At 38.6% G+C, this 72089-nt stretch overlaps 1 long non-coding RNA gene across 1 annotated transcript; it reads left to right on the top strand.

Moving 5' to 3' along the window:
- The first annotated feature begins 26587 nt into the window (after window positions 1–26587).
- Window positions 26588–53380, top strand: LOC308056847. The gene is made up of 2 exons (XR_013924997.1): window positions 26588–40298; window positions 40374–53380. It is a non-coding gene; the product is annotated as an uncharacterized lncRNA (long non-coding RNA).
- The last annotated feature ends 18709 nt before the right edge of the window (window positions 53381–72089 follow it).

The following is a 72089-nucleotide window of genomic DNA, read 5'->3' as shown; positions in this document are numbered from 1 at the left end:
GGAAAAACATCTGTATTTCTTTTTGTGCAACAGTAAGACTTCTGATAATTCATACACTTGTGTTGAACTTAAACCTCACTTTTCTTTGACCTATATTCAGCTTATGCATTTTTTTTCTTTAATAGCTAAAATGATTTTACTCTTAAGATATTTATGTCTTACATATAACACAGAAATACAGGTTTTGTGTATTCAAATGTGCAGCACAAATGCTATATAAATCTCATCCTTCCCTGTTGATGCAACTAAACTTCAGTGAAGCAAAGCTGATTTACATTAAATCATATAAAATTCAATGTTCAGTTTCAAAACTAAAAATCTTAAGACTACTGTATTTGTCTCTTCACACAGCCAATGAACTTGCATTAGTCTTACATTGGCTTTAAAAAGAATTGAAACAAATGGCTCCAGATACTGGGATGTGGCTGAACTGCAAGTGTCTTTCCTCAGTCTGGGACAGGCTAATGACATGGTCACCTTTGCAGCCCAGTAACACAGGCTCAGAACTACCCCACATCAGTCCATCAAGCAATGACTCAGATGTCTAGATGCAATCTGACACTTGGACCGTTGCAGTAGAATATGTGGTCACTTTGCACCTGTTCATCAGCTATGCCACTAGTTTTCGAAGTCCAGCATCACATAACACAGAATTCCCATGGAACTGCCTTTGCTATTGCTTTCTGGTGCTTTCAGGGCACAGAGATGAAAGGAGGCCTCATTTCTCTATACAGCACTGGATTTCCTCTTCATTTTTTTGAGAACTATGGCACTAGATAAGATTGAACAAATGCCCCTGCTGTGCCACACTTGAAATTCTGAATTACTCAGTATAGAAATACTTCTGTAACTGCACAACACAGAATCATGGAATTAAATATCATGTGCTGATAATGCAATTGCATAGTCCTCCAATACACTGTTGAAAAGTTGCCCTCAAAATAGCTCTGTCGTGATGTTCTTACATATATTAACTGTGTAGCCAGCTATTGCTCAGAACTTGTCTTTGGGCTGATTAGTGTTGACAAACATCTTGTCATGTTCAGAAGCTGCATAACAGGGGGAAGCATGAGTTAAAGGGTCTTTCAAATGCAATGTCTTTTAAACCACTGAAGACCAGTAATACCAATTTTTTAACTTCTCTAATGGCAAAGGAAAAGCTATTGTTGATTTTGGGCTCAGGTATCTATAGTCTGTGACATTAAGCATGCCCTTCCTTGTATGTGTTCTCCCTTGGGCCACAGGGCAGTAGATTCACTTAACTCATCCACAGAAAACTCTAAAGCTGTGTGGTGCTTGATGATACACCAAGAATAAGCCCAGGCTCTCCTGATTTTTTAACCAGCTATTGACTGTAGCTCACTGCACGCTCCTGTGTACAACCTCCACATAAAAAGTTTAACAATATCAATTAACTCTTGGCTCTTCAGATTTCATATTGAATTATCTGTGGCCTGAATTATGGAGATGCTGGGCATTCACAAGCTGAGGTAAAGTTTAATTTATTTAAAAAAAAAAAAAAAAAAAAAAAGAAAGCTTCAGGAACAAATCTTTAAAAAACAGGATCTTGGTCTCTGTGGGTCATTTAACCAGCATCTGAAGCACCAGAGATATGTAGTCACTTTTGAAAGGTCTGTTGTGTGAGATGGTTACAACAGTGTATTGTCTCTTACACCAGTGAAGGAAATAAGAAAAAAAAACACAAACAAACCCAAACAATGCAGTGCACACATATACAAGCACACATTTATCAAAGCTACCACTCTACCACATGTTTTGAAATAAAATTCTGATGAAATAGGCATGCCTTCTGCCAGTTTTCCAGCCAAAGCTGACTTTAAGGAAAAGGATCCCGGTTATTTTGGAAGGAAATCAGTGTTTGCCTGCCCAAGACTGGTGAGTCTATGCATTTCTGGTGTATGGGAGTTTGTGCAAAGGAAGAACAAAAACTAAAGAATGAGCCATTTTGGTGATGAATTGTTCACTTGTGAAGTGGAACAAAACCTAGAGTAGTTTCCTGTGATAGTTTTGGCTGGGTTAGAGTTAATTTTCTTCACAGCAGATAGCATGGGACCATGTTTTGGATTTGTGCTGGAAACAGCGCTGGTAACACAGGGATGTCTTTGCTGCTGCTGAGCAGCGCTTACACAGAGCCAAGGGCTTTCCTGCTTCTCCCCCCACCCCACCAGCGAGGAGGCCGGGGGGGCACAAGGTGCTGGGAGGGGACACAGCCGGGACAGCTGACCCCAGCTGACCCAGGGGATGTGCCAGGCCACATGGCGTCATGCTCAGCATATAAAGCTGGGGGAAGAAGGAGGAAAGGGTTAGATTTGGAGTTAGTGTTTGTCTTCCCGAGTAACCATTATACATGATGCAGCCCGGCTTCCCTGGGGATGGCTGAGCACCCGCCTGCCCACGGGGAGTGGTGAATGGATTCCTTGCTCTGCTTTGCTTGTGTGCTTGGCTTTTGCTTTGCCTATTAAACTGTATTTATCTCAACCCATGAGTTTTCTTACTTTACCCTTCCCACCCTCTCCCCCATCCCACTGTGGGGTGAGTGAGCGAGCAGCTGTGTGGGGCTCAGTTGCCAGCCAGGGTTAAGCCACAACATTTCCCCAGATCTGCTCATTCCTGTACCATCTCTGCTTGGTTGGCAGAAACCTTTGTTCTTCTCCTTAAATTCTGCTATGTGGCCAAGCTTGGCTGTATACGCTGTCTCTTATAACTATTTTCCTGCTTGTAGCTGTATGAAAAATTAAAGAAGTTATTCATCTGTGTACATCCTACCAATATTTTCACATGGCTAGTGCAGTTAATTGATCCAACAAGAGTGTACTGTCATGCCTGAAGCAGTCCAGGCTTTAACAGATGCCTTGCACCTAAGCTTTTCCTCTGTTGGCCTTGGATTTATTTGTGTATTTGTCATAGGAAATATTAAGAGATAGTTTTCTTCTCAGGAATTATGCTAATACACAAAACTGCTTGGAAACTTTTAGCTCACTGGAATTTGAAGAGCTTCCAGATCTACTGGAACATATACCAAAAAAAAAAAAAAAACCCACACCAAAAAACACAAACAAACAAAAAAACAGTGTAAGAGCCATTCTGTGAATGTTTTCTGTAGGTATATTTTATCTTTTTTAAGCTGGGAGTACTCAGTTTTTTCCCAGAGGGTCAGAAGTGCTAAAGAGCTTAGCAGCCGCAATGGCAGACAGCCTTCCAAAGCCGTTCATTTCCCATTTTAGACATCAAAATAATGGCAACTTCATTCATAAAATTGTACAGCATGTTACAGTGTAGGTCTTTTGAAAATGCAGCTATATGTGCTTTATCTAAATGCAAATTGAAGTTGAACTTTTTTTTTTTTTTTTAAGGGAAAAATGAAGAAGTAAAAACAACTCAGCAGCTGAAAAAAAAGTCTTCAGTCTCTGGAAACTCTTGCCTTTAGCTGAAATCGTGAACTTTCCTAACAGTAGTGGATGAGCAAAATCCTCATTCTTAAGTTATTCTATTGTCCTACAAATTCAAGCATATATTTAATTTTAGATAATTTCTGTGTTGTATCGTATCCATTATTAGTGCTTGATTCTGTGATCTGCTGAATAGATGGGTCTCTCAGAACTGCTAAATAAAAGCTGTATAAAATGTAGACAACTGAACCTCAATTATTTGAGGCAAATAATCTTCCAGATAAAAAATAGCTGGATTTTATCCTACTTGTGGAGGCATTAATGACGGAAGAGGAAAAAAATACTGTCCAAGTAACTATTATTTTATTCTTTTTTTGAAGCCAGACACTGTATGTTTGTCAAGAGAGTGTACAGTATCTAAGCACCAGATTCACAGCTCTGTCTAAATACATAAACAGCTCTATTCCTATGCCACAGTAGCCCTGGCACACCTTCACTTTCTTTGCTGCAAAACTGGGTAATTACTTTGCAATTACAGCATCACAGGAAATGCAAAAGCTAAAGCTAGTTCAAACTCAGCATGGAGCTTCATATGGAGAAGAGCCAACATTAGCATTATTAGCAGAACCATGTATTCTGGACCCATTTTCTCAAGTCTTCAGTGCTCTGCAGATTACTGGTCACCGGACTTGTCAACCCAGGGACTTGAAAGTCCTCTGTCCTCTTCTGTCATACACACTAGTGTTCAACATCTGGTGAAAATGTGTATACTATTCTTAGCTTGGTGAAAGATTTTCTTTAGTTTTCTTTCAGTAACAAATTAATGGTATACCTTCAAAATCTAAATCCACCATCCCAAATCCAAGCCCTCTGCATCTGAACAGAGATTTAACTGGGGAGGGTGGGGGGGTGGGGAGGTGGAGGGATTTAAAAGAATTACTTCCAGCTGCAAATGTCTGTTTTCTACGTTTTTCCTTCAGTAGGAGCACGCGTGTCCAATCTGTTCCACCATCAATGTGACAAGAAGAATAAGCATGGCAAAATCTTGCTATTGGTATTTTCACACAAAAATTCCCTTGTAGGAGAAACAGCAACATTACCCTAGTACTAGGATGGTCCTGTTATTTCAGGGGTATCAGATCAAACTTGTCCTTGAAACATGTAATGTTAGGGCCCCGAGAGCACTTAAAAGCTTTAATGGATCCCACCAGCTTCCCATGGGTTTACCACCAACTTTGCCTACGGCCCAGGAGCCCCATTTCAGCACCCCTTGGGACTCCATGTTGGGGTGGACATGGCTGGCACTGGGATCACCCTGGGTCCTGGCTCTCCATCCCTGAGCAAGCAGAAAGCTCCCACTGCTTCTGGACAATAACCTGCACGGTTCATGCATGCCATTTGAGTTGCTCACTTCAGAATTAATGTGGAATTTAATTCACTGCTTTCTTTAGAAGAAATGTAAAATTATGACATAGAAACTGAGAATAGCATCAAGTTATTTTAATAGAGCACCAGCATGTCAAATTAGGTATTAATTTGATGCACCATGATCTGGAACTTCTGAATATATTATGTGTCTATGTATAAGCACTCACCTGGTATGTGTGTGATTGCTTGTGCATGCAAATAACCTAAACAAGGAACTGAAAGCATGCAGTATTTCGGTTGACTTATAGTATCAACCTAAAGGTGAATGGTATGTGAAGGCTTACACAATATAGTTTAAACCAATCCAGTGGTTTACTGGCAGCAACTGTGAGAGTTTCCACCTATTCACCCCTGCTCGCTGCTCATTAATAAGACCATATTAAGCATGAACACAGGTGCCTTCATCTCGCTGGGAAGGAGTATGTAAACAAAATAGATAGCGAGACTTGTATTACATTTGTAAAATTCTGACACAGAAACTAAATATTTTGCTGTTGAAAATGGCACATGTGATTACACCTTTCAATAAAATGTGAATGGATTCCATCTTGATTTACAGCCATTCCTACTGGAGAACGTTAAGAACACATGTATGCGGAGCTTTAGATTAAAACAGCAATTGTATTGGCAAAGTAATGAAATTGATTATGAGAACAATATTCATAATTTGTATTATATTTTTCCATAGTACAATATAGTAATATATATATTAGTTATGGTTATGTGATTTTTATACACAGTACACTATGGTTACATGATTATTATATTCCCTTCTTTTGGTAAGATTGACAATAACAATTTCTTGACTGAAATTTCACAAGTGGTGTTGCCCTAAGGAAATAAAAGGTTAAAGGTATTTGTACTATGTAAGAAAAAGAAGTGTAGGTCAGAATTAGCTTTCGGATTAGAAAAATACAAGAAAGGGAGATAAAGCTTCTTTGTATGTTGACTAGCTGATAGGCATGGGAATATTCCAAACAAATGTTTGGATAGGGAGTTCTCTAGGCAGCACACTTGGCAGGAGATAGGACCAGGATATTACATTCTGAAGAATGACTATAAGCTCTTGTTATATGGGGAAGCAGAGAAGAAGAAAAACAATGTAAATTTACATTTTTCTATTCAGAGAATGTCTGGCATTAAAGATTGAAGTTTGCTGGATTTTGCAAAGAAACAGCATCTTGTTCTTAAGGACAAGACCTTCCACTGAGGAACACTGCTGTAGCTGTACTGGAGTCAATGATAGTACATTAATTTATAATAAGCTGGTTATTCATGAGGCTTTGCAAACAAATGAAAACACAGACATTCCACTCATATGAGGCTGTTGCTGTGTTGTTCCTTATAGACCTACACTCTCATTCAACAGAGCCACTGAGAACATGTTTGAACAAGAGGTCAGACAAATTTATGGGAGGGTATGAAAATCTTGTTATTACTTATGCAGTGCCACATGTATTCTCAGAGCCTTTCTGTCCGCAAAGAATAAATGATGAAAACGGAAAACAACGTCTGTTGGCTCAAAGACTTTCCTGCTTCTGAGCGGTAGATCTGCAGTTGATGCAGATTTGGAAGTGTTCATCTGTACAGATTATGTAAAGACTGGGAAAAAAATATTTTCACGTGATTTCAAATCATCCAAAACCTGGAGGTGAGCTCACTTGTTTTTTTTCTGTAATTAATGTCTCCAAAGTAGATGGAAAAGCCTTGAAAGTCCAAAAGCCATGTTTGACACAGCCTTCAGAGAGACAAGAGACTTGTTTACTCGGTCACATGAGAAAGTGCTACTCACAATTCTTCCCCTACCTGCTTATCCCTCCCATGCAGGTTTATTCTTGCAGGCTTTATTTGAGACGAACCACTTTCGTAAGTGACAGCAAAATTGGTCCAGTCATATCTGGTCATCAGGAAGGTTTTTCTATCCTTTTCAAAAGCCTGGCTGGGTTTTTCAGTCTTTCTCAATGAAAGGCTTTTCCACGCTGGTTCTGGCTTTGTGTGCTGTGCTCCACAAAACTTCTCTGCTGGGGCAGACCCATGACAAAGGGCACACTCTGGCCAGGGGATATCCTGGCCTCCTCCTCCTCAGAGGGTTTAAGCCAAACAGATAACCTGGTAGATCAAGCATTTGTTGTCTGGCTGTCACAAGTGTATGCACTGGAATTCTCCCTTCCTTACTTTAATAGTGTTTGTTAGTATGGTGCCAGGGCAAATTTAGGTACTTACATGTTAGAATATGACCAGAGTTTAAAAAAAAAAAAAAAAGGTAAGAGAAAGGGAAAATACACTGGTGTGGGGCAGTGGTTGTTTTAGTCATATCCTAGTTCCGGGCCTGACGGTTTTAAATCTTTAAGGAGTGTCTGTATTTATGACACACAGAGTTTCCAATCCTGCTGTTTTTTTTCCGTGAGGTATATGGCAAGACATGTTGTATACTAGTAAATAAATTGATCCGAAAAATTGGAATAAGTGTTTATAAGCAAGAAGATTCCTGTTAGTAATTCTTCACGGTTACAGAACTTGTAACTTGGCCTTGAACTAAGTTTTCACATGCATGTAGCCCAAAGCAGCTAAAGGGCTAGATCTTAAAAAGTATAAACTGGGTACATCCCTTTACGACCAATTAATATAAAAGCAGTTACCACTATTTGCTTTGCAAGGTATGATAAAAATTCTTCACCATGAATTGCATGCTATCCTAGCAGAAGTTGGACTCATGGTTTCTGAGAAAGATAGGCAAGATTTTACAAAAAGTTTGAAATTCTAGACAAAAGTTAAACCTATTTTTTCCCTAGTCAGGCAAGTTAAGTATCTGATCTGTACTACAGTGGCTGAGTGACTGAAGCCTCATAGGATTTCGAATGAGGTCTTGGGTGTACTAGTGGCATAGTCCTTAAAAAACACAGTGTCCGTTATGTTTTTTCGACTAATCATATTGATGTCAATATGATTTACAAGCATTATTTTTCTGTATTTTCACATCTATACATGTGCCAGTATATATTCCCCTGAAGAGAGATAATTCATGACAGTGACTTATATCGGTATTGTAACACCAAAACCCACTGTTGTATATGATATTGGAGGTTTTAGGCAGCATCATACAGAACACTGATAAATTCCCAGCATTTTAGGATTAACTAATTTCAGTTTCCAGTTATGTATTACTAATACAAATAGAGGGATAATAACACAAGCGTCTAAACCCAAGACTTCTGTTAGCACCTACTAGACTTCCTTGTTTTTGTAAAAGGCAATACCTGAAGTGCCGGGAGGAATTCAGGGTTTTTTTTCTGGTATGAGTTAGAGGTGGAAAAGTATGAACGGCAGAGTCTTTCTTCCTAGTTTTGTGATCCAGGCTCTCATTTCTAAAAGACTTTGATGACACAGATACAGAAAGCAAAGAAAGATAAAAGTTATTTAGAAACTAGAACCAAAGGCTAAAATCTAGGAAAAAACCTAATGTGGATATTTGTAACGCTACACATGATTAACCACTGATAAGCCAGGCAGAAGTTAGGGACTTTCCTTCTGGATCTGGTGTGATCTTCTTTATCTTGGCAGTCTTTAGCCTTTAAAAAAATCTAGGTTTTGGTTTTGGTGTTTGTTTGGGTTTTTTTTTGTTTGTTTGTTTGTTTTTTGTTTTGTTTTGTTTTTTTTTTTTTTCTTTTTATAACATTAAAAGGTGTGAGGCCTTCAGAAAATCACTTGATGTCGTAGGCTCTGAAGAGCCATGAAAACAGTGTCTGCTGCATTGTCTGCTAAATTTCTGTTTATTTTTCTACTTTCTTATTCAGACCATTCTAAATTACTTTAATTTTCTGGAGGGAAAAATCCTAATTATTTTCATCAAGTAAGGACATTCTAAAATAAAAATATGATCCTGTATTTTCTATCAGGTAATGGTGTCATTTCTTACTTGCTTGAATTCTCTGTAGACATTACTTGAATAATGTTTTTTCATTACATATGGTAGAACAGTTGCGAAATGCGATGAGAGACCAGTAGTAGAGCCATTCAGCACTAACTTTGGAAGAAATTCCTGGACAAGTAGTACAAGTGCTTATTACCTCTTACCACAATCCCTAGCAATAAGCAACTCACAAATATTTGACAAATTTGCAAGCAGGCCTGTATTAGAAGACATTAAGAGCTCAATATTGCCTTCCATTCCCTGAGAAACAGGTTATTGCATAAGGAGGCCTCTTGAAAGAGGTGGCAATAGAAAGCAGTTTTTATGGTATCTCCACTGAACTAAACAGCAAAACCAGGATGACAGTTCCTTGTGGCAAGACTGTACTTTCTAAAGAAATCAAAGAAAGGCTGCAGTTAAACTTCTTTACATCACTTCAGTGCCATCATGCCAAAGGGAAAGCTAATGGGAAAAAACTGTGGGATTTCCCAGTACTTCCCTACTGCATTTTAGTGATTCTGTTCTGTGGCAGATGCTCAAAAGTTGCCTGTGCTATGTTAGGCTGCACATGCTGAGGCTTCAGAGCAAGCTCCTAATGAGCCAATAAATGTCTGTGGCAGAAAACAGTGTTGTTAGGTCTCAGAAGCAATAGTCATGTTAGCCCAGGCAGGGTTAAAGCCACGAGCTGTTTGACAGAGCTGATTAACTTGCAGGGAATACCACCTCAGTGCTGCTCTGGTCTTGATCCGTGTAGAAACACTTAGAGCATCTTTTCAAAACAGCATGTACAGACTTGAATTTTAGAGCTGGTTGAAAAGGGGGCCAAGGCAAAAGTGGGAATGGGCGCTGAGGTACTCGCATTCTCAAAAAAGGCAGAGGAATGTTTAATACTGCTATGTTTAAAATGCTGAACTTGGGGTAGAGTAAAAAAAAATGATCATTTTAACAAGACATCAGCATTTGGAAAGAGAAGAAAGCAGAATGCAAACTGTATAGTCCCAGCTTCAGTAGCCACCATGTCACACAGCAGCTCTGTCTGCTACATGATGTAACTCACCAGTGAGATTGATTACTACTCAGTGTAGAACACTGAGCTCCAGGAACTCCTACTTCTAGCACTCCAAGAGGGTGTTGACTGCAGCTTCACACTGCACCGTGCTTTCTTCATAACCATATTATTCATGCAAATTAAAGTTGTCTTTAGTGTGTTAGTGTGGTGCAAAACTGTAAATTCCAAGTGCAAACTACCACACACTGACTCACTGACTTCTTCACGTTGGCAAGCTCTAATATTTCTGGAAAAATAACTGGCTATCACACCAGGTATTTTGAAATTCCTTTAAGTAGGTTTTGAAATCTTATAAACAAAATTCAAAATAATACTTATAAAAGAGGAGAGACAAAGTTTATTTTGAACTTTTCTGAGGTGTGCCAACAATTTTGAGTATTTTAGAAGGGCATTTTTGTATTAATATTTTATCTGTCATTTTCAGAGGTTGAAAGCATACAAGTATATTGCCGTCTTGTAAACCCATTTGGCCACTACAAAAAAAATCCTCTACTTGAATGGCACTTCTTATTTAGTTCCTGGGTTTTTCCATGACTGAACTAAGTAACAATTCTATATACCCTGTCTTTTTGGATTGAAGGTCTGTACACTGGGACTTGCACTAGCCTCTTTCAATGAGCACAAACAGAACAAAAATCTGCAACAAGGCCATTCCGCTCACTGTAAATCTTTTGGTATAACATTTATGTTAAAAATCCAATTCTATTTCATACAATGCTAATAAGATTGCATAGTGCATGCCCAGTTCTTGGAAAAATAAGGTGTGATCATGTCAAGTGCCATACTTCAGTACTTTACCACTGGTTCTGCTTTGCTGAGTACTTGAGAGAACAAGAGGTTTGTTTCTTCCTAGCTTCATGTAGTTTGATGAAGAATAAGTGTTAGTTCAGGATATCATCTGTTTTGCAACACCACATCTGCAGGAAGTTCATGAAACAGTAGAGCTGAACAGTCTGCATTGACAAATGCACCCATGGGATGCTTACAGCCCTCCATCTGCAGAGAGATACACTGACAGTGATACCAAAGCCTTTTGCTATGGCAGCAGTGGTTTGATTGTAAGCTTGTGTATTTCTTAAATACAGCAGGAAACACTGCTCTTTGGCATTTTCATCACAACAATAAAGAAATAATAGAGCTTAAAATGTAGAGAATAGACTATCTACTCTCTGGCTAGGAAGGAGTTTCGATGTTGCAGGAAGTGCTTCTTCGTAAACATTTGGAGAACACGTATGTTGAGTTATGACATTTATGTAGAAGTAGACACTGAGTTTTTGAGGAAAATACTTTACCTACATTGCAATGATATTGTTAACTTAGGGATATTTAAAATGGATGTAAGGAAATGTGGGGCTTGCTGCAGTGACCATGAAAAGATAAAACAAAACTAAGTTGCCAGTACAATACTCCCAAGTCATTGACTTCAAACTTCCAGAAACTGGGTTTTGTAAGAGGTATTGTGTTTTGTTTGGAAGGACACAGTAATTCTGAGAGATGCGAATAGCTGCTTTTTTACCTCTGGAAAAAAATTCTTTGTTCTTCAAGTATACCAATTCTGAAATCTTTTTGATTAACTTGTGTTACTTTTTAATCGAATGACACCTATAATATAAGAAAACTCACAGCCTAGAATTTCAATAATTGAATTTTTTTTTACCCCAAATTAAGAAAAAAAAAAACTTTAAAAAAACATATTTATGTTCACTGATGCTAACTCTGAATGGCAATAGATCTGTTTTCAATCATTTTCTTTGCTTTTTCCATATTTGATCAACACAAAACAGCTTCCAGTTGAGCTTTTTCAATTTTAACTGAAATGATTCTTCTCAGCCAAGAGATAACCAAACAATTCAAACTGCTGTACACTCATTTTTTTATATACTTGTCTTCACAGAGTAGCTTTGTCTTCTTGTTCATTTGCTAAGAGACCAGTAATTTATAAACATGAGTTTGAATTAACACACTACCATATTGTTTCCTTTAATTTCCAAACCATCAGGCAGCAGGATGCTTTTAACACTCACACACACATACACACAAACACACATACAGTTACAGGGTGAACGGGAGCACTGGACACAACCAGGTCTGGGGTATATGGATTAGCACCAAAAAATCTGTGTCACGCGTCCTGTGCCTGCCTCACAGGAGCTCAGCTGAGTACAGGATTTTTTTTAAAAGATGATAAAAAGGAAATTCTATGAAGTAAACTATGTGGTAAATACCACTGAAATTAAAACTAAGGAAGCAGCACTACTACTTGACAAATCAACCTCAAACAAGCTTTTGACAGAAATCTCCATTCTTTATGACTGACCAGCAGACTGAATAAAATGTTATTAGTCTGCACTGGCTGAAAGGAGCCTGCACAAGGTGAGAAGGAGAGGTTGTGGGGCCAAATCCTCCATCTGAAAATGTTCTGAGGATGACACAGTATCTCTGATGTCATCCTTTAAAAAGAAAAACCCCAAGCCACCAACCCCAAACCCAAAAATCACAAGTCCCAGCTTAATAAAACGTTCTTTTGAGGAGCACCAGAGAAACTAATATCTAGCAGGAATGACTTACCACTATCTGAAAAGGGATCTATCACACCAAAAGCACAGAAATCACTCAAACACTTCCTCTATTTCAGTTCTGTGACTTTGAGAAAAGGTTCATAGGAATTCATGTAGAACAATCATTTACATTGATTATAAGAGACGTATGGTTGTGCTGATTTTCTCCTCCAGCAGCATAGCATAAGAAAGAACCCTGTACATTTTGCAGATTTGCTTTATGAATTTTTCTCAGTGAGGCCTCAGGTTGATGAAATGTATAAAAAAGCTGTAACATTATAAAAAATTATTTTACAAGAAAGGCTAAGTTAAAAATATGGCTTGAGGATAGAAAGGACAAGAGTTACTTGCATTTTAAAATAATTTTAAAATTTTATATACTCTATCATGATGGCTTTACCTCATATGAAAGGGTACAATCTATAAAAAATGAGAATTAATAGTAATCAAAGCAATAGAAACCATATTAAGTTTTATATCAGAATTGCAGGATAAAGAGAGATATTTAAAAACACATTATCTACAAAAGGTACAAATCTTGAAACTGTTAAAGTTTTCCATGTGCCCTTCATTTTGAATCTGTTACATGCAGCATTACACACAGGAGGCCCTGGATGGTTAGGAATCAAGGCAGCACAGCAATACTTTGCATTTAGTCATGCTTATTTCCCTGACACAAGCAAATGCAAAATACTTCTGTGCAAGATTTTAAGAGCAGGGGCTTGGGAGACATATTGGACTCCTTTGTGGCTACACATCATTAATGTTGTTACCTTGGTTACAGCCACAAAAATCCTTGCTGTGGATGGTGATGTTTGAACCAGATTTAATCCTCCTGACTTTGCAGTGTTGGTAGCTAAAGAAATCATGATTTGACCACTAGTCTGAAAATTTTCTGTGCCTGCCAGTTGTGTTTCAAAGCAAGATGGATGTGAACCAGCATGTCAGTATTCATTAAATCATATTTTAGAGACTACATTTCAACAATCTGAAAAGATCATTTACCTATCCATTGAACAAACCCAAATACAATAAGAAGCTGCCCAAAACACAGAAATCACAGTTTCACTGATTCTTGTGGTTCTACATGAGTTTTTCAGGATGTAAATGAACACTGGTATCTTTACTCCAGTATAGTCCTGAGTCTGAGGACATCAAGGGAAAGAGCAAGGTCATGGCTCCATCCCCATCTGCAAAACTGGCCACTATGGAGACAAAGAGCATCATTCAACCTTTTCAGAAGAAGGTGCAAAAGACATGTTCCGATACATGCAAAGAAGAGGAAGTCTAGCTGACTCAGCCTGAATTACATTTCAGCTACAACAGACAAGTGTTACATGGCACTACAGTTTTTCAGTCCATCAAAACCAAAATCATCTCTGTTCTTGCTTATCGTTTTCAGAAATACAGTTGCTTGCTATGTAGTAGTTAAGAGGTATTTTATTTCTTGATGTTTTGTATTTCTACTTATGCCAGTGTGATACAGCAGTGCTTTCAAATGGGCAGTACCTAAAATCTTAAAACTGACTGCAAAAAGATCACTTTTGCACAGTATTGTTCTAAATGTTAAGCTTTCACCCAGAGCATATAACACTGAGGGAAAAAAAAGCTAATTAATGGCTGGGACTAAAAATCAAATTGTAGTTCTTGTGGATGGAGTTTTGAATAGAATGATAGAATCTCAAGAAATTTTGCATTATTCTACTTTCAGCTTGATATAAAAAGCCTAAGTTGCAGAGGGCATTTCCTGACCCTTTGCAGAATTGTAAGCAATTATCCAGTTTTCATTTCACTAAAGGACACACTCACAGGTGTTCTAGCTAAATGCTTCATGTAATGAATTCCGTCTAGCATCCCTCTGAAGAGGGGGAGGTTTGTTACATGAGTACTGTGACATCAAGGAATTAATGATGATAGTCAAGGCAACACATGAGGTCTGGATTAGTGTTTTTTTAAAAAAAATTTCTCCACTCTTCTGCATCATACAGTAGGACTTGAATTTATAAGTTCATTACTTCTGTGTTCTGGCTACACAAACATATTAATGAATGAAGGACTGATTTGTAGAACACACAGAGCAATATATCTTAAGTCATGCATAATAGTTTCAAATTCAGGAAACCAGTTGTCTCTGAGCTGCATACTGGTGCACTGAGTTTCAGCGTTCTTGTTTAAATTTTCTCACATTCAGACTTGGGAACCCTGATACTGTCCAATTTTCCAGCTGAGTGCTCCATTTGCATATTCTGGAGACAAATAGCCACAAACTGATTACAACATTACGTTTTCACAAGATTTCAATATCCAAATAAAACCAGACATATTTAAGTCAATGCAAGATTTTCTGAAACAGGTAACATGTGAACAAGGCCACAGTCTTGACTTCAGTAGATTTTTGAGCCCAGAGCCCATGTACAAGAAGAAGCAGAGATGAACATCAGAAAGTTGAATGTAGATTAATGCATTCTGGCACTTTTGGACTTCACTTAAAACCTATACAAAGGGCACCTCACCTCTAAGGTTGTACCTGGAAATGTAGGCAGCTCACTGTTTATGAAAGCAATTTTTAAAACTAACATTTCATATTACTTCACTCAGTCTTTTGTCATATGTTTAGGTGAACTTAGCAGTCTTTACCCAAGATTCCTTGCCTTCTTCCCTATCTAAAATAATTGAAGACTGAATTGCTATGAAATACTATTAATTTGGAAGCATCTATAGATGCAGATATGTCAGCATTCTCTAGATGTTGAGTTTTTACTGCCAGGTGTAAGAAAATAAGTGGCCCTTCTGAATAACAGTGTGGTAGAAATTAATTCAGATTCTGAGCATTCTGTAACAGTCTCAGGAGAATAGTCTGAGCCAGACTATTTTTTTGCCACTCTCGCATGCTTATATCCCATTAAAACTGTGTTAAAGAATCTTATCACCATACAAATTTTTGACTTTCTAGAAATAATAGGCTTAACCAAAAAAGGCTACATAAAATGACAGAAACGTGCTAGGAAGAAAATGCAATAATCATTAACTCCACAACCCTGCTGACATCAAGACCATGGATCTACATCATTCTTACTGGTTCAGTATGTATCCCCTTTAATGCATGAAGACGTATTAGCCTTCCTTTTTTGAGGCATGGCTTTGCAAAAACTAATGTCTGTGTGTAAGGATGCTAAAATCTCCCCTCTTGCTATGGTAATTTTGTCATTCTGGATCTCTGCCAAGCACAGATAATTAATTCTTACTTCTGCCTTCTGACAAGAATTTCTTAATACAATCACACTTCTTAAAACAAACTGGTTCATTTTGAGATTACAATTTTAACGCTTCAATACACCTTTTAATAGAAAACATGGATTAAGAAGTATAGGCATAGAACGTCTTTGGAATATGTTTACTCAAATAGGTTTTTGAGTACAGTAAATGGCACTTTTGCTTTGTCATTAATGATTAATTAATGATTAATGATTAAGAGTAATAAAAGAGATTCTCTAAAGACAAAAACATCCTCTAATGTCAGGATATTTGTGGATCACTTTCTAAGATGGTCTTGTGATATCACATGATCACGTGAATATACTTCATTATGTTTAAATTATTTTCTCCCTTCTTTCACTTCAAAGCATAGAAAAGACTCACAACTCTCAAGGCTATGACAACTAGCCCTGAATCTTGCAATATAAGTTTTTGTGCAAGCTGGCAGCTTCAGCTGACTGTTCATTTGAGGACTCACATGAGGTGGTCTTGCTAAATAACTGCTTTTTGTATGAAGACTTTTTATGATTTTTTTTATAGAACCCTCTGAAAAAAAAATACTAAACAACGTACATTGCTGCCAATTAATTATACTATCATAATCCACAACCACTATCCCTAGAGAAGTAGGCATATACAAGTGCTGTCTTTCTTTTGCAGAGGAGAAAGTGGAGATGCTCATTTTTGCTCTTCTCCTCAAGCTGCAAGTTATGGTAGTGCATATATCTGAGTCCCTGGGCTAATTGTACTTTTGATCTATTCTGATTGCCTGAGGGTATATTTTGAGATCAATACCAGTTAGCTCGTGTGACCTTACTTACCTTCATTACCTACGCTTCTTTTCTTCCAGGAATAAATGCTGCAATAGACAAGCACAAAATCCTCTTAAAGCCACAAAAATGAAATAGGCTATGTAAATATCTAAATTTATCAAATATGTGATCTTTTCCTATATGACAATTCCAGTAGATACAGCTCTTCTTCCACTATGTACATCACTGTGGAAGTGTTTAATCACTTTGCTTTTCCATTAACAGTTTTCCTGCAATTCAAACACTCAGTGAAATGATAATTATATTCACACACAAACTTATCAGCTGTATCAGACTGTTATTGTTAGATAACGGGTGGCAGCTGCACAACCATTTGCGGGAATACCCACACAAGATTTAGGTTTGCCAGTTTTCTCTTCTAGGGGTTCAGCTGTCTGATGAAGTGTACTGTCTGTGAGCTGGTGATATAAAGCAACAAGGTGTATTTTTAATAAAACCATATGTTCACACTGGATTTATATCCTTTAAGGTTTAAGTAATAGTTTAGATTTAACAAGAATGTGAACATTCAGCATGTAAAATACACAATATACATATGCTTTCTGTGCTTTATTGATTTCACATCATATGAGGAAAAATATAAAGTTTGAAAAAACACATTTTTGTTTAGAAAACCCCAGCAAACACACAAGTGACAAAACGTGGCCTGCTTATCAGATACAGAGGAACCTGAAAACAAAGAAATAGATTTGAAATAAGCAATTTTACATACAGTATCTAATTAGAAAAATAATAGTCCTATTGACATTGCAGAAGAGATTAACATACAAGCATTTCACGCAGAATTTTATTATGAGAAGTGTAATTAAATTAGAACTTTCATAGATATTGAGCTTTTATAGTTTTCTAAAGGCAAAAGCCCTAAACAAGCACAACACTGAACACATGCAACTCTTATCACCACCAGGTATCTTTTAGCTACAGCAAGATTTTAAGCAGATGCTTTCAAGTCTGCAGTTAATGTAGAACAGCATTAGAAGTGATAAATCTGAATGCCGTGCAGCAATATGGAAGAATATGTTGCAGCTGTGGTAAAACTGCTCAGGGAATATGACTTGATATGAGACTTAAGGTAGAGGAATTAGTTGTGCCCTGTTTCTCGTGCAGAGCCTCATGCTAGTTACTAGGATCAGCAGAGATTTGCCACTGGTTACGAGGTGAGAGAAACATATAGGTCAACACCTACACCTGCCAGGTGCAATGCTGTGGGTCTTAAAAGTGGACGTAGTTGTCAGTCCTGTAGCAAACATCATATGGGAAATATTTTCAGTTTGTACAAGAACAGCAAAGGAAGATATCACTAAGCAACACTGTGATTCAAATATAATCACCTATCAATGGCATTCATTGCACCTGAGACAACTCTTTAATAGACATCTGTTATGATGCCATTGTATGCACACTGACTTGAAAGTTAGTGTAGATTTATTTAAATGGTGATTTAAAGCATTTGTAGGACATTTATCTAAGAGAATTTTTTTTAGCTTTTATATTACCTGATCTCTACCTAGCTATGCATACTTTCTGGTGTTTTGTAGTTTCCATCTTGCAGGAATGTTTGCAGTTCATAAATGTCTGTTTGTAGAGAAGCAATACTATATACACCATTCTGGATTAGCACAATAGTGTTTAACAGTTCTAGATACTTCCTTCCATTTTAAACTCACAATAGCGAATCAGACTCAAAACTTATTATTAAAATGCATGTATCTCAGAAATTTAAACCTATATATGTAATTTTGGATTTTACAAAGCTGCTTCCTACATTATGAAGAGCAAAAGCTTTTTGTTTAAAAGGACAAATTCACAGATCTAACAGATTATGTAACTGTGCTTCACTCCCTGTTTCAAAAAATAGTTTCCTTTCATGAGGATCAAATGTCTACCTTCAGCTAGTTGAGAAAGGAATAATCTGTAAAATGAAGTATTTTTTCTTTTATGCCACAACTGTTTATGTTTACTGTAAGAAGCCTCTTACGTGAAGCAACTGAATGATGTTCTGATTTTTAATTTTTTTTTCCTTTGGATTAAAGTTAGGTATTTCTTCAAAAGGTCAGTGAGCAACTCCTTTGACACTTCTGCAAACGTTAGCAGTCCTATTCCTTTTTAATTACTATTCTTACTACTTCAGATAAAAAGTTCTTCTACATACAAAAAAGGTTAAATCTGTAGTTCATAGTCATGAAACTTGTCCAAGGGAACAGAAAACCCTTGACAACAGCACTTCTTCAACCCTTTTGCCTATAAAATATTGTATTAAAATCTGAGGGAAGTGCACATGAAATTGGCAGTGAAGAAGAGAGTATAAAAATACAGAGTAAGTTAAGGAGTGTCAGACAGACAGATATATAGATTGAACCCACTGCTGCCATTAGGAATGGTCCTTCACAGGACAGCTGACAGAATAATTTCTACTCCTATGATGGTTTCATTAAAGTTCAATGGACTTTTGGAGGGCAGACTTTGGCCTGCTTAGGGGACTGGTTGCCAGAATCCCTTGGGAAGCAGTCCTGAAGGAAAAAGGTGTCCAAGAAGGCTGGACATTCTTCTAAAGGAAATCTTAAAAACACAAGAACAGGACATTCCCATGTGCCAAAGGACAAGCTGGTGGGGGGAAGACCAGCCTGGCTGAACAGAGAGCTTTGGCTGGTACTAGAGGAAAAAACAGGAGAGTTTAGCACCTTTGGAGGAATGGGCAGGTAGCTCTGGAGGACTATCAAGATGTTGTGAGGTTATGCAGGGAGTAAATTAGAAAAGCCAGAGCCCACCTAGAACTTAATTTGACTAGTGCAGTGAAAGATAATAAAAAATGTTTCTGTAAATACATTAACAACCAAAGACAGGCTAAGGAGAGTCTTCATTTTTTGTTGGATGCAGGGGGAATCATAGTGATGAAGGACGAGGAAAGGGCTGAGATACTTAATGCCTTCTTTGCCTCAGTATTTTAATAGTAAGACCAGTTGTTCTCAGGGTGCCCAGCCCCCCAAACTGGAAGACAGAGATGAGGAGGAGAATGAAGCCCCTGTGCTGTGATTAATGGCTATAAAATATTTAGAAGTGGCAAGCAAGGAAGGAGACGTGGGGGGGCTACCTTTTTTGTCAAAATTGAGATTGTTTGTACAGAGCTATCTTTGAAGAATGGCAATGCACAGGTCAGAAGCTTATAGGTGAAAATTAGAGACGAGCCAACAAAGGAAACTTTGTGGTTGGTGTCTACTAAAGACCACCTAATCAAGAAGAGGAGGCTGAAGAAGAGTTGTTTCTTCAGATACAGGAAGCATCATGCTTACAGGCCCTGATCCTGAGAGGGAATTTCAGCCACCTGGACATCTGCTGAAAAAGTGGAACAGCAGACTGCAAGCAGTCCAGGAAACTGCTGCAGTGCACTGAAGAAAACTTCCTAGTGCAGGTGATGGAGACCCTGACCAGAGGAGAGGCACTGCTGGTACTTGTTGCTCACTGATGCAGAAGAATTTATTGGTGAGGTCAAGACTGGAGGTAGCCTGGGCTGCAGTGATCATACCCTGGTGTAATTTTCAATCTTAAGGGGTACAGGACAGGTAAAAAGCAGTCAGGGCCCCAGACCTCAGAAAGGCAAACTTTCAGCTGTTTAGAGTGCTAGTGTGTGGGTTCCCTTGGGAAACTGCCCTCAGAGGCAAAGGAGTGAATGACAGTTGAGCGATATTTGAAGAGATTTTTCTTAGGGGACAAGAGATCTCCATCCTGACATGCAGGAAGTCGGGAGGGGGAGGCAGGAGTCCAGCTTTGCGAAGTCAAGATCTCTTAGCCAAACTAAAACACAAAACCAAAATGCGCAGGCAGTGTATGCAGGGATATGCGTCCTGGGGAAATTAAAGGGATAAGGCCCGAGAGTACAGGGAGGGGATCAGGAAAGCCAAGGCTGAACTTAGCTAGAGACATGAAAAATAACAAGGAGGGTTTCTTCAGGTACAAGAAAGAAAGATGAAAGAAACTGTGTCTCCTTTAATGAGTGAAATGGGAGACCTGGCTACAACTGACATGGAGAAGGCTGAGGTATTCCATACATTTTTTGCTTTGGTCTTCTACCAGCAAGGGCTCTAGCCATGCTGCCCAATTAAACAGAATCCAAAGGCAGGGAGTGGGAGAAAATCAGGCTTAAAGCATCTAGGGAACCTGAATAGGCACATGTTCATGGGATCTGATGGGTCCTGAGGGAACTGGCAGATGAAGTTGCCAAGCCTCTATCCATCATATTTGGAAAGTCATGGCAAATTGGTGAATTTCCCAGTGATATGAAAAGGCAAAATGTAATCCCCATTGTTTAAAAGTGAAAAAAGGAAGAGCTGGGGAACAGGCCAGTCACTCTCATACTGTGCCCAGCAACATTATGGAGCAGATCCTCCTGGAAACTATGCTAAGGCACGTGGAGAGTAGAGAGGTGATTGGTGACAGCCCAAGTGGCTTCACTAAGGGCAAATTGTGCCTGACAAATGTGATGGCTTTCAACAACGGGGCTACAGCATTGGTGGATAAGGAAAGAGCAACTGATGTCATCTACCTGGAATTGTTCAATGCATTTGATACTGTCCCACACAATACCCTTGTCTCTAAAATGGAGAGACATGGATTTGACAGGTGGACCACTCGCTGGATGGTTACACTCAGCGTTCTGGTCAATGGTTCAATGTCCAGGTGGAAGCCAGTGATGAGTGATTTCCCTCAGGGCTCCATATTGGAACCAGTATTGTTTAATATAGCTGTTGGGGACACGGACAGTGGGATTGAGTGCACCTTCAACAAGTTTGTTGATGACCCTAAGCTGAGTGGTGTAGCTGACACTCTAGAGCGACCATGGTTGCCATCCAGAGGGACCTTGACAGACTTTCTGGAGAGGTGGGCCTGTGCAAAACTCATGAAGTTCACAAGGACAAGTGTAAGGTCCTGCACCTGGGTCGGGGTAATCCCAGACGTGGATACTGGCTGGGCAATGAGTGGATTGAGAGCAACCCTGAGGAGAAGGACCTGGGGGTGCTGATGGATGAAAAAACAAATATGACCTGGCAATGGGCACTTGCAACCCAGAAAGCGAAACACGTCCTTGGCTGCATCAAAAGAAGTGTGGCCAGAAGGTTGAGGGAAGTGATTGTGCCTCTCTACTCAGCTCTTGTGAGACCCCGCCTGAAGTACTGCATTCAGCTCTGGGGCCACAGCATAAGAAAAACATGGACCTGCTTAAGTGGGTCCAGGGAAGGGCCAAAAAGATGATTAGAGGGCTGTAGTACCTCCTGTGTAAGGACAAGCTGAGAGAGTTGGGGTTGTTTAGCCTAGAGAAGAGAAGGCTCTAAGGACACCTTATAGCAGCATTTCAGTACTTAAAGGGAGGGACAGATGGGGAGGGACCCTTTTTCAGGGAGTGTAGTGATAGGTTGAGGGGTAATGGTTTTAAATGGAGAGGGTAGATTTAAATTAGCTATTAGGAAGAAAACTTTACTGTGAGGGTGATGAGACAGTGAACAGTCAGAGAAATTTACCCAGAGAAATTGTTACCTAGAAACTCCCTGGAAGTTTTCAGTATCAGATTGGACAAGGCTTTGAGCAACTTAATCTAGTGAAAGATGTCCCTGCCCATGGCAGAGGGCTGGGAACTAGATGATCTTTAAGGTCCCTTCCAACCCAAAACATTCTATTATTCTGTGATTATCCAAGGGGAAATTGTCATCAACCTGCTACATCACTTAGACATACACGTCTATAGGGCCAGATGGGATCCACCCATGGGTACTGACAGAGCTGGTGGAAGTGCTCACCAAGCCACTTTCAATAATTTGTCAGCAGTTCTGGCTAACCTGGGATGTCCCAGCTGACTGGAGGTTACCCAGTGTGACACCCATAAGAAGGGAGGGAAGGAGGATCCAGGGAACCACAGGCCTGTCAGCCTGACCTCGGTGCTGGGGAAGGTTATGGAGCAGATCATCCTGAGTGCCATCATGTGGCATGTGCAGGACAACCAGATGGTCAGGACTAGCCACCATGGGTTTATGAAACGCAGGTCCTGCTTGACAAACCTGATGTCCTTCTACGACAAGATGGCCCACTGAGCGGATGAGGGAAAGGCTGTGAATGCTGTTTACCTGGACTTTAGTAAAGCCTTTGACACTGTTTCCCACAGCATTATTCTGCAGAATTAGTCTAATTGGTCATCTGAGCAAACAGAAAACTCCTGTTCTCTTGGCACATCACAAATCATGGGAAGACCTGATATCTTTCCTGTAATCTAACAGAGTGCCTGTCATTGTCCAGTTGTCCAATTGCATCATAGCCAGTAACAAATGAAAGTAGAACAGCTGTGGTGACATGATGAAACTTAAAGAAATCAGAGAAATTAGCATTTAGAGTCCCAACCCAACAAAACAGTTCAGCACTTACTTGAGAGCATCCTTTATTTATTTATGACAGACATTGTTGTGTTTAAAGCAGTAGCTTCACATATTTCATGTCAATTTCAGACAGAATTGTGTGATGGAGTACTTCACTCAACTTGTACTATTTCTAAGTTTATGCTTTTCTAGTACTTACACAAGTTATCTGTCTGTGTGTTTCCAGATTTTTCTTGTATGTTCTGAGCAGACATTAGCAAAGTCTTGCGTGAAGGAAAGACAAAGAATAAAATAGATAGCAGAGGGATTCCCTTCAAACACCAAACTAGGACGTAAAATAGACCATCAGAAGAAAACTATTATGCCCACAGCAAAAACCCAATCTTCTTATGGTTGCCCCAAGCAAAAATGCTTGCACATGCCATGAGTGACACTCCAGTCCCTGCAACCACGGCAGCTCTGAAAGCTGTGTAAACCCTGGGCTAAGGAGATGCTTTCTTCTGCTCCAGTCTGAAGCCAGGCACCTAACAACGGCCAGGTGGACCAAGCCTAAGATACTCGTTCTTTGAAAGGCAAGCAATGTCAAGAGAAGAGTGTCTGCCCAGGGTTTTTTGACAGATACTCCTTAATTGTTGATACCAATTGTATTTGATCATTATCATCACTGTCTGACACAGGACAAGATGCATTACTACAGTTTGCCACTTTAATCTCTAAAGCCAGACTTTGGTATTTAATTGGGAAAAAGTATTTTATCTGGAGAGAAAGACTCAGAAAGCTAGCACAAGACGAGATCTGTTGTTCTTCCCTTCAGCTGTAAAATACATTTTTGTAATGTTTCCAAGAAACCAAGCAGCAGAGAGGAGGTGATTTCTTGCATGCAGCCACTCCGGTGCAGCGTTGCATCTGTGACACCCTCTGCTCCCTCAAAGTGTCAGGGCTGGGCTGGGGAGGCTGTGGTTATGCTGGGACTCAAACAAGCAGCTCTCTCAATGAAAGGAAACATCTTTTAATGCAGAACCACACTATGAAAAGCCAACAGCAAAGGTCCAGGTATTGACATTGAATATGGGGGACAGTGACAAAGTTGAAGCTGCCTTTTCACTGAAGATACAAAAGCCAAACTAGACAGAGAGGAGGTCAAATATAGGCAACATGACAGTTTACCAGTAAAAAAGCAGTGAAATAGCTGAAGAATGTAAGAGTCTTCTGTAATCATGGGAGTAAACCTGACCAGTGGTTTTTGGTGTTTTTATTTCCGGGAATCTGCCAAGTCACCCTGTAACTATTTAGACACTGCTGAGTGCCCACAACAAGGCACTGCTTGAAGAGACATGTATGGACTGCATATGGTCACACACCATTGTGCATTGCAAGCTATGCAATGCGCAGAAATTAAAATCTTTGTTTAACTTTCCTCCCCTCTACATGCACCTGTGTGTCTGCTCATTCTGGCAGTAGGTTCTGTTCCTTTTTAGGAAAAACAGTGGCTGCAGAGGTAACAGGCTCCTGGCTCTAGAAAAGCAAAGTATACAGTGAGCTGCCACCTGCAGCTGAGGGGCAAGATCAAGCACATTTGAATGTGATGTAGGACATCTAAGCACTCTGAAAAGCTGTGGCTGGCCAGGCACTGATGTCACGCACTGGCTTCTCCATTTATTACCTCCAGATTTATTCTTATTAGTCAGTAGCCATGTAGGGTTGGGTCAGGTAGGAAAGATGACCAGGAAACAGGTGCTCATCCAAGCTCAAGACTAAACTGATGAGACAGTCCCAGAATGAGTTACGGACATTCATAATCATCCCGTGCAGAAGATCCCTCTGCAGCACTGGAGAACTCCCATTTGGTAAGCACACTTGTGCCACAGCGGCAGTCCAGTTAAGTCACCAGGTCTTTGAGGTCTGGGAAGGGTGCCTGAGCTGAAGGGTACATGGCAGAAGTGTTAATCACAGGACACTGTGTGTGACAGCAACTGTGTGTTGGAAAAATACCACTGCCACATGTGAGGAGCCCAGAGCTACTCGTGCACAGGTACTGGAGGGTCCTGAAAGCACCAGCTCAAGCTGAAGTATCTCCCCATTCCCCAGTCTCTTGCTGAGCACTTCACAGTGTCTCAAGGAGTCAAAGTGAAGGCAGTGTGGGTGGTCACGAAAGTGGGCTTCACAACCAACCCACAGCAACATGACAACTTACGTATCATCTCACAAGCACCAGTGAAAATGAGCTGCGTGCAACCAAAGCATCTCTTAGTTCTGTAATGCAAAGAAATGTGGGAAGAGAAGGGCACACTTCCACAAGGCTACATTCCCTAAACCGCCCCACCGTATCAAGTGGCCCCAGTGTATTCACCAGGTTTATCCAGATACTTTCAAACCTGGATGCAGACATCAGCCACCACCTCTTTGTTTCACAAGACTAGAACCAAATGGTCCTACAGTGATTCGAGGTGTGACTACACACACAGCTGACAAGCTGCCAGCAGGCCAGGAAAGCTGAATGTTAGGGTCATTCCAGACTATGCAAGCAAGCTGCCCCACTTACAAATATCCAGTGTTATCTATAAAAAGGTAGTAAAAGCCTCTTATAGGTCTAGAGCAAAAGTATCTCTCTGGCTGCCCTCCTATCAGGCAGCTATTGAAATATAAATATTTTTAAAAGTGAGAAAGAAAACAGCTAGTCTATTAGGAGAAGAAAACAAAAGTGCTGCTTTCCCTAGTACATTAAATCTAGTAAAAGCTCTTTGAAAGAAGAGATAAAGTAATGAAAAAAAAATCCCACAGGCATTTTCCCTAAATACTTCTATATGTTGTTGCTTTGAAATTGGAGTTTATAGAAAATACAGATATACAGAGATCATATGTCTTATGGTGGACTTCTGTTTACTGAAAAGGTTGAAATTTAGTGGGAGAAAAAAGGGGAACAGAAACTGTGAAAAAAGTTACATTAGGTTATCATGAGGGACTTAGTTTTGTAGTATTATTCATAAAATTTTCTGGGATATTTAATTCCTGGGTATCGCAGGAAGCACAGGAGGGCAGGGATTGTGGAACAGTCTGCATTGTCCCTTTGCGTTGTCTGGGCTTGACTTCTTTTTATTTTGTGCTTTTTCACAGCTTACCAGCGGAACTTGGACTGTTCAGCAGTCTCTATCATGCTGGTGAAATAATGATTTCTAATAGTCCTCAGATTGGTTCTGTGTTTATAGTTATACATTTTATGCATTGATTTACCAACTTTTCCCACCCCTACTGGGATTTTGCCTCATGTTAATTACATCCAGGTTTTGTGACTGATCCTCAGCAACAATGAGTATCGACAGAAGAGGTATTCCTCATGTAAAGCATTATACCTTGATTGATGGTGGCAGGTTCTGGCAATAATTATGTAATTACCTGTAGTATTTTGGCAGGCAGGCTGCAGAATGACCAGCTGTTCTGAAACAATGGGAAACAGACCTGTATACTTTTAGCAACACATCTATTCTATCATTCCTTTCTTGGGAGGCATTAGTTTTGCAGGAAAATCTCCCAGAAAAACTGGTTTCTAGTTTTGCAAATCTTTCTTCACAACTCATGAAGTAGACTAAACCAACATAACTAGGCTTCCAGAGTATGTACACAGCCTGAAGGCTTGAGAAATTCAGCTATTTTATCCATTCAAATGATTTGTTAACACTGAAACCTAACAATAGTGATTTCTAATGTTTATGCTAATTTATTCTGCCCCCTCCGCCCCCCCCCCCCCCAAAAAAAAAAAAAAAAATCAAGATAACATGTTCCTCTTTAAAATAGCAGTGAACTCCGTTACTCACATGGAAATCAAACCGCACCCTTGCATATGTCTTCCCCACTCTGATAGCTTTGGAAAGCAATAATATATTTTCAAAACTGAAACCTAGAGTGTCCTGGTTTCAGCTGGGGTAGAGTTAATTTTCTTCTTAGTAGCTGGTGCAGTGCTGTGCTTTGGATTTGGCGTGAGAACAATGCTGACAGCACACGGATGGTTTTGGTTGTTGCTGGGTGATGTTTATACTAAATCAAGGACTTCTCAGTTCCTTGGGCCCTGCCAGCGAGAGGGCTGGGGGGGGGCACAGGAAACTGGGAGGGGACACAGCCGGGGTAGGTGACCCAAACTAGCCAAAGGGATATTCCATACCATGTGAAATCATGCTGAGTATATAAACTGGGGGAAGAAGAAGGAAGGGGGGGACACCTGGCATTATGGCGTTTGTCTTCCCAAGTAACCGTTACACGTGACGGAGCCCGGCTTCCCTGGGGATGGCTGAACACCTGCCTGCTCGTGGGAGTGGTGAATGGATTCCTTGCTCTGCTTTGCTTGTGTGTGCGGCTTTTGCTTTACCTACCGAACTGTCTTTATCTCAGCCTGTGTATTTTCTCACCTTTACCGTTCCAATTGTCTCCTCCATCCCACTGAGGGGGAATGAGTGAGCGGCTATGTGGGGCTTAGTCACCAGCTGGGGTTAAACCATGACACTAGTCATTCCAAAACAGAAAAACTTGAAGATAATTTTATACTAATTTGAGAATGACTTTTCTTTAAAACCACTTCACTTTAATTTAGTGCATTTTTCCATTAGTTGACTCTGGTGACTTATGAGTCACATACTACAAGGAATCACATCTTAGCTGCAGAACTAAGGTCCAGTTCATGGCAGACTCTACACGTTTTATTTCTTCAGTTTTCAGTGGCAAATGTTCTTGGAAAACCATATGCAGAAGGTCTTTCACACATTTCATATTCTTTGGGACAGAGGTTCCAGTAGTAAAAATGAATTATTTTCTTTCTTTCCCATTAATAACTCACCTTTTGTAATTTGAATTTGGGGTCTGAAAATGCAGCATACTGCCACTGACTTGACTAGATTTAATCCTGATAAATAAGGATGTAAAAGTAGTAGAATTAGGCTAGATGCTAATGACCCTATCAAATCCAAATCAATTAACAGTGTTTATCTAATGGAAAGTGCTAAATGCCAATGCAAAAATACTTATCAGCCTTTCAGTCTGTGGATGAATTGTTGTCATATAATATATTACACTGTATTTAATCTTCTGCACTAAGCAGTCTTTCTTGTGAGAGTGTTAATAGATAATTCATCTTCTTGTAGCTTGGTTGCTCCTCCAACAGACTCAGTTTAGCCTCAATTTATCACTGAAAGTGTGTCTAAAGCAGTTTTTTTTGGTACTGTCCTAAAATTTCAAGACTTATTGTATTTATCCCATGCAATGTTAAGCCACATAGTTCTGTGCTTAAGTGGACAGACAATCAACTCTGGTGATGAAACTTTTCTGGTACTAGGCTTCAAAAAAAATTAATTAATTTTATTATTGTTGCTATTATTATTATTATTATTATTATTATTATTATTACTACTATTGTTGTTGTTGTTGTTGTTATAATTAATTTATTTCCTGGTGAGATCTTCAATATTTGAGGGTAACTGGATGTACAGGAGAAAAGCTTCTGTTATTTTGGGGTCTGATCCTGTTTGAACATAAAAAGATTATATTTCTTAGATTCTTTTTCACTAAAGTGACTTTTAAGTTGCTGATGGTGAGAATGCCAACATTTGCTCATACAAATTTCTGAATTTCTGAAGAATGCAATTTCCTTGTACAGGTGGTCTAAATTATAGTTTATTCTTAAGGTTATTTTAATAATGAGCACATAGCAATACAATTACACAGGCAGTTTGATTCTATTAATTCTGACATTTGTTTAAAAAGTACAAAACCTTTTGCTTTGGTTTTATTAATTTCAAGATTTTACAAGGGAGAGAGGAAATTCCTGATCCTGACTAAGATACAAATAAAAAGTATAATTTGCTTGGTGTCAGTTCAACTGAAATTTTCACACAGCAACAAAAAATATCTGCAAATATTCTTTAAGAAGGAAAAGTTATAGTATTGCTTTAGAATAGGTATTTTCCATATTTTACAGGAAAGAACCCAAACCTTACTAGAAGAAGTATTAGTTGCAATAGGGTTAGTAGCATAAATGCCCCAACATCAAGGGACTCGACACATTATCAAAAAAATAAACAATGAAGAAGTGAAGTACCTTTTCAGAGTTACCACAATAGTGGCAAAAATAAAAAAAAATAAATAGATAGATAAACGAAGCAGCTTGAATACACATCTTTCTTACAGCTTTGTCTGTTAACTTTTGGGGAAACATGTTCTGCTTTACATTTCAGTATTAACTTCTATAGATATTACAGTGTTATGAGGTTTACAACATTATTCAGATTTTACTGGGTGCAGCTAGATCTTATTCTGTTATGTGGGCACACCTTGCCAGCTTTGTACTATTATTGGGTAAAGTCAATAGGACATGTCAATGTATTTTTAAAATTCCAAGCTTTTCTCCTGAAAGATTGAGCTGAATTTTCATTCTATCATGTTACTATCCACTCATCTTTCAGATATATAAATTTTAAATATGATGCAAAATTCAGTCAGCAGAACAGTAAGTAAAATGCTCAATAGTTCTAAATTTAAAATATTTTTATGATTTAAAAAAGCATTTAATTATTGGTAACATAGTCAACAATTTTGGCAGTACGATGCAAGATTTTGGGTTAGATCCAAATTTCCTGTTTGGTGATCCCTGTACAACTCAGTAAACTGGCTGAAAAATAAGCCTATACATGCATTTGAATCAGACCACATTCATCTCTCCCTCTTAACCACAGCAATTTGAGTTTTCACATATTTTTAGTATTTAATTCAGCAATTCATGTTACCTTTTCCTATTAACTGTGCTTAACAGAGGTTAGGCAGAGCCTGCTTTGTGACAGAATAAATGTTACTAAAACTCATTGCTTTGAAAGTTGCAACCCAGCAGGGCAAAGACCATCATGGAGGTGCCAGGCAGAATGTTTCACCCTTCTCCCCTCAGTAACACGCAGGTCACTCAACGGTGCTGCTGCTGCCCTAAACCCCTTAGCTGAGCCTTGCTTCAGGAGTAGCTGGAGGCAGACTTTGGGCTATCAGCTCAGCTGGTGTCATCCATGTCTGCACGAGCTATAAGGCCCTGAGAAGTGCTCTCAGGTGGCACCTGGAAGATGGGATTTGGTGCAGAAATCCTCCAGCTCACTCTAGGCAAGGCAGATGCTTCACATGGCTGATAAAGATGTGCCATCTGGAAAGCCCACCTTGGGTCTGTGAAGGCAGAGCAGCTGTGTCGGTGTGACACTCCAGCACTGGTTATCACGTGCATGATGTTTCAGGGTGCTAGCCTCTTGCTTCTGCTGCCAGCTTGGCCCCAGCTGGGCAGAGGATCTCTCCATGAAGCAGTGCAGGGCAGCACAAAAATGCCTTCAGATGACTGTAATCAAGTTTGAAATGGTCAGCTGATGGTGCAGATTTGTTTCCACCAAAATGAGCTGCAGGCATCTTGTAATGTCTCTAGGGAGACATGCAGGACATGGTGAGTGATTTCATAGCTGGGGCTGCTCTTTTTGTTCCTGGTGTGCTGCAGTTTCAACACACAGGTGTGTGAAACTGATGGATTGACATCTCTATCACAGACCACCAGGTCCTGTAGTCTGCCAGTGGCTGATTATTTCCCCTGGCTTTCTGAACTGGCTGGGATAGCAGAACTGTGTGCAAATCATTGCAGGTCCATGCTTGGACATCCACAGCTAGTCATTCCCAATGTGGCATTGTAAAGGACTGTTGACAAATAAACTCTGTCTTTGCTGGAATACTCACAAATTCCTTGTCTTGAGTTCCAGCTCCTCTGAATGGTGTGAGCAAGACTAGTTTGTTCACAACATTATAGGACAGTTCAGCTCCAATTCTAAATCATATAAATTGAGAAAACATCTATTTTCTCTGTTTAGGATGTGATCTACCCAAAACATATCTCTGGTTTATCTAAACAAAGTTGAAGCACTGTACTGCTCCTATGAAGACTGGACAATGTTAGCATCTGCAGTAAACGAAAGTTTTAAAATGATTCATCGTGGAACTTGATCAGTCTTTGGAACACAGACGGTGCTGCTAGCATTTCATAGCTCAATCAGTCCTAAAGCATACAAAACCTGTTGCTAATGTTTTTACAATGGAAAAAACCCACCGTAGGATACCTCGGTACCATACATTACTAGGAAAATGAGGCAAAGGTAAGTCTGTTTTGATAGGTTAGAATTCAGAATGCTTTAACTTCATTTTCTGTGTTATTAGAAAGACCATATGCAAAGTATCTTACCTTGCACAGTTGTTTATTTGTTTGTTTCTTAATTTATTTTTATTTTTTGCTATAGCATGCACCTGGATGCAACAAGAAAGCTTCTGTTAGTTTAAAGAGTTTTAAGTTTAATTGCAGATAAATTATTTATTTATATGAATAGACACATTTTTATTTGCAGTCCTAATGACACGAAAATCATCTTCTCTAAACAAGTGCCAAAGGACCACACACCTTGGCAATGGGTCTGAGTAGATTATACTGCATCTTGTTAGAAAGTGTGCTTATTTTTTATATAGGCTAGCATGTAGCTATTTAACTTTTAAAAGCAGCTCCTGTTGATGATTTCACACCTCGTAACTTTTTCTAGTAAAAGTTACTTTGGAATTTGCAGATTTGTAATGAGTTGGAAGCTGTAGTGATACAACATAGAACTCTGTGACTTCAAACCTCAGTCAGTAAGCAGTGATATCTAGGGTATTCTGCTGCTTGCATTACTTTTGGTTTATATTTTAAATTGTGATGGCAAATATCTTAACAATATGACACTTACTCCCTACAACTTTTACAAGTCACAGAGTTTGTACTTTTTTTGCCCCTGTCCCTATAGTTCTGTGATTTCTATTTTATTCCTCTTCTGTTTTCAAGACAGCAGGCTTCTGCCATCACTTATGGATACACAAAAAGTGCTAAAAATATTTTTGAAATTACTTGTTTCAGCCTACTTTAACTTAATAATTCTAAGCAATGCGAAGCCATTTTTGCTGAGTTTTATTTTCTGTGGAAACTTCAAATTTAGAAGAATTATAAATGAAGGAATGGGATTCATCGTCAATTTACTGACTGACAGGGCCTGACCATATTTATGACACCAGTCATTTGAAAGCCTAATTCTGCTGTCCTGTTTTGTTTTGTCTGCAGTTATAATAGGGTTTTTCTACACGGAGATCCTCCAGAAAAGAGTGTAGTTAATGCTTTATTTCACCAGAGGTTAATCCCACTGTAAGGCATTTACTGAATCCCTGTGTAGATGCTTTAATTTGGAAGTCACATGGCTTCAGTTCAGTAGAGCTGAAATCTTTAGGGATTAGGCTAGTGAAGGTTGCTTTCCTTCTGAATGAAAGAATACACGTAGAGCCTTAATAGGCTGTAACTTATGCATATTGACTTCACCCCTTTGGCTAATTTGTCCTACCTCCTCAAACAAAGTAGTCATCAATGTATTACAAATTACACTTCAATACCAACATTAGTCTGGTAACTGACTGCTGCTCATTTGGAGTAAGCATGCTAATGGCAAGTATCGGGGGTGGGGGTGGGGTGGGGAGGGGGATGTGCACGTGTGTGTGCATGTGTGTGTGTGAAATACAGAAGCCTGCTAAAGAAGTAATTGCATATATGTCATGAAAGTGGGATATTTGTCTCCTCATGAGTACCGTGGGGTTTGAATTATCTGGTGGCTTGTGAAAGACTATGAAAATCATAGATAAGCAGGGTGGGAAATAATCACCACCTGTTTCTTGTAATCGTTTTAAACAATAGCTTCTATCTGTATGTGGCAAACAGTTAAAGTTGTATACAGACATCATTCTGAACCACTGAAAAATAATAGTTTATGAAATGGGGAAAAAAAGAATACATAATTTCTTCTAGAACAGACAGACATAGATTATATTTTATTGGTAAGAAAGATAATGGGAACATTCAGGTGAAATATTGCATCATATACTAAAAACAAATTCTTTCCTTTTTTTATTTCTAGTGCCTGCTTTGGCATTTAGAACCTGTGTAATGTCTAGGCTTATTATTTTTGCAGGAGTTCAGAGACATCTACGATCTATAATATAGCAAGGAAATCAAACATGAGGGAAAGTGATCCCCATCATCATTTCCAGCTTCTGTTTTCACAAGAGAAACTCTGGGAACTGTCACTTTCATCATAGTACTACTTCCTCAGCAAAATCATGACGGAAGGTAGCCTTGCAGTCTCTTCTACTTGTGAACCTTAAGAGTTAGTTTTGGCAGCTAAGGAAGGGTCTGAAACAGTGACCCTGACACCATGTTCTCACCTGTACATGCTGCTGGAACCAAAAAGTAGCCCTGCCTGGCCCATGTGAGAAACTGTGTCCTTGGCACGGACAAGGCTCTGTCATATCAGACACTTGGTTAAAAACAGACCAATTGGAAATGCAAGCACCATCTCTGAGGCCTAGTTGATATCATTTGTGTTTATTCATCTGAAAAAAATCTGTTTGTAGGAGTCAGAAATGCTCCTAACACCTCAGAAAGGGATTTCAGCTAAAGAATGGTGCTGGTTTCGGACTATTAGTCTCTTCTCATTTTCTGTTAGTTTGCATTGGAATCTACACACTCACTCTCTGAGCAATGCTGAGAATTTACTGTTTGGGGCAATGCAAACAAAAAAAAAAACACAAAAAATTGTGAGCCTTAAAAACATGTCAAACCATGTGTTGATGACTTACTTTCTACAACTTGTTGCAAGGTGCTTATCTCAGCAAATGATTGTCCCCTTCCTCTAGGTTTGTGTTTAAACCAGCAGTTGAGGGCACCATACCAGAAACCGTTAACTCAGCTACTGATACGGAGTTCAGCCCTTCCTGATGCTCCAGAGGCAAAGCAGGTTTGCTGTTGCTTAAAGGTCTCCATGCAAACCATATACCATTTTGTTCAGAAAATGTCCTCATTATGGGGAATACCTTTTCCTATATTGGAGGAAAAGATACTTGCTATGCAAGGACCACATACGTTTTAAGATTTATTGGCCAAATAATTACTTCCTATTTAGTAATTGCATCCAGCTGCAGGCATAGAACAGCTGAAAACTCCATAACCTGACACTACAATATGTAAATCTATTTACTTGCAGGCTCCAGAGCACTGCATATTTCCCTGCTACAACCATAAAAGTCACTAAGCAACAGTTAACACAGATACATAGTTTTCATCCATTGCAGAGAAGGATAGGTACATATCTCCTGCTAACAGCCACTGACTTCTAGCTATTAGTTTCTTTTTAACTTGATCACACAGTCTTAAAAAAAAAAATAAAAATATCCAGAAACAGGAAAACAGTAGGCAAAAGAGCACATCATTGTTAGATGTAATTATCTGTGGCTTTGAATGCACTGCTGGTGAGAGTGAAACTCAAATGGATTAAGAATGAGCCACAATGGGAAGGAGAAATACAACAGTATAAATTCCCTTAAGGGAACACATCACATTAAAATAATAAAAAAATAGCAATACTTGAATTGTACAAATGATGGGAATGTCTACAGGGCAAATCTAGACCAGGATCCAATTGTTCTAGGCAGCACACAGACATATGGCAAACACAAGCCTTTATCCCAAAGCATTTGACATGTAGCAGAGAACAATACAGGTGAAAAGATACAGAATCTCTTTTTCCTGTTATAAATAACAAAGGTTGGGCCTAGGGGATTCCATGACGTGTGCAGTTTGCTATGGGTTTTCTGCCAGAGTTAGGGGCTAAAACTAGTGTCCCAGTACTCCACTGCCTGGACTGGAAGAAATTTCACACCTGTTGCCCTGCTAGCACCTTTCATGCCAATTCTTGAATTCCTCAGTGCTTTTAAGGGATGTTCTTTACTCAGATATTTATTTTGTTTGTTCACTAACAAAAGGATGCATCAAGTGTCTGTGCAGTGGCATACCAGTAGTCACACAAAATTAATTTTAACTCTAATTAACTATCTGAACCCCCTCTGTCCAGCATCAGATTTCTGCAATGGACACACACTTGTACACACTTACGTGAAATTAGATCGAGTAGTTCATAAGGTATTTTGATACCGCTTCCTTTCGGCCTGATCACAGAGTTCACATCTCCTCTCAGAACCAGAGGTCTATATCTTCACATCAAGTCCAGCCTTGCAGCAACACCTGCCCACTGACTCTGTCACAGAAAAACCAGGGTGAAATGACTGCATTTTCCAATCTTAAACTGCCTTGTAAGAGCCTTAATTGTCAAGATACCCCACTTTTAAATGAGAGCAGCTCAGGAAATGTGCGCAGCTCTTGCCAAAAGCAGTGGAGGCACCAGAGCAGGAAGGCTGGTCCTCATTCAGGTCATCACGGGATGGGAGGGAAGCCCCACCTGCTCTCCCTGGTCAGTGGCTGAGGGTAGGCTGTACTTTGGCAAATATGACAGTCACTACCAGGAAAGGGTAGATAGGCATCTTTTTCTCCTGAGTAGTTTGGTTTTTTTTGTTTTTTTTTTTTCCTTGCTGTCTAGGAAGGTCTGAAAGGGCCTCACTCTTTAAGCAAGAACCTATCTGGGGTGGGACACAATAGTGAGTATCTAGCCTGAACACTGAAAAGACTGTGATGGGTAGCACTGGAAGTGATCCTACAAAACGTAATTTATATTGACAGCTGGAAGCAGCAGCAAACAGGTAGTAGTAAAAAGAGTGCATGAAACTTTCTAAGGAGGAGTGAGTGATCTTTGAGGGAACTTGGTCATCCTGAAGATCATGCGTCACTAGACAGATGCGGTGATCTTGTTCCCTAAGTCACCTTTCAAGATCACAGCAGAAAGAAAAAAGAGCCTATGGAAATCTAACATGTAAGGACAGTTACACGAAACAGTGAGGGAGAGGACTTCCCTGTACAGTTTCTCCACCACAAGAAGCCTAGCAATGCTGGAAATAAAAAATGGATCTGGGGAAAATGTCTCTTTTGTACTCTCAAGCCTTTGCTGTGTACTCATGCAGAGTGAGAGAGAAAAAACGTCTGTGTTGATATAAACTTTAATTACATGTTATAAGGCCCTGAAAGCTCAGCTTCAGTATTGAGTCTTGTAGTAGATAAATTCAATCTATCTACAATCTCCTATGTTAACTACTAAAGTGAGGCTAGGGATGGTGCTGTGATCTAGCCATTGTCAGAGTATTTCAGTAGTAAACAGAGACAAAAGTCCTGAATATAAAAACAAATTAGATTAGAAACAGTAGAGTGACACTGGAAAAATTTATGGAACAAGTGACACTGGAAAAAGAAGTTCCATGCAAGTTTTTCTAAGCTTTTAATCTTAAATCTTTTTAATTCTTTTTTTTTCTTTTTTTTTTTTTTTTTTTTTTTTTTGTTATTCTCATTCAAGTTTATTTTTTGTTTAGCTCAATTTCCTTCTGATTCACTTAGTTTTGACATGTGACTAACCAAAATTGCCAAGGACGCATAGATGATGGATGATACAATGACAGCAGACTTATTTTCATTTCAATTCTAAAGTCTTCTAAGTAGGGCATTTTTAATTCTAAGTTCAACTGACTGCATGTATGAATGTGGAGATGTTCACCTGATGTGACTGGGTGAAAAAATGGGAAGAGAAAGCTGGACTGAGGTTTATCAGCCATATTAACTTTATTTGGATTCTTCATCTCTAGGAGGCATCATCCCCCACAGTGTTGCAAAGAGACACTGGTGAGTGCTTTTACCTTCTGATGGGTTGCATGGCAGGCTTCATGAGCTTCTTTCTCTAGCCTGACCAGGAAGCAAAGAAAACCACTGCAGAAACGGCACAGGCTTGAACTTGCAGAGTGGAGTGCTGGAAATAAGTGGCAGCAGGAGAGCAGAGAGCACAGCTCAGCGGGGCCAGCTGTTATTGGTGAATATGAAGGAAAGGCTGAAGAAAGAAAACCCTGTTATTCTTACCATATGGTTGTGAAAGAAACTTCGGTGGTTCCCTAGTGCATCTGTATGCTACCTCTACCTGTGGCTGGTGGCACAGCTGCTACAAAAGGAAAAGGAAGAAAAATCTTGCCAAATACACCACTGGAAATTAATTAAACCTATTGTATCTTTCCCTTCATGTCAGTGATCTCCCCCTTATGAGGTCATAAAGAAGATACAGTTTCTCTGTTGGTTGCTTGCTTTTTGCTGACAAGGGCCTCCTGCCATAACACTACTGATACAGTAAATCCTGGGGTTTTCTGAAGAAGCTTAGCTCTGTGCTGCTATGACTGCAAACAAATGAAAGTTTACTTGGGTGCAGAAAATAACCCCAAACCAACAGGTCCAGAGAACTTAAAAAGGGATAACTAGATGCAAATCTCTTGCAAACGAATCTGTACAGGGTAGACATCAGATTTTTGTGGAGATCCATAACATTTAGGAACATGATGTTAGAACTCTGCATGAACATTTATTTTTTTTTCAAATAAGACCTGACTATAACACAGAACTAAAAGCGTTCACCGTAACACCTCATTTTCACATTAGTGTTTAAGAGATGTGATTGAAATCCCATGAAATCCTCTGAATGATGAAACTGATTTGAGACATGGCTCTTGTGTCATCCTTGAAAAAAGAGCAAAATCATGAGATACCTGTAGGTCTTAAATTTTTACCGATCGTTGAGTCATTGGTAGCAGGGATTTTGAAACTCTACTGTCTGAGATACAGTTAGCCATAACTATGAAAAGCACATTAACCCTTGCAAATCATGCAGCCACAATAAACAGTGAAACCCCTTTAAACACATTTCTAAGTTCTCATAAATCAGTGGATCACAAACTTCTTGTGGGTTTGACAGCTGCTTCTGCATCTATTGCTTTGTTGTGCACCTCTTTGCTATTTTCCTTCTATACCTTCCTTCCCAGTTCCTGAAGGCTCACTCCCTAGCCCTCCACTGCTCTTTCTTTTCTTCTTTTCTTACCTCTACTGCAGCCTTTTTGTTCTCCTTATCCATCGTGTTGATGGCATCTGTGTGAACCAGGCTGGTAATTGTCATTGGTTTGGGCCCTTCACCATAACCCATCTCTAGATTTGGCATAAATCACTGGTAATGCTGCTCATTATTTAAAGACTAGTGCAAGACAAGTCACTGTTTCCATTAAACTAGGACTTTTACTCCCTCGTTTGCCAAGGTCAGATGATTTTATTGTTGAGCTGAGCTTGAAGTGATGTTAGGGGAAAGACAAGATAATGAATTTGGACTGTGCCTCCATATCCAGGAACAGCTTTAGTCTGTGATAATACTCATTCTTTCTTTCTTTGCTAGTCAGAATTCCTTTTATTATGGGAGGGGAGGATTAAAAAATATTTGCTTTCATTAGGAAATACTAGATTGAAGAAGTCTGACCTATTTTTCAGCACATAATTAGTAATCTCTGACACAGATGCTAGCAGCCAATTAGAATTTGGAACTACTGTGGGGAAAAAATCTACTAGGTAGGCATCCAAGATCTGCAATATTTAGATAGGCAAGATAAGACCATGAACTGAAGTGGGCATAAAGCTAAAGAAATGAATTGCAGGAATGCTTGATTTTTGGCTAGTGGATGGCACTTAGGACTTTTATTTTCAGGGCAAATTATCAAAAGAGCCATTTATGTTCTCGTTTGGTTTTTTTTCTTTGTTTTACTCAAACAACATATAAAGCCATGGTAAAATAATAGAAGAGGTAAATTTAACTGCTCCTTAGTGAGATTCAGACCTCCAGTTTAAAAAGAAAACAGAATATTCACAATGGCCCTAATTCTTCTATTTCCTAAGTAGCTGGTAAGCCAAACAGTACAATAAAGTTGCGATTTCCAAGCATATGCAGGCTGAAAACTGTATTTGTCGAGCAGGAATAGGAAGCTGTTTCAAGATGGACTGGCACTTCTTTTCAGGCAGTCCTCGTTGCTTTGGTTCCATTTTTCCAGACTTCAAACTGAAAACCACAGCCTTTGGGGAAATCTTAAATATATTGTTTCTAAAGCAGACCAAGCAATCAGTTCCTGCACTGCTGCACCGTCTTGTCTCAATTAACTTCTTACTGATATTTCAGAATAACTGCGTAAACTAAAAGGCAGAGATGGAAAGTAGACAGACAATCTAGTCTGATCTCAGTGGATCAATTCTAAACAAGAGAGGCTAAGGTTAAAACATGCAATGCAGCATTAAAGATATTTAAGCTAGCTCATAATGCATGCTAAACACCATAAAGGTACTATTTTGTATCCAGGAAGTGCAAAATTTTTACTGTATAGTGTAAATGTGCCTTGAATTCCACAGAAGAAATATTGCTCTTTGTAAACATTTTTTTTTGCATAACCTCAACAACATGATTCTTCCTCACTTGTCTTGGACTGAATGCTTGCTTGCTGTAGGTGTTCAAGGAAGATCCTTTGCCTGGCTCTTCCAGGAAGGCTAGACTAGATCTTCTCCCGCAGTCTCCTAAAGCCTATTTCTTTCCTAAGCAGAAAGGAAAGGCATCTTTCAAAGCTGATTTTTACTACAGTCCTGTATCTCTTTGGCTGTTTTAATGGTTTTGTCTGATACATTGCAAAGGCCAATAAAGATCTTTCCTGTAATTTCTTCTGTTGGGTCTAAAACTCCCAGACAAATATAGATCATATTTCCTACTGTTGCTAGAATAAAATCTGCCTACCACATTTTCACTTAGTAAAAATTTAGTCCAAGGCCTTCTTAAGAAGCAAAACATACAGAAATCAAAACCAAAATCTGTTATAAAGCATCAGAGTTACTCCTGCATTTTGGTAAGAGAGCAGTTCTGTTTCAGAGACAGGTACTGCTTATTTTTCTTTATCTGTGACTACAGACCCTTTTCTGATATTGTATTTCCAAGCTGCCAAGAAGTTTTGATTGATGAATTGATTTCAGTGGGGTCCCATGTGTCATGCTCCACTCAGTGGACTCGTGATAGTTCATTTACTATGATCTCGAAGCACAAAAAAATCAAGGCGACCACGCCAAGGGGTTATGCTTTGATCAAACAGCACAACTTTATTGTTTGCCCGTAAAGCGGTGTGCGATAGATCGAGTGACAAGAAGGGAAGAAAATGTAAAGTAAAAAGAAAAGGAAAGAGTATTATAGCTACCAACATGGGTCCAAAGCATCCCTATGGTCCCAGGTCCAGGCAGCGTCCCACCGGTCCTTCCGATTGTTGTGATCCTTGGTGGGGAAGATCTTCAAAGTTCAGTCACTAAGGAGCCGTCTCTTATGCCAAGCAACACACCTCGCTCCTCCTTTGGCCCATGGATTGTTGCCAGTCTCCGCCTTCTCGAGCCAGGTTACCAGCATGTCCAAAGAGGAGTGAGTGCCTGAGGTGTGGTTTGCCTTAGAGGCGGGTGGCTTCAGACCAGGAGGTGTGGTTTTGTATTATAATGATATTAGAGTGAAGAAAGTTCACCTGAACATTATGTCTTCTAGTTAGTTGCTATGACAGTGGTTGTGATCCATCTTCTGGACAGCGGTTATGTGGCCTTATCGTAGTTCCTTTCAGTCCCAGGTAGCAGGGAATGGCATAGTACTCCTCGTACCATACAGTTCTCCTTCCCAAGGTGTAGTTGTTCCTTTCAGTCCCAGGTAGCAGGGAGCAGCATAGTACTCCTCGTACCGTGCAGTTCTCCTTCCCAGGGTGTAGTAGTTCCTTTCAGTCCCAGGTAGCAGGGAGTGGCATACTACTCCTTGTACCGTGCAGTTCTCCTTCCCAGGGTCTTTGTGTCTTGGTGTCCATGAGGACCACATTCCATCTCCAGGTCTCTGTTGATAATGTTGAGACAGTATTGTTCTCTTTGGACCGACTCTTACACCATGCAGACTCATTATGACCATAAATGCTAATTCTCAAAAGATATCCAAAACTGGGCCATGATGACTCACTGTCATCATCTGCAGTTAGAACTCTTATTTATTATTTAACATTGGTAGGTAGTGGTACAGTGTTCATAGCTTAAACTACATGTTTGGCATCTTGCCTCAGTCAATTTTATGACTCAAAAATGGCCTAAACAACTTGATCTATCTGGACCTGCTTTGAGCTGAGGGTTGAACTATGTGAACTCCAAAAGACCTACCCAACTTCCAGTATTCTATTTTATAGTATTCTCATTAAACACCAATGAATCAGCCAACACTAATCCAGAATATCATGCTCTGTAATATTTTTTTTTCATGAAGAAAACCCTACTCCCTCCCCTCTTCACCCCACAAATTTATTTAATCTGAGAATCAGAGTCTGTCTTTATGCAAGAACTGTAATAAAGAAGGATCAGCAATAGAAATTCAGACCAAAGTACTCAGGGTACCAAGATACATCCATTTCTGAAAATCTTAAGAACAGACAGTCTGCCACCCCTCTTGGAAACCTGCTTCAGACGTAGTTATATTTAGAGTTATTTAATTATATTTAATTATTTAGATTTTTTTCCATATGTCCTCTTGGGATCTGCCCCATATTTATTTATTTCCACTGTCTCTCTTCGTCCCTGCAGGCACCTCTGTGAAGAATGCATCCCTGTCCCCTCGATCCCCTGCCCATAGGCACTGGGTTGCTGTTAGATGTTCTGAAGCCACCTGTGCTCCAGGCTGGACCAGTTGTGACCCCACAGCTCCTCCTCACAGGGTGAGTGCTCCAGCCCTGCTGCCCAATGACCACCCTGAGCTCCTCTAGTTTGCAAACATCTTTCCCATGCTAGGAGACTGAAAACTCAGTTTAGTAACCAGGTAGGGTCTAGCCAGTGCTGAGCAATGGGGTATAATCCATTCCCTCAGTCTCCTCCTTGTGTTCCCTTTCATGCAGCCCAGGACAACAATAGTCTTAATTGCTGTCCAGATACACTGCTGGCTGATAATTTTATCACATCCAGAGCTGCAGAGCTGGTCTCTGGCTGGTTTATTCCAGAAGGCTAATCCATTTCAAGTGCATGCTTTTGCATTTATCCTTGATGAATTTCACATGCTTCCTCTTGGCCTGTTCCTCATTGCCTGTCAGACCATCTGGATGACAGCCCTGCCCTCCAGTGTATTGACTAGTTCCTCCAGGTTGGGGTCATATGTGAACTTGTTGATTGTGTACTCTATCAGCTCACTCACATTGATTTAAGGTTTTTAAACATCATGTGTTCCAGGACAGAGACCTGAGGAACCTCTCCTGTAACTATGCCCTAGGTGGAATATGAACCATTAACTGCTACAATAAGCCAGCTAATTTTGAGGCTTCTCTTTGTCCACACACCTACAACATAACATCCCAAACTGATAGAGATAGGTTATATCCACTGGTTTCATCCACAAATCCAGCCGTTTTATCACAGGGTCAGACATGATACAGCCTTGGTAAACTGACTGTTTCACATCACCTTTGTGTTCCTCACGTGCCTAGAAATATGCTCCAGGAGCACTTGCTTCATGATTTTCCCAGGCAGTCAGGTAAGGCTGACTGATCACTTTCCCGCATGATCCTTTTGGGCTTTTTTGAATATGTACGTGACATTTCCCTTCTCCAATTGTTGCAGGTCGCCCCCAGTTTCCACAACCTTTCAAAACTGATAGAACGCAGCCTTCCAAGGACATTGGCCAATTTTCTGTCCACCCGCAGGTATAGCCCATTGTGTCCCATAAAACTGCATGGGTTGAATTTTCTCACGTGATTCCTAACCAGGACCTCCTCCATCACCAGTAATTATTATTCTTGAACCTTGCCTCTAGAAAAAGTGCCTGGGAGACCTTGCTAATGAAGGGAAAATGGTGAAAGGCGTTGTGCACGGTCTGTAGGCAGAAGAAAATAAAATTGTACCAAAGTGTCTATCTGTAAGCAGTAAATAAGAGACTAACCAACACTGATCTTTAAAGCATTGAGGGATGCAAGCTAATGTATCACAGTGAGACAGCATTCTCTCATTCGTTGTGTAAGTTGTGATCATGTCACTATTTCTGTATGGGGAAAAAATCCAATTTTTTTTCACTAATAATAAAAGTACAATTTTTGTGATAACTGTGGGTATTTGAAACATAGATCTTCCACAATATAGTGATTGCAGAATACTGGATATTATTTCCAATTTGCAAATTCACCATGAAGTAATTGCACCTTGAATTTGTAATTATGGCCTATTATGCTGAATGGGTATCCAGCCAGCAAAAGGAACAGAGAATTTTAGAATGATCTGGAAATTGAAGACCTCCTTAAAAAACGAGGGTAAAAAACACCTTGTATTGGATCACACCAGAAACTACACAATCCCACTTCTGCCAGCAGCAGACACCTAGGAAAAAAAATCAGACACATACAAGAAAAATTCTTTGTGAAAAGGGAGATAATCGTGGTGGGGTTTATATGTGTTACAATGTGGGACCACATATAAAACACGTTAAGAACTCCTGAGAGTAAAAAAAAAAATAACAACTTATTGTTCTGTCATTCTGATTAGCAATGCTTATGGAAATCAGCACAGAGACAGGGAAAGTGATGACATTAGCATAGGCATATACCAAGTATATTAGGCTTAGATCTTTAAAGCTGCTTAAAGGACTTGGATACCGCTTCTCAGTAACATATAGGTCTAACAGTTAGGAATGAGCAAATCCAGGGGGAAAAAGTGTGTTTACACAGCTTCTAAGATTTTGAAAACACAGAAACAGACAGTATGGTCTAATTCTGAAAACACCTGAATAGGAGAAACTTTTTTGCTTGTTAATAATCTCATTAACTCAATGGGACTGCTGACATGAATATAATTACCTCATACATACATAAGCATTTTCAGGTTTCCGCATATCAGAGACAAAACCTCTCAGCACAAAAAAATCAGAGCTTTAATAATGAAATCTCATTACTTGCAAGTGTCTCTTTACAAATGTTTGACAGTAAGCTTACTGGCAGAACAAATATGGTGTCAATGGAATATTGCCTAGTTGTACTTAGGAGATGATGAAGTACACGTATTATAAATTAAGAGAAACAAATGAAACATTTTTTTAAGGTAGGTGTCTAACGCTTCAAACAGTTATGCAAGTACATTTTTTACACTTGGGATGCAGTTCAATTTGATGAAAGTAGCTTTTAAAAAAAGGGTGTTAGAATAAAGAGTCAGTGGGAAATGATCTAGCAACAATGTAGTTTTAGAGACTTCCAAACATAAGCTATCTAATTTTTTGAGCTATTTCTTATAAAGCAATAACTATAATATTATCTGGACACTGCAACAACCAAGTATTTTTAGTATTCTGAGAAAGCAAAATTTCTCCAGGTAAAATGACAAAATATATTATCCAAATTCTGGAAGCAAAAAAGATATTTTGCATGAACCAAAGAGGGGAAAAAATATCTTTTCAGATGACCTGCTGTAGCTGATTTTAAGCAGTCAAAAAGCAAGATGACTCCATTTAAAATTCTAATGCCTTGTAATTTACATTAAAAACTCCAGTTACTAAATTATAAAGTACATACATTTCTACCTACACATCAATGGGACTTAATCTACACACAGAGGGCAGAAAGCATGCACTCCAAAACCAACATATTTACATTTCAAGAAAGGATTAAATTTTATGCACCTCAGGAGTAATAGAACATGATGCCTTGTGAATGACTGACTTATCTGAGTGAAACCAACGGATTCATGGATTTGTCTCCTTCTAGCGGCACTGAGGATAGTCCCTCAAATTCTGCAAAGATGCACACAAATGTAGTGAAATGTTTAAAAAGTATCCACAAAGGATTTTAGAAACCAGCAGATTATAAAGTTTATAACGGAACTAAAATGTAGCAAAACCTTACATACAGCAGAATTTCAACAGATATATGTAAACCTCTTCTAGATTAAAAAAAAAAAAAAAGGGAGGGAAGAGCAGATGTAATATGAATCCCGACATGGTTTATATTAATTCAGTCATCTTTTTCAAGAAAAGCTTCACTGTGCTTCCTGTGCTATGAGACTCTCAAAGGAGAAGCACAGCTTTTCAAAATTAAACTAATCCCCAAGGGAGTAACTAGTCAGACACAATTCACATTTAGTTCAGTTTTTATGAAGTGCAGCAGATCAAACTAGAGGAGAGAAATGTGCAAAACTCACAGAGAAAATGCATGCTCAGATTCAGCACACATGTAATTGTGCTTTTACTGGTAGTTCACAATTGGCTGGACAGGTCCATTCACCTTGGAAAGGTGAAGTTAAAGTAGTTTATATCAGTTCTGTCCAGTCTTCCAGTAAATAAATCTCTCCTTTTCTAAATGTATAGCACTCTAGGACTACCCAGAGCTTTGCATTAGCAGAGGAGGAAGAATGCAAGCATACCACTCTCAACCGCACAGGACTGTAACCTTCTTGTACTAAATCTGAACTTTCTTTGTCTATTGTGTGACTCAGTAAAAAGAAGAGCGATTACAGGGATTGCAGTGAATATATAGCTTAAACAGTAGAGTGAAAAAGAAGTTAAATGTGCTACAAATTACTTGCAGATAAAGCAGAAGTTAGTTTACAAAAGTTAGTTTGAAAGGCTTACAGAGAAAAAAAAAATATTTTAAAAAAGCCTAACGAAATGAGGAATAGAACACTTACCTAGTCATCCTTTTTTTGTTGGGACAAATTATCATTCCAGAATTAAATTTTATTTGGATGTATCTTAAGAACATTTATTCTTCTCTCCATTTTTACATAAAATAAATACATGAAAATCAAGAGACATTAGACATTTCACAAGAAAGAAACCAGAGTTAAAAGAATTTCAGGCCAACTTTTGTGTTAAAAAGGTACGAAACTGAGGGAATAAACTCTAATAATGTTAGCTTTAAAATTTAGAACTTAATTCAGGATTAATTTTCAGGAAAGGAACTGAAAATAAACCAATTCTGTTTTTTCTCTAATCTATACAACTTGCATAAGCCTACTGCAAATATTAAAGTTCTTCCCTTGCAGATGATAAATTTATTATGAGAAAAATCCACATTTATGTGTATGTATCTAACTATACGTGTGCGTATGTGTACATATGTGTCTATGATGTAATCAGGTGGGTTTTTTTTGGTTTTTTTCTCCTAAGACTTCAATTTTCATTCAGGCAGCTAAAATGCAATCAACATCCAGATTCTCCAATTATGGTATTTAAGTCATATGAAACTTTATATGACTTATGCTTTTATGAAGAATCCAAACAAATCACTCTACACTCCAATTCTGGTGACTGTAACAGACTTTGTTATTAGTAGCAGGGCCAAGCTGGGGTGACTTCCAACAAGAATTAAAAAAAGTATTTCCTTGTCTGTGTTGCTCTAAGCCACAGGTTGTTTGGATTGCCCTGAGGATTTTTAACGTAAATTCACAGTATGTGTACTCATGCATTTGGTAGAGGTTAACAAAAACCTTCATATTATATGTTTTAATATCACTCCTATAGTCATGACATCCTTTATCTCATCTGTCTTTTGACTGTAGGAGAGTACTAAGCTATTAACAACTAAATGAGTGAGAAGATGAACTGATATTCACAAACAAACCAACTGTTGGGGCATATACAGAAAACCAGTACATGGAAGGAAGTGGAAGCTGAGTATAATACAACTTTGTTTAAAAGGCTGGAAAATATCTATTCATAGTACATGCAATTTCTTAGGCATTTCTTCTCTGTCTTTGAAGAGAGGGCTTGCAACCAGCCTTTTTTTTTTTTCTTTCTTTTTTTTTTTTTTTTTTTTAAGGTATTGGCACTTCAAACAAATCTGCAGCCACAGGATACTGCTGCTTGACGTCAAGGAGTAAAGATACTAATATATTGAATAATTTTTATATCTTTGCCTTTTCTATCACCACCCTCAACCTAAACTAGCTGTTTATTTCCTAAAAGCCAGAAGCAACTGTGGAGGAAACCCTTCAGTAATAACTCAACAAATTCGAAGTAACATCAAAAATATATCTCCCGTGTCATTGTGATGACATTCTTTAAAAAAAAAAAAACAAAACTTGGAGGACATTTCCACCAGAAAGTATCATAGCAACCTTATTTTTCTCATGTTATCTATTCACACTTCAGAATTGCAACAATGAACGTGACTGATGCTTACAGTAATATGAATACGTTTGCGACCCCAGATTTGCCGTACTAAAACCATACTCAGTACCACAGTATGACAAGCATATATAAAAACTCAGGTAGATAAAGAAGGAAGACTTAGTAATAAATATACTAGTTCTGTAAAACATGGAACAACTGCAAATTGTTCTCTTCTGTGCTGTGTGAAAAGCTGATTGTATTTTCTTTCATGTCCACCTAGAGGTTTGAAACCAAACACAACAGTAAAGCAGACCGAGGCTACGTTCTCTCCAGTGTCTCCTGCTTTGCTTTGAAGAAAGTCTTAATAAACATTCTTGTCACCTTCAACAATGACTTCCAATTTCCTCCTTTGACCATCTGGGAAAGAAAATTTGTATTACCTTTAACTATTACACTTGGATACATAGAGGAAACTCCACTAGTTGCCATTAATAGTCTCCAGTTGATTTCTAAAGCCTTTTCAAGAGCCCCAGTTTATCAGCCCACCTGGAAACAAGTGCAATCCCACTAAGGGACCATGAAACAGAGTTTTACAAAATCATTACAGCAGCAAATTATGTGAATGCATAATTTTTATTCACCAAAAATGATGCACCAGTTATTGAGACTTACATGAAATCCTGTTAAAGCAGGAAAGAAATTTTTTTTTTTTTTTTTTTTTTTTTTTATAGTGGATAGTGAACTTGTAAATTTGTAGACTGGATGCTGAAGACAGACACTGTCAGAAACTTTGGAAAGGATTAGACAAATTCATAGGATCCATAAGCAAATACTAAAAGGTATAGACAAGAATGTACCTCTAACATTCCTTATCCAAGATTACAAATGGTGTGGGCCACATAGCACGGATAGTGTGGAAAATAAGGTTGAAGAACCACTCATACATCTTACCTTTCAAGGAAGATGAGAAGTTGTCATGCAAGGTGTAAGACTGAGCTACTTTAGCTTCATTCTTCTTCTTTTAAATTATAAAGTTCACACTCAGGAAGCTTTACTAATATTTGCTTAATTAATAATTATGTTGCATGAAATGTGAAATTTCCTTTCAGGTCTTTGACACAATGGGCTTAAATATTGCTTCGTTTGTGAGTTATAGTCCGAGAAAGTTTTTAATGAGATTAGCATCACAATGTCTTATGTTCTTTTCTCAGCTACAATCAAAATAGTCTTAATTATTCTGTGTTCTTCATGCCTTCCTCATTGTGTTCAGACATGGTATTTAACAGTGAGATATTTTTCTGGTTTGCTTTATGTCACTGTTGTGTTGTGTTTAAATCACTGAAGAGTTAGTATGAATGCGTAATATATGAGTGAATAATCTGCAGACTGGTGAAATAAAACTTTCTAATACTAATTTCATTTCTAGAAATTTCTAGGAAAGTTCTAATTTATTTGCTGGCCAATGAAAGTTAAGGGCTAATGCCAAGTCTGAATTGATTAGGAAACCATGCTGCTAATTATTGATTACTGCAAGACAAACAAAAGTCAGTAATTCTTTGCTAATTGCCTTCCCCCTCCCAGCACACACGTGCACATACATATCTAGTATCAGTCAAAATCTCTGCCTTGATGCACGTGTTTCCTCATATGGAAAAGAGAAAAATCTGATAGGGTTACTCTATGAATTCCACCTTGTGTATATGTATCTAGTATTCTCCTTCAATTTAGATCTCTTTACAAAAGTAAACCAACAAGCAAACAAACAAATAAAACCCTTCTCTTTATTAAGTGCCTGGTATTCATTAGGATACTTTTATCCATGGCTGAAGAGATTTTCATGCATACATTTAGAAATGAATTGATGTTGCAAGAGAAGCTCTAATAAAATTAGGCAGCAAAAAGACAGCAGTAAATAACCTCTGGAATATGTTTCCCCTTATTGGCCACAGGCCAGGTAAATTTGATCAGTATTACCCACAACAGAAACAGAAGCATATATATGTTTTTTGTCTTTGTGCTGCAGTGTTGCATACTGTTTCTGTGTTTCTCAGGTGCCATATTTGCTCATATTTTTGAGGTTTCCATTGCAATCACTAAGGTATGAATGGTCTATCAAGGATCTTGAAGGTGACTACAGGCTACAAATCTGATCATGCACTAGGAAGTAACACTGGAGCGTATAGCTGGAAAGGAAAAGGCACTGGGGGCCCTTTGGCATCCAGTGAGACACTGATTGCTGAGAACTGAACAAGTGAACCATGGGAGTACTTCTACTACTGGGGCCTCTAAAGCTTACTTTGGTATTGTGATAGCTGATTTCCACTCCATGGTTTGTGACCGTGCTTAAGCACACAACATGACAATAATTTTCCCCAACAAATTATAGTTTGCAGACAAATAGTTTTGCTGAATTTCTACCACAAACTCTGGATAGCTCTATCCTGTTTCTATAAAACCAAGGAGATATTTAAACATTCAGTAGGTGATAGTGAAATAAGTTTTAAAAAACCATTTATGTCAGACATTTTTAAAATAAACAATGTATATGTTTTTCTCATCCAAATAAGAATGGGTTTGTATTACTTGTGAAAATCTGTCCAACTCTACCTACCTTCCTATAGTGTCCATGCTCTGTACAGTAGCTTGTTTGCTTATTCTTTTTAGTTTGCTCCTTGTTAGGGTTACAGGATAAATACATTCAACTTACCTTTATATGTAAATAGATAGATTTGTATTTCTTTTAATAGCAAATAGCTGGAAATATTTTAGAAATACCCATTAACATTCCTAGAAATATCACAAGATTTTGGTTATCCCCTCACAGGTATAAGGAAGGCTTCTACAGTATATGATAAAAAGGCACATTTGTAAATCTATCGGAAGCCCTTTTATCCTTTCTGTCAAAATACTGTAACACATTCTATTGTAAAAGCTTCTGATTTGGTGAAATTCCCTGATAATGTGCATGATATAAAGTGTGTCATTTAAAGAAAATGAGTGTTAACGTCAGATTAATCTTTCAAATAAACAGCAGATATACTGTGATCCTGATACAACTTGAACAGAAAGTTCATGTTTGTTGTCAAAATAAACATCTAGTACAAATTTCCCTGAGCTGCTAAAGTGCACTAGAAAGATTTAAAATGTTTGTTTATTTTTGGCTTAGCAAAATCAAATGTCACTTTTCCAGACTAGATTTAATGGCACAATGTACTGCAGTTTTTAAAACATCATAATTTGTAGTTCAGCAGTTAAAAAATAATACAAACAAGGTTTGTTTGAAATTGCCTTGAAATTCAACCTTTAAAGTTGACCTTGGTGGAATTGGATTTTCCTTAAATATATGTCTTTCATTTTGCAAAACCTACAATTGTTTCTAAGAATCCTTAGCTATGACACTTTTCCTGCACTTACCCTAAGCTTCCTTTTCTTCTCCTTGAGCCCATAGGTCCTCAAGATTTAGTGCACAGGGAACAGCACAGTTTCTTCTTACTTGCAAGAATATTTTACACAGTCAAAAAGTCATTTTAACTCCTACTGTTTTTTTCTTCTATAGGTTAAAATAACCCCAAACCCACATTCTTTTAGACTTCCTTGGTAGCTCATGCTTTCCAGCCTTCTAATATCTTGTTAACTTCTTAATTTTCCTAGTTATTTATTAAAATATTAGTTCTGTATCTGGTTGTAATTTTTTTGCATTGTGCCTTGTGGTGCTTGTTGTACCTTACGGTGTTTGTTTTGTGCTTTGATCTAATATATCCTTCTAGTTATAGCATAACTATACTTTTATCTAATCTTTTCACATAGGTTTTAATGACATTAACATGAACTTGTCACACTTCCACCTGGGTTATCGTAGTAAGTATTAAAGTAACTTGATCTGAAACTTCCATTGAAACTCTTCATTGATGTCTGGTCTTCCCTTTACCATCTGTTTTTTTAGCACTAGATCTGTGCAGTGTCCAATGGGAATTCAGGAAGTGCTAAAGACCATCCTGGGGATGGAAGGAGCTGACATGGCCATAGTGTTTACACCTTCTGTGCTTCTTCTCATCTTTTCTTGCTGAAGACAAAGTAATGAACTACTTCAGGGACAAAGATTAACAATCTCTTAGTATAAAACAATTGCAGGTAAATAAACACAAAGAAAATGTTAATAAAAAAGATATAGTAAAAAAAAAAAAAAAAATAAAGTGTCCTCTGAATCTAAACCACTGAGTCCTTCTGCCACATCTTTTGGGAGGAAAATCCACATATGCAATTCTTGAAGTCTCCTACTACGTAATTTCAAATTTATCGGTTGTATGTGTTCCCAGTTCTTTGTGTAGGATTTTACTTTTGGCCTAACTCACAACTCCTGGTTACTGGTTTGGTTTTGGTGGGGGTTTTTTGGTTTTTTTTCCCCACAAAGCAGAGATGTTTAATTTTCTTAAGTCCTGAAAGGATTTTAATGTCTAGAGGTAAGAGTCCAGCTGACAGGTTAAAAATAAAACTGGCAAGCGAACAGTATCTTCTCAGAGTATTCCTGAATGATATTATAAAAACTTCTGAGAGATTAGGATTTCACAGCTGGTCAACTTACAAATTACCAGTATTACATTGCATAACCATTTTGTGAATAAGTACGTGTTTAAATAAAAGATACAGATTAGAAAAGAAGCAAAAATATCTGGCAATGCTTTGGAAAAAGGCGGGAATTAAGTGCTATTGCAGTCCATGGGCATTATTGGGAGTACAGACACAGTCATTTAATGTGTATTTTATGTACCAAGTGTATCAGGTTCAATAGTCAGTAACAAGCATGGTTACTGTAACAGATGCTACATCACACATGGTACTTTCTTGAAGAATCACACTGTGATTCATTTCCATGACAGCAAAAAATCCTGACTGCAAATGTCAGATCTTAAGAGCTGAAAAAAATGACTTAATTTGTTTTCTACTGACCTACAAATCTCTTTGGCTATTTGCTGCTCTATGTTGTTTTTCCAAGTAATTCTGCAAAATGGGACCTATTTGCAAAAAGTAATAGAACTCCAGCAAGTATAGTAGCCAAGAAAAAAAGAAATTATTCAGCATGCATATAGAACCTTAATAGAAAAATGTTGTACATTTAGTACATTTAATAAAAACAACCGTTACTCTTACACACACAAAAACCCAAAGAAAGAAAGAAACAAACAAAAAAGTGATGAAAGTATAATCTTCGTTTAACTGCCAGAACTTCAAGATTTGTGTATGTTTAGTTTGAATGTTTTGTATGTTTAGGCATGGTTCATTATTTATGAATAAGTCTGGCTATTATTAGTTATGTTTCTAACTGACAATCAAGTGGAGATACTGCTATGTTGTCTGCACAATGCATTATCACTATTTTGCCATGTTGAGTATGCTATAAGTATGGAGTGTTGACAAACACGTTGTCATAAAAACAGTAGTTCCAGCTATAAGGAGCTAAAAAAGCATTATTACAAAACTGAGGGCTGCATTGCACCAATTAAATCCAGAATAAACAAGAGTGGTAAGGCTTTCAAAACTGAAAGGGTGAAAAGAAGGAGAGGAAAAGGTATCTGCTTTTCCAAAACTTGAAATTTTTCATCTCTGTGGAATCCACTGTGCTTCTGCTCTGCCCTGACTATTACTGGAGAAGACACTTCAGGTGACTGTAATTTTGGATACTAATGTCTTACTGCTTCTAGCCCACCAGACCCTGTAGTAAATACCTCATCACATTACATATTCACTAGAAAACAGACTTGACAAGGTGTATTCCCTACCCACAAAACCTTTCCATCTCCACAAAAAAGAGTGGCAGAACAAGGAGGCTTTTATGCCCATCTTGCATAAAAGAGGTTGGGAGAGGAATGAAGAAATTAACTAAAAACATTGTGAGAAGAAAGTGCTGGAACAAAGACATTAAGAGCTGTCTCCAAAACTACATTTAGGCAGCTTAACAAAATCCCTGACTTCTTTTCTTGGAGGCAGATTATAGGAGCAGCATTCATTACAACTTTTCAGAGAATTTTCTGCACTTTAAAGACACTTGGTTTCAAAGTTTAGATTGTTCAAATCGTTTTGGGAGTGAGAACATTTATTTCATCATAATTCAAAGAAACCCTGTGGTGGAAATTCTTACAAACATTTCAGGTCTTAAAAATATATAAAAACTAATTTTCCTCCCTAAGCAAGACCATGCACAGCATGAGAGAAGAGTGGATCCAACACCTCTGTTTCAAGCTTGTACAGGTCTCAAATCACGTTTTTTTTTTCTTTCCCCATATTATGTGTGTTGTATAGTCTGGATGGTGCTTTTCCACTTCTGTCCCCCTTCCTCTAGAGAAGAGTGATAAACTGAATTATCCACAGTTTTACACAGATGATGGGGTTCATGCAGCCAATATTTATCACCGCTAGTGTGCCTCTCAGCTTCTTTCAGAGTGAATTGTGTTATCTGCTGGGAAGTCTCCGAATAAAACTTTACCCGATTCTGCTGAATTCTGTTGAATGTTGGCAGCATCTTAGAGGTTATTTATTAAAACTTCTCTCCAGATTAACTAATTAAAACAGTATCTACATTTCTAAAAAACTTTTAAAATGTCTGATGTCAAACAGAAGGAAAGAAGTTCCAACAAGAAAAAAAATGATCCATTTGTAGGAAGGAAGATCTAAATCAACTCTGTGGCTTCTAACAACTGTGAAATTAAATGGGCCACCCTGCTCCTTGCCAGCTGCCTGTCTTTGCCTGGCTAGTTCCCAAGGAATGTTTTCTGACCAATATAGATCTTGATCATGAAGGAATATCATGAAAGAACCACTATAATACTGGGGCTGTTTGGTGACCAAGTGGTTAAGTACATGTATGAAGTGTCACATATGGTAAAATGGATAGAAAGGTAATTTCAGGGCAAATTTGAAGGTAGTCGTAAGTATGAAAACATCTGCTTATGTTATCCCTTGGGAATTTAAACTTTTCAAATGTCTGCCTCACTTATTAAATATTTTTTAAATTAAAAAAAACCAGCAAACGCCTGCCATATCTACTATTTCTGACTTCATACAGAGCTCTTCAGATCTGGCACTATCAAACCTCTGCTTGCATTAAGAAGTATTTCTTAGCAAAACTGCTTGCACATTAACATTTGCGTATTCATCAGAAAGTGGTTGTAAGATAGTCTGTGGGCAACATTTGTTTTGCCATGGCACAACTCCACTGTCTGCTGGATTGTGTTCTTTATTTAAATTCAAGGGAATAGAAAATTAATTTGATTTTCACAGTTGAAAGTTATTTTTTTTAATTTGAATATGTATTTTCTGCTAGATGAAGGAAGAAAACTGTTTAATGTAAAGATAAGGAAAGACTATGGAAATCAGCTGGAATTAGCAATATACTAATATACTATTCCACAATAAAGCTGATATAAACTTTTCCATATAATCACATATAGATTCTAGAAAAATTCTAAAGTGTTCATATAATATTTCATGTATACTTGTCATACAAAAATATTTTATAGATACGGAATTTTTAAAAAATGTATGCTTAATAGCAATGCCCAATAAAACTTTCAGCATCTAACCTGATTATTCTTAGTCGTATGTTTTTCCTGTATGTATAATGCTACTGCTATACAGATGATAGCGTAGCATATTCACATACCTCTATATATGTACATGCATATACTCGAATCAGTCGGGAATGATCTTTCATAATAGGAACATTTTAATTGCATCAATCTCTGTTTAAAAAAAAAACAAAAACAAAAAAACCACAGCAAACCACAAAGCACAACACTGTTCAATAAGAAAGGTAGTTTAAACCCTATTGAGAAATCCCCATGCTATCCTGTTGATGTGACAGTTACTGTTTTAGCTGTAGAAGAGTCTGGTCCTGTTCTTTCTCAGAAAAGAAATTCAAGATTTTTCAGTCTTACCTTGCTGAAGAAAAGTGGATTAATTACAGAATCTCTAATGATTTTCAGCATCATTCTCACATGATTTTGTGTCCAGCTTTGTTTTGTGTTATAACAAAGTACATTTGGTTTTATCAGTTTAAAAAATTGATATAACTTGAATACAAAGAGAGCCTAATACTGATGTAAATCAGTATAAGTCAATTTAAGTCAAGTTAACTACATAAAGTTTCCCCAGAGGAAGATCTAACCCAGAGAGTCAATCTGTTCTCACAGAATTGTCATTTTTACTTTTCTGACCACAGCAACCATGTCATTTTGCCATTTAAGAAGTACTGAATGCTATGAAAAATATCCCTGCTGGATGTAAACAACTCATGATAATATTCCATTTATATGTCTAACAGATGGACAGACATTACCTGTGGAAAAGAAAAAAAGTCCCCCAAAACTATGAATCTGGCTTTTATCGTCAGTCTATTGTGGATACAGACTTTAAAAGAATATTTTTTTTCCTATCTCCCTTCAAAAGCAAATGATGTGCTGCTTCACTTCCCACTGTTAAAGACAAAATTTGAAAAGGAAATCCATATCTGTTTTATCCATTTTATGCTAGAACAGGATTTTTTTTTTTTCCCAAAATGGTTGAAAAGCAATGACTGAGCAGTCTGTAACACTAGGTTAGGTTGTCTTGACTGTTTTAATGAAGAAATGCTTTTTTAATAACAGACTGTAGTCTGTTTCTACAATATATCTATGTTGTATGAATAACTGAAATCCCAATCTAAATATCACCCCATAAGACCATATGTTTTGCTTCAAAACAGTGTTGCAGGGGTCCATGGATTTTAGTCAACCATTTGCTTCTTTTGGTCTGCCTGTGGAAATAAATATTTTAACTGAGCAAACAGTCCTTGCTATGCTGAGAAGAAAGCCTTGTGCTATGGCAAACCTACTCTGGAGAGAGATCTCTGTAAGGATGGTGCAATGGGAAGATGAACCACAGTCACTGTACTACACTGCAGCTTGAACACAAATAATGAGTTTTGGTATTTTCTCTTACTGAATGGAATGACCATCATCTTAAGTGAATAAAAACAAACGTACAATGGAAGCCTGACTTGCTGTAAGGAATAAAAGGGCTTTGTCAATTTTCCAGCTACTGCCACATCTGTGATGTAGTGCAGAGGTGATTAAGTCAGATATAGCAATCTGGCACCAGCATAGATTTATTTATTCTGCCTCTCAATCTGTTACCTCTGTTGTACTTGCAAAACCCATGGTAATGCTCAGTACTAAGAGGTGAACAGGTTAGCTTCCACTGCAGAAAAAAAACACTGAACGCGCTCTCTCTCTCTCTGTCCTGTTGTATCCATTGAGACAACAGTTATCTTTGCCTCAAGAAAAAGCAAAAAACCCACCCTCACCTGATCACTTACATCCTTAACTACAGGGAAACAAAAAGGTTTCAGCAAAAAGCTTCTAGATTTGAACTGGTAATTCCTTGTCTGCCAGAGGTGAAAAGACTTTTTAGTAACTTTAAGTAGCAAATGTAATCTGCTTATTTTTGGTGGGTTAAGGTTTATTTACATAATATTTAATTTATGCTTGTCATACACAAAACTCAGGATTACATTCCTTTTCTCCTTTTCCCAGTAGTATTCAAACAAAGCTTTTAAGTCTTTACTGCCTTATGTCATCATTTACAGCTGAGGAAAGTGCATGCAAGCTCTGCTGCTCCAGTTTGCTATTCACTATTCCAAACCCTCAGTGAGTGCAAATTACATATGAATGTGAAACCACAGAGAAAGTGCTAGATTGCCACTTTGGGAAAAAATGTAGTACATAAAGTGAGGTAACACAAGATTGTCTGCAGTCTTCGAGGGCCACTTACAGCTTCAGCCTGTAAGGTCCACTTGTGTGTGAGGGGTACTTCAGTTTCAGAAGGAGTAAGGGCTGACATTGAATTTTTTTACCGGGACATACTCAGCCAAGAGCAGTCTAATCCAAAATTGAGTAAGAAGAATTATTTCTTCCATATAATTCAACACTCTTTAGCTGCACCACAGTCACACTTTCCGTATACCACCTATCTTTATCTGTTCCCAAACTAACAAGCTTCTACTGCTACACTTTGCTTACTCTTTGCCATTAGCAATTCTTAATAATTTTCCAGGATTAAAATTTCAAAACCTCAACTATATCTCAAGTTAATGTTCTCAGGCGCCATTTTCATGACAACAAGATTGATAGCTCATTGTTCCATAGTTTTAGGTCTACATGAAGAGCATGTTTGTCCACACATCTAGGATTTCTTTAGAAGATTCTTAATAAGTGCTGTATTTACTTGCCAGCAATGCCTGGTACTGTAAACTCTGTAATCCTAATATATTATTTTTTGCTAACAACATCCCCATTCCTGACACCTGACAGTTTTATCCATCTGCCAGTTAATCACAGCAGAGTTCTTCTTTGTTGATGGCTTTTTTTATGTTTCAGCAGCTGCCTTACCTGTATTCTTATTCTGCCTTCCTGGTCTGATGTCTTGTGCAAGGAAGAAGATACACGTGTTAGTTTCCTTTGACAGCAGCCAGAAAATTATTCAGAAAAATAATGGAGAGATAGATAAAATACAACAGCTCCAACCAGCACTGTCTAAGCCAAAGGGCACTGGCAGATGGAAAAAAGATAGTATCGGGAGGATATGCTGATGCAAATTTTGCTATAGCTCTGTGAGAAAGGTTGTATTAATGTGGTGCAGTTAAGACAGTTTCACTTTTTAATAACAGTGACATACCCTTCTAGAATCAATTATACACATTATTATAGGTTAAAGGAGCTGAGAAGAACATTCATAGAATCAAAGAACCACAGAAGGGTTGACAATGGAAGGGACCTCTGGAAGTCATCTGGTCCAATGCCCCCTGCTCAAGCAGGGCCACCTAGATTCAGTTGCCTGGATCATGTCCAGAAGACTTTTTAATATCTCCAGGGATGGACTCCACAGCCTCTCTGGGAAGCCTGTGCCAGTGTCAGTCACCCTCACTGTATGAAGTGCTGGAGGGAACTTCCTGTGTTTCAGGAGCATTGTGCCTCTTCTTGTGTTTGAATATAGTATAAGCTAAGAAATTTTATGAAGAAAAAGAATTATCCTTACTTGTTTTCTTGTCCACCATTTATTCTTTTAATATATATGTATGTGCACATGCACGAATGCAGGTAAAGTTTGCTGTATTGAAAAAATCTGCAAATGAACCACTTTCTCTTCAGTGATAAGTTCATTTGCATTTTTTGATTATTTGTTTTTGACATGTAACACTTTAATTAATGCAAGCTTCATATTGAATCAGAACACAGAAGAAATAAGAACATTCAAAATAGGCCTAGAATAGTCTATTGGTAATATAATATGAGGATCCACTTGGGGGAGATGACGAGTTGCTCATATGATAGTGGTGTGTAATACTACACAACTATTAATTAAGAGGAAGTAATTTGCTTGTAGTATGGGTCACAAAAGAAAACAGCTTCCAAACCCACAATTCTATGACCTTTCTGTGGTGTACATGTATACCACAAATGGAAATAAGGAGATACATTCCTTAGGCCATCCTTTGAAATCCATTTAGGGTTCAAGTAGGGAAAAGCTCAGCTCATGAAAAATTGTAAGTTTCCTTGATTATAGTACCACTGAGAATTGCCATGATACAAGTACATCAGTGGCTGTGCATCAACAACTTCCAGTACAGTGAATTTCCCACTGGTCAGATGCTGAAGTGGTGGGAGTGGCATAGTTCCATCAGCTTCAGTGGTCCTACGCCTGCCAGCACACAGCAGGTAATGCCTCAAGAAGCCTTAGATTTTCATATTTGTACCTGTAAAAACCTTCATATTTCAGCAGAATCCCTAAACTGCAAACACTTAGCCAGCAACATTTCTGGGAGTTTCATTTTCCAGTTGTCAGAATGACAGTTGTGAAAACACAGTCTCTGGGAGTCCATGTTTTTCAAGGCCAGAATATCATCAATACAGTGGCAAACCAGAATTTTTACTTAAGTCTGAACACTTTGAGTAGCTTTGGAGGTACTAAAGAAATATAAAAAGTAGTGCTTTAGCACAAGCCATTTGAGACTACTCTCCAGCCATATGAGAGAAGCCACTTCTGTGGCTCCGCAATAAATGTGATGCTGTTGGAGGCACATGGCAAAATGCAAAGGCGACTTTAATCACAGAGCAAGAACCCCAAATTTCTGCTCCAAGCTGCACCAAAAAAAATTATGATTTTTTTTATCTTCATAGTAAGGAAAAACCGTGCTGGCATAATTTAAATTGGCATCAAAAGAATTGACTCCAGTGTTTCAAATTTACATCCAAAACTGATTAAAAGTCACAGTAGGGATGTGTCACTGATATGAGATTCAGGCCTATTCTGCCAGAGCAGGTTCAAATTTTAAAATATCTATGATCAAATTTACTTTTCCTGATTTAGTCCAGCAATATATCTGCCACAAAAGTTCACTCGTTGAAGAAAGTATAAAATGCAGACAAGCATGTTTGTCATCAAACCATCTAAGAAAGCTTTTGTTAACCATGAATTGTGAAGGTAATGTAATTCCTAGCAACATAATTGTTAAAGATATTAAGTCCACAACTCAGAAAATAACAAATAATGAAAATAACACCGTGCCAATAAGACCTTGCAATAATCAAGCATGTATATGCATTAAGCTTAGAAAAATGTGGTGTAAATTCCAGCAGAGTTTGCGGTCTTGTCCTGGTTTTGGCTGGAATGGCATTAACTTTCTTCCTAGTAGCTGGTGCAGTGCTGTGTTTTGGCTTTGATGTGAGAACAATGTTGATATCACACTAATGGCTTTAGTTGTTGCTGGATAATAACTTATACTAAGTCAAGGATGGGTGGAGGGACTGAGCAAGTGGCTGTGTAGTGCTTGGTTGCCCGCTCGGGTTAAACCACGACAGGTCTCTATCACATTCATACACCCATCTTTGCTCCAAGTTTTCCTACAAATTCTGCTACACTGTTCTCTATTCCTTTTGTCTTTCCTGTTTAATAGTAAAGCCTATAATATGTACTTGGTATGTGAAAAACAAAAGTTATGCTTCTTGACTGATAAAGTTAACAGATACTGGATCAACAGCTTTGGTTTCCAAGTTTGTCGCAGCACTCTCCAAACTAGACGGCTGCAACAAGGTCTTACCATCACATACCAACACACTCTTCACGACAGTCCCTCTGCTGCCTTCTCCTAGTCTCCACCATCCATGGCACACTGTCATTATTTTTGCTTCTTCCTCCTCTCTCCTCCTTGGCTGCTCTCTCTTCACTGGCTGCCCAATCTCTTAACAGAACCAGCCACACCTGCACCTTGTCTACATCAGCCAACCCACCACCCCTGAAGCCAGCCCACAGCTGTATATTATCAATGCTAATTAACCCAGCTTCATTCCTCTGCACGTTTACTGCTTTTCAAATGTATTTGTGTCTACATTCGTTCATACATAAAAATATACACATTTATATGCATACTCCAGGTATAGTATGTTCATACTATATGATACAAATTTATACTATATATGCAAACACAGGTAGCTATAATGAAAACATAGATTGTTAAAATTGGCCCTTGTAAGAAGGTACCATGATGGCTTGACTGAAAGTATTCTCCTAAATCAGGCTTTACCTCAATTCTGTGAGTTTAAAACAATGGCAATATTTCCCTGATACCTCATTTTTCAGTGTTCAGTAGTTATAGTGCTGAATGCTTTCCTAATACAGAATAGTCCACAGATGTAAGGCAGCGATAACAAAAAGGACTTTTTTGTTATTACACTGGACCCTAACAAAACTGGAAATGTTTAATGGACTGAATAAAATGTCCTAAGGGATGATGAAATGTGACCTATTAAATAGTATGAAATAGTGCATTTCTCCCTTTTGTTAACGACAGATTTGCTGTAACATTGCTGGAGAATCAGAGCCAGTCATTTCTGAGCTTAAATGCTAGGGCAAAATTAACTTCTTCCCAGAAAACCAGGGGGGTGAAATGTCAAGAGAAAACTTCTGCCACACAGAAATTGGGGTATTATCCTCTTGGCCTGTGGGTCTACAGATACATGATGGGGCTTGATGTAGGACTGGCTCGCCATAAAGGGCACTGAAGAGGTACAGGCAAACCTACTTCTTACAAAGTAACAGTCTCACAGGCACGGAGCAGCACTGTGCAATGATTCCTTCTTTTCAGTCTCTTTCCTTTCTGGCAGAGTGGGGCTTCAGTTCATAGACTCATGACAACAGTTAAATTAGTCTATAAGTTCTGTGCTTCTAGTGGGCATAAGGAATTCTGAGCAATAATGCCTCTAGTTCCTTGGGTTAAAACGTAAAGCAAAACTTTAAAACAGAATGGGCAATAGAAAGTCTTTGTTCACTGGAAGGGAAACCATGTACAAAAGTAACATTTTCACTAATGTTTACTACCTTATCATTAATACACATTTATGTATTATAGATCTAACTATGTATAAACACAAATAACATGAAATATATATATTGCATATACTGAACCAAATCAAATAAATCAAACTCTGTTTAGACAGATACACACAAACACTTATATACACCTGAACTGAAAATGCAGAGACTTAAAGCACACAGTCCCATTTACTGAATACTTCCACTGAAGTTTATGTATATAGAAATATGAAGTAAAATCGTGCCTGAAAAACTTGTAGTGAGGTCACTTTATAGACATTTAATAATTTATTATTTCTGATCTTTACTGTCGTTGCTTCCAATACAAAAAAAATTAACTTACAATTTTTCATGATAATGGATAGGTTGACTTCTGATGTTTCCATCAAAAATAGAGAAACAACTCATGAAAAACTCTTCAGAGGTGAATCAATGTTTACGGTGAGTTTGCGCAAGCATGCTGCCATTCATTCCTAACCAAAATCTTCACATGTTTCTACTTAGTGTAAAAAACAGTCTACTCAGACACATTCTGCAAAAGGTTTCTGTTGGAAACCTCTCTCTCCTTTCTCTTTGGATCCTCTCTCCCCTGTCCCAGATCAATATGACCATCAGACCACTTTATTTTATTCCTATTTGTACCTCAGAAGAGGGAATGATGGAAATTCTGGGTCAGTTCTTCATGACTGTGTGTTAATATGCACTTTGTTTCCAGTGTCACTGGGAATGATGACACAAGGTACAAAGTGATAGAGAATCAAGAGCAGGTGTCTAGAAGATTTGTAGGTGATGGTGCAATCAGTCTGCATTTGTGAAATCACACAAGTTTGTTTCAAGTGAATATTTGGTGTGATAATTCTTAGCAAGCTATGGGATTCATAAAAATCTGACTAGCAAACTTCAGAGTGAAATGTCTTTTCTAAACAATGTGGCTTAAAACCCTTAGACGAAGAAATGGAAAAGAACATGCAGAAAATTACTACTATTGTTCACATTTGATTAAAGATAAAAGAAGAGAGAACAAGTGAAAAGGAAATGATTTGATTTTTTTTAATCGGTAGTGCCTTGATTAAGAGATGAAATGATAGCAATAAACAGCAAAGTATTAAATTTAGAATTAAAGCAAAGTGAGTTTCACAAGATACACTTAATCTATATCAATAATTCTTCCCATATTGTTCTTATCAGAAGACAGCCTGGCTTCTTGAAAAGGTGAACTAGTCAGGATACCCCTTAACTACAAGTCATACTAAAAGGTGGTAAATGAATAGAGATGGACTTAAGCAAGCATGTGTTTCTCACAGATGACATAAGAGCATATGTATTTTTTCTGCAACAGGACATAAAGTCAAGTTCTTGTTCCAGGAATACTCTCTGAAGAAAGTGTTGAGAGAATATATGTTCTGAATTTTTTGGTGTAATAGGAGGGAAGTGCTGGACCCATGAGTCTTTTTATGTTGAAACTGCTGAGGTAAATACAGTCTATAAAAATACTGACAGTCAAGATTGTTAATATATTTTCTGTAGCTTGTGCTGGTTGCCATAATAGCCAAGAGAAACGACTACTTCCCTTACCTTTAGAAGTTCGTGTTGAGCTGGTTCTTTCTAGGGCATGTCTTTTAAAAATTACTGTGTAAAGAATAGGAATTTTGGAAATACCTGCTAGCTTTGTTTTCCTGATCAGATGTAGTTATCAGAATTGGTTTTATGTAACTACCAGTACCACTAGCATGCTTCCCTTCTCCTCCAGCACTGAGCAAGATGCAAAGCAGAGTTAGGCCGTTGAAGACTGGATGCTTGAGGAAGAAATGGATGGAAATGTACATTCCCACCACACTGCCATTCCTCCTCAGCACTGTAATGTAATCACAGAATCACAGTTTACACTATGTCTCTTGATCATGACAAAGGGCAGGTGGTCACCCAATCACAGAAAGGTCAGGGTTGGAAGGGATGCCTGGAGATCATATTGAATCCCCTGCTAAATCAGGTTCACCTGGAGCAGGTTGCACAGAGTCACATCCAGGCAGGTTTTTAATGTCTCCAGAGAAGGAGACTCCACCAGCTCTCTGGGCAGTCTGTCCCAGTGCTCTTTCACCGTCAAATCAAAAAAGTTTTTTCTTATATTCAGATGCAGCTCCTGGTGCTGCAGTTTCTGCCTGTTACCCCTTGTCCTGTCACTGGGCACCACTGAAAAGAGCCTGGCCCCATCCTCTTGACACTCACCCTTGAGAGGTTTGTATGTGTTGATAAGATCCCCTCTCAGCCTTCTCTTCTCCAGGCTAAACAGGCCCAGCTCTCTCAGCCTTTCCTTACAAGGGAAATGCTCCAGTTCCCTCATCATCTTCATAGCCCTCTGCTAGACCCTCTCCAGTAGTTCCCTTTCTCACCTGAACTGGGGAGCCCAGAACTGGACACAACACTCCAAATAGGACCTCACCAGGGCAGGGTAGGGGGCGAGGATCACCTCCCTCGACCTGCTGGCCACGCTCCTCCTAATGCCCCCCAGGATCCCATTGACCTTCCTGGCCTTCCTGGCACACTGCTGGCTTATGGGCAACTTACTGTCCACCAGAGCTCCCAGGTCCTTCTCTGCAGAGCTGTCTTCTAGCATGTCAGTCCCAGCCTTCTGGTCTGTCAGCCACTCCCTCCAGTTTTGTATCATCAGCAGCTTGCTGGGAGTATGCTCTGTCTCTTCATCCAGGTCATGGATGAATAAATTAAGCAAGACTGGACCCAGCACCAGCCCCTGGGAACACTGCGTGTGGAGAATTGGTTAGCTGAACAAGGGCACTTTAACATCGGAATGTTGAGTCATCAAGATCTTAAAAAGTATCGAAGACAGCTTACGTGAAGACTACTGGTTCACAAAGACACTCTATCCTTGTTATCTTTGGTGAAAGTAAGAACAAGGACCTTATGGTTAAAGAAATGAGAACTATGCCCAGAAACAAAGAGTGCTGACGAAGGTTGACCTTTTAGGTGGCCAGCCAATGAGGAGCTTAACTTTTGCAATATGTATGACCTAATTATAACTGCTATAAAATATGTAACCGTAGCTTAATAAATGAAGTATGCTGATCTCTCATATTGAGCGACTGCTTCTTCCCTCCGTTCCGGCAAATGGCAACAACTGCGAGCTACTGGCCTCCAGCCAGACTCTGTGCCATGGATCACAACCCTGTGAGCTCTGCCATTCATCCAGTTCTCAATGCTCCTCACTGTCCCCTCATCTAACCCACACTGCCTGAGCTTACCTATGAGGATGCTGTGGGAGACAGTGTCAAAAGCCTTGCTGAGGTCAAGGTAGACAACACTCACTGCTCTCCCCTCATTTACCCAGCCAGTCCTTCCATCACAGAAGACTATCAGGTTGGTCATGTATGACTTCCCCTTGGTGACTCCATGTTGCCTGTGCCTGATAACCTTCTTTTCCTCCCTGTGATTTGAGATAACATCCAAGATAAGCTGTTCCATCACCTTTCAAGGGAGAGGGGTGAGGCTGATTGGCCTATAGTTTCCTGGGCCCTTCTTCTTGCCCTTTTTGAAGACTGGAGTGACATTGGCTTTCCTCCAGTCCTCAGGCACCTCTCCTTTTCTGCCTGACCATAATGGAGAGTGGCTTGGCAATAACATCTGCCAGCTTCCTCAACACTTGGGGGTGCATCCCATTGGGGCCCAAGGATCTGTGGCTGTCAGGTTTACTTGAGTGATGTCTAATGTGATTCTCCTTGACCAAGGAAAAATCTTCTTTTCTCCAGACTGGCTCTCTTGGCTTCAGGGTCTGGGATTCATGAGGGCCTGCCTTTAGCAGTAAAAGTGAAACAAAGAAGGCATTCAGTAACTCTGCCTTCTCTGTGTCCTTTGTCACCAGGGCACTCATCTCATTCAGCAGTGGGCTCACATTTTCCCCAGTCACCCTTTTCCTGCTGATGTACTTGAACAAGCCCATCTTGCTGGCATTGACATCTCCACCAGACAGGCCTTCCTCTTTTCCTCCCTGCATGTTCTGACCACATCCCTATATTCCTCCCAAGGGGCCTGTCCCTTTTTGCACATTCCATAAACCTCCTTCTCCTGTTTGAGTTTTGCCAGAAGCTCCTTGCCCATCCATGCAGGCCTCCTGCCCCCTTTGTTTGGTTTCTTACTCATGGGGATACACTAATCTTGAACCTGGAGGAAGTGATGTTTGAGTATCAGACAGCTCTCTTGCATCCCCCTACTTTCCAGAGCCAGAACCCATGGGGTTCTTCCAAGAAGGTCCTTAAACAGGCCAGTGTTAGCTCTCCTGAAGGCCAGGACTGCAATGCTGCTTGTTGCCCTGCTTCATCCACGCAGGATCCTGAACTCCACTACCTCATGGTCGCTGCAGCCAAGGCTGCCCCCACCCTTCACATCCCCAACCAGGTCTTGTTTGTGAAGCTAACTCTTTTTTGGTCTAAGAGCACATCTCACATTGTTGGTTTCTCCACCACCTGCATCAAAAAGTTATCATCAACGCTCTGCAGGAATCTCCTGGACTGTGTGAGCCCAGCTGTGTTGTCTTTCCAGCACATATGAAGGTGGCTGAAGTCCCTCATGAGAGCCAGGGCCTGTGATCTGTGGCTGCCTTCAGATGTCTGTAGAAGGCCTCACTGACTTCCTTTTCCTGATCAGGTGGCCTGGAAGTAATTAAGTAAGGACACACAATGGTGTCACCCATGTTGTCCTGCGCCTTGATCTTTACCCAATAGGTCTCAAGATATTCTGCATCCACCCCTAGGCAGAGCTCCATACATTCCAGTTGCTCCTTTGCATACAGAGCAACTCCACCACCTTGCCTTGCTGGCCTGGCTTTGCTGGAAAGCACACAGCCATCCATGCCAGCATTCCAGCCACACGAGCTACCCCACCGTGTCTCTGTAACTGCAGTGAGATCGTGGCCCTGCGACCGCACACAGATCTCTGATCCTTCCTGTTTATCCCCACGCTGCCGGCCTTGGGGTACCGGCATTTCAGAGAGCTGGTCAAGCACACGGGTTTCCCAGGAGGGGTGCAAGAGGGTCCACCACAGCCATGCACACCCTCGAGGTGGTTGGTCTTCTGGTTCTCATCTTGGGAGGCAGCTAAGGAACATGTATCACTGCTGTAGTTGGCCTGGATTATTCCCTAGCTGGTTGTGATGGTGTGAGTGTGGCCACTTTGGTCCCCTCCCTGCATTATCCTTCAGTTTAACAGCCACCCCACCAGCTGGCCAGCCTGCTGCCAGAGGTTCCCTTGCTTCTTCTAGGCAGGGGGATCCCATCCCTCACTAATAGGCTATAGTCAAAGAATTTCCCATTGTCCTATAAGCCAAACCTCCCACAACAGCACCAGCCATGAAGCCAGAAGTTGATGTGCATTATATGTCGATTTCTGGGTGCACTCTTCTTCTTGCTGATAAAATGGAAGAGAAAATAACTTGGACACCAAAATTTTTCACCTGCACCCCTTGGCTTTATAGCGTTCCTTGATTCTGCCCAGGTTCTGGCTTGCAGTGTCAGTTGTGCTCTTGCTAGTTGTGGTACCCTCTCAGCAATATCTCGTACCTTAGCTCCTGGCAGTAACAATGCATCTTTAAGGGGGCTGTTTCTATTGACTTTAGTGGATTTATCCATTGCTATAACAATATAGTATCTTCTGTACATCGCCTCTGCTATTGTGTAGCTGTGTTAAAAGTGTGCACATCTGTGTGCAAGAATTCAGACAAGCTGCGGTAGTTAATTTTTATGGCTAATAACTTGATTCTGACATTTCTGAACAGACCATTATAAGACTTGTCTTTTAGCATGAAGTGGGTAACGAATTTATATGAGTGACATCCTGACTACTGTCTTAATTATGAAGAAAACTGGGAACTGTGATACTATAATGTTTCATTGGGAAAGCTGAATGGGTGCCAGTGTGGGATGGTAGTACAGAAGAATGTATCATCAGTGATCATAGCCGTGCCTGTCCATTTCAGGGAATTCGCAAGGAAAGAATGATTTGAAATGTTACTCTTCTGCTTAGCTGCCTACACTGCAAACTTCTTCCGTATGTCATATTTTCCTCTGTATTTCAGTGCTTACTGTATATTCCAGGAGACTCATCTTCGGTTTGTCCCTTCACTTTTATAATATTTGGTTTGAGCCACATAAGCCCTAACTCAGCCTTATTAAAAAAGAAAAAAAGAACAGTCATTACTCATTCAGAAACATGTAGCATTTCAGTTTTCACATTGTTTAAAATCCTGAAATAGTCTTAATTCCAGTGGGACAGAAATTCATTCTTACATGCAGAACACATCCATCAGTGGAATATATGTAATGAGGCTTTGTGTGTCTCAGCGTCTGTTGTTATAGTTAGGAATTTTTTAAAGTTGCATTTTCAAAATAAATAAATAAATGCATCTTGCCTCAAGTTTCAGAGTGTGAGCAGTGTCAGAAAGACATTATGGACAGTTTAGCATATAACGTTGTGCTGCATTAGTTCATACATTTGCCTGTGGGTGATCAGGTACAGGCCACTGTTGTAAACAGGCTACTGAAATCACTGGGATGCTCAGCTAATTGAACTGCTATATTGATGAGCCTGGAAATCTCATCTTTTTGTTAAGTCACTGGAGGGTTATGTCCCACTAGTCAGTTGCGATGATTCAGTTCTCTGTGGGTTCTGCATACTGGTAGAGGAGAGGCTCAACTCCACTTTCATTGTTTCTTTAATGCACTTAAAACAGGTCTGTGCATTGGGTCATTCTTTATGTGAGCTCATAGTCATAAGTTGGTCTCCAAGCTTCTGTTTGTTTTGTGGTTTTGTGGTTCTGCAGGTAATTAGACTTAAAAAAAAATCTAAACTGTTAATTGAATAGCAAAATCCATTCCTTTCTTCACAGACCTTTGAGACTACTCAGCCTGCCTGTATTACTGTCAAAACCTTGCAATATTTGCCTTCAGAGAAAAATAAAATTGCTGCCATTTTTCTTTTGCAAGCAAACTAAAAGGAAAATAACAACAGTTCTAACTCAGCAGCAAGACCTGATATTGCTCCTGCTTCAGAGCAATACTAAACAATGTTCAGATGGGCAATGACACTCTCTAGCTCCTTTGATCCTTTGAACTCAGAGCCTCAGGTTCATAAAGAAGTTCTCATACCACAGCTATAAATACAGAAGCAACAATGAAATGTCCATGCATGCCATTTGGAAATGCTATTTGAAACAGTTCCTCAAGAAGCCCACCTTAAGGATGAAAAGCAGCTTTTGTATCCCATATGAGGACTGTGTTGGCTGTGACCCATTAACAAAAGACAACTGTCTTCTCACAAATATTGGTCTAGTAAAAATGACTACTGCTGAGCTTTTCAAAGCATTCCAGAGAATGTACATGCATATTTTCCCTTTATTGTAATGGATACTATCTACCTTGAATACTCAAATTCAGTTCAGAATTATCTCCCTAAACAAATTCAACAAATTCATATTGCTGTGAAATGTCATGTTAATTTCTACATCATATATCAGACGCAGACAAGGGATATATTTTTGTCCTCTTTAATAGGTCTTTAGGAAAGTAATTCAAGGCAAACAAATATTTTTTGTACTAATCCATAAACACAAGGGAAAAATAAAATTATGCCAGCTGAAACAAGATTGTTAAAAATAGGTGATACCCAAATTACATGGTTACTGGGAACAATTTTGTAGTTGTTTAATGAAAACAAAAAAGCAGAACACTTTCAAAACCGAAGAACTTTCATACTTAACTAAACTTTCATACTCACTAAGGAATGAGAGATTAGTTGTGCTAAGTCTGTGAAATGTGGCCAGCCAACTGAAAACCCCTCCAAAAATTTCCATAAAGAAAACCTAAAATCTATTAAGAGCCATATAAAACTCTGGACAATTTCTCTTGCCAGAAATTCCAAGAGAGAAGCAACAGAGACATACAGATTTTAAATGGGTATTTCCTGAGAAATTATTATTGCCATAAACCAGCTGAGCAGGTCTTCTGACTTCTCTCTGAAATTACTAGTTGAATAGGATGAGGGATTGTTTGGCTGTTCTGAAAAATATAGGAATATGGGAAGCCCTGAAGCAGACAAGCCTGCTCAGGTCCCAGGCAGCTATGTCAGTTTCAGTGGCAACTTTGCACAGGTCAGATATACATACATCATTATGAAGCTGATAACACTGATCCTGCAACCTTACCTGAGCTGATGGAGGCAGTGACCTCAAGGTAGTGCTTATGCTGAATCTCCTTTTGATGTTGAAAATGCAGGTACAAACTGTATATTCTGAGAGCTGCTTTTAAGGAAGGATAACAATCAACATTGCCATATTTTTGTTTGGGCATGCAGTTCATGCTGTAGAAGTGCAACTGTAAGAGGAGTTATCCTCCTGAGCTCACTTATTTACTTGCATATAAGTATGCATCCTAAATTACTTATGATAGAAGCCCCCACAACAGTCTAGCTGAATCAAACTTTGAACATACCTGGACGGGTATACTTACTGTTAAATTGGGCTAATGTTACGGGATTTTTACTAACTTCATATAATTACAACACTAGGTGGCTGAATTACAGAGGCAATGAGGGTCATGTATTCAGGTGTCTAAAAATTCATCCATTAAATTTCAAACCAGAGGTACTATCAAACATATATTATTGAATGTAGATTGCAGCCATATCTGAAGGCAAAATTTCTAATCTTTTTTTGGTTATATAAAGCACTGATATTTACCAGGATTAATGTTATAGGCAATCCCATTTTGATAATTATAGCTGTAAGTTTTCATAGAGGATATCCTGGGTTGAAGAAAGCTCAAAAAACAGATTTTGATTAATTTTTAAGCTGAATGTTTTGCAGTACTGCAGCAGTAGAATATAGAATAGCAACTATGGTTTTGTAAACTATCAGCTGGACACCTAATATATTTAAACCCTTTTTTCTTTTGGTTTGCATGTTGTGGCTGGATTGTAGACTGAGAATTAAGGAGGATTAGTTGACTGCCATTAATTCATTCAACTCATTTTGGCACTGTAAAGTACAAGTAATTATTACTCACAATAGTTTGAAATGAATTGGTTTGTCAACACTAGCAAAAAATGTTTTCTTCAATAAAATATTCCATCACAATTTAAAATTAAAATTAAACACTACAATTTGCCAAAATGGTTGCTGTTTTGTGTGCTGTTTTTCAGATATTTCTGGATTTAATATAAAACTTTAATTGGTTAACTGCTTTCAAAGTAACAGCAGAAATAGAAATGACTATGAAGCCTATTAACAAATACAAAAGCCAGTTATTTTGTCTTATTGTGCGTTTACTTGAAATAATAACTTTATATTAATTTTCAAGTTGTTATATAGGGTGAGGTTAACAATTTTTCCCCTCATTTTGCCAGAGAGAAAGCTTTCATTGTCTTAACCACTGGACTACTTTGTGTATTATAAACATAATGAATGTAAGATGCAAAGTACATTTTATATAGATTGTTGACAGAGACTTTGCCAAACTAAAAAAGGTGAATAATTTCATAATTACTTCATTTCTGTGGTGACTTCAGACTCATAGTATCTTAAACTAAGATTCTACTTCAGCTGGTTTGGAGTAATGCCCATTTGAGTATCAAATTATACTCAACAACAAAGAAGTGCTTTATTTTTGCTATTTGTCCTTGCTTAAGGAAATATTCTTTCACAGGGAAGATAACAGGATACAAAATGCTTTTTTATCATGATAGTGTGACAAAGAAAATCTTGCTTAAAAAAGCATCAGCTAATGTCAGCAGAGAGAGGTGGAGCCTACACACTCCTTCAAAGTCAAAGGTGAACAATAGCATTTCAACACTGAAACTTTTGCGGCATTTTTCATGTATGCATACAATAAACAATAATAACCATAACATCTAGCTTTTTCTTACAATTATTTGTTGAAAATATTCTTTTCTTTACCCATGCAAAGGCAGTAAACATATTTTAAGTAAATATATAAGTTATAAGGAGTGTCTGGGATAGGCAGAGATAAATAATCTACCCATGGACAAAAGAAAATGACAGCTGACTGAGCAATTATTTTGGATCACAAAAGAGACCCATTTTTTCAATAACAGTCATGAGCACTGTAGGGAAGCATCTTTTCCTCTTATCAGACTGCTGAGATATATATAAATGGGTTTGGGAACAGGTAATTCCCTCAGACATACATAAGGTTATATTATAAATGGGGGTTTAAATATTACCCACTCTAATAACTCTGATAGTGTATACGTACCAAACTCTAGCTCAGGTCTAATTGAGTTTAGCTGTATATCAGTATGTTTGTAGGGTTAGGGCTTAGGTTTTTTCTTTTAAACTATAAATTTTATTTCCATATTTTATTTTCTTTATTTAATAATCTTCTGAGAAACAAGCAGCATAACCCATAGCAGTAGCCTTAATTTTCAAAACATGACTATTTATTTTCACATACAGGATGAGAAGTCTTAATTGATAATCTTTTTTCCCTCTACTCTGGAAAAAACATTGTATAAAATATGGTTGTGAAGCAAAGTTGTGAAAGAGCTTTAATAGAACTTTTGTAAATATTAAACCCAATTTAATAATGTCCTTTCCATAGAACTTCAGCTCACATATTGTCAAGCAGTAGCTAATATCAAGACCTTTAGAGAAAGATGAATATTGTTATTGTGACTTTTAAAAATATATACACTACACAGTAGCTCTAGAACATGTATAGCAGAAAACAATGTACAAGTAATGATCTTTTTTAGGAATCTTGAAGAAGTTGCTTAGTTCATGGGGGAAACTATGCTTCAAGTGTTAGTGTGTTAACAAAGAGAAAAAAACTATCAAATTACAGTTTATTTTAGCTATTGGAGTTTAAGCCTGTAGA

Source organism: Falco punctatus (assembly GCF_963210335.1).
Source record: "Falco punctatus genome assembly, chromosome: Z".
In the NCBI taxonomy this organism is placed as follows: domain Eukaryota; kingdom Metazoa; phylum Chordata; class Aves; order Falconiformes; family Falconidae; genus Falco; species Falco punctatus.
This window is presented reverse-complemented; position numbering and strand designations above follow the sequence as displayed.